The sequence below is a fragment of the Porites lutea genome, chromosome 12, assembly GCF_958299795.1.
Source record: "Porites lutea chromosome 12, jaPorLute2.1, whole genome shotgun sequence".
NCBI classification, from domain to species: Eukaryota; Metazoa; Cnidaria; class Anthozoa; order Scleractinia; family Poritidae; genus Porites; species Porites lutea.
The window spans coordinates 6263306-6335394 of NC_133212.1; the positions used below are offsets into that span (position 1 = coordinate 6263306).

At 39.5% G+C, this 72089-nt stretch overlaps 5 protein-coding genes across 5 annotated transcripts in view; 4 read left to right on the forward strand and 1 right to left on the reverse strand.

The window, feature by feature from the left end:
• Window positions 1–1941: 1941 nt before the first annotated feature.
• LOC140921576 (uncharacterized) lies at window positions 1942–2840 on the forward strand. Its single transcript, XM_073371577.1, has one exon. The coding sequence runs from the start codon at window positions 2024–2026 to the stop codon at window positions 2804–2806; it is 783 nt and encodes a 260-aa protein (XP_073227678.1). The 5' UTR covers window positions 1942–2023; the 3' UTR covers window positions 2807–2840.
• Window positions 2841–11106: 8266 nt separating this feature from the next.
• On the forward strand, window positions 11107–11914 carry LOC140953618 (uncharacterized). The gene has a single exon (XM_073403035.1). It carries the CDS (start codon window positions 11123–11125, stop codon window positions 11912–11914), a length of 792 nt encoding a protein of 263 aa, XP_073259136.1. The 5' UTR covers window positions 11107–11122.
• A 2682-nt stretch (window positions 11915–14596) lies between these two features.
• Window positions 14597–15838, forward strand: LOC140921584 (uncharacterized). The gene has a single exon (XM_073371584.1). It carries the CDS (start codon window positions 14653–14655, stop codon window positions 15439–15441), a length of 789 nt encoding a protein of 262 aa, XP_073227685.1. The 5' UTR covers window positions 14597–14652; the 3' UTR covers window positions 15442–15838.
• A 553-nt stretch (window positions 15839–16391) lies between these two features.
• LOC140921442 (uncharacterized) lies at window positions 16392–17437 on the forward strand. The gene has a single exon (XM_073371437.1). It carries the CDS (start codon window positions 16488–16490, stop codon window positions 17229–17231), a length of 744 nt encoding a protein of 247 aa, XP_073227538.1. The 5' UTR covers window positions 16392–16487; the 3' UTR covers window positions 17232–17437.
• A 36470-nt stretch (window positions 17438–53907) lies between these two features.
• Window positions 53908–72089, reverse strand: part of LOC140954007 (uncharacterized) — a 70392-nt gene continuing 52210 nt past the window's right edge. The window contains exons 32-34 of the mRNA XM_073403395.1: window positions 64240–64846; window positions 61803–62552; window positions 53908–59677 (exon numbers count right to left, since the gene is read on the reverse strand). Of these exons, the coding sequence (XP_073259496.1) occupies window positions 56493–59677; window positions 61803–62552; window positions 64240–64846 (4542 nt within the window). The 3' untranslated portion in view covers window positions 53908–56492. The remainder of the gene's footprint in view (window positions 59678–61802; window positions 62553–64239; window positions 64847–72089) is intronic.

Sequence of the window (72089 nt, forward strand, 5' to 3'; positions counted from 1 at the left end):
CATCCAGAAGTTAATGTGCAAGATTTCAAAAAGGTGAGAATTCCTGGTACGTTGGCTAGAGGTAAAATTGACAAAAAAGGACAACGATTTTGCGAAGAAACTCTTAGTCTGCCATTGGATTCAGCAAAAGTTGCGCTTCCAAAAAGGATCTTGCTGAAATAAAAAAAACATTGTCAAGTTGAAGGAGTCATTGCCAAATTATAGCGATTCTTTTCAGAAAGGATAATTGTCTAAATTAAGGGAAAAGTGGCATGATACGAGTATAAAGGTTTATTCAAATGCAATCCGTTGATTTTTGTTGGGTGTCTAGAAAACGAAGACCGAAGACCGAAGAACTGGGAAGGGGATTTTTTAGAGCCGCATGAATTAATATTTTTCTCGTTATTATTTCCTTAGCATTGAATTTTAGGAGGTCAATATTGTTTAGGGTTATTGGCGTGCGTAATTTTTCTGGAAGATTTTGCCTTGCACGAATACTTTTTTTAAAATGTACTGCGCCCGCGCCCTCCCCCCCCCCCCCCCCAAAAAAAAAAACGTTTCTAATGGTCCGTCACAGTTATCACCGCTGTTTGTTTTTTATGTTCATGTCATGACAGTGTGAAAAGGGCGACAGTAGTGGGTAAAGTTCAAAGAAGAAACAGATATCGAGCCTTCTTTTACAATAGGTATTCACAAGACAACCATCGTGCCGGACTATGAACTTTTAGGAGAAGCAGAATATTTTCCCCGTTTGACAGGGCATATTTCATAACAAAACAAGGTCTTACAGAACTGTAAAAGAAACAAAGGTGAAGAGCATTATCTCGTCAATGTTTAGCGAAACAAGTCGGCTACGGTTTTTTTAAAATTGCAAGGTCCGCAGTCCCAAAGTAGTTGCCAGTGAATTTAGACAAGTGTTGAAATTACCAGCTGCCTTAACGGGCATAGTTGGAATTTAAAGATTAAATTGAACAGTGTGCTTTTTTTCGCTTTGGTTGAGTACCCCCTCCCCCGGGGCGTTTTACATGGATTAACGATCTGAACGATGGAAGAAAATTTCTAATTACGTGTGTTTGTTTGGCTTCAGTGAACTGCTGACCGCGAATCGTTTCCGGGCTTTAGGTCTTGGGTCCTAGGTCTTTTCGTTTTCTAGGGTGTTCGTTTTCTAGGTCTTCCCTTTCTGGGTCTTCGGTCTTCCTTTTTTTAGGTCTTCGTTTTCTAGACCCCCGATTTTTGTTTTGGTCTCTAGGAGCAACGTAGCCCGGGAGGGGTAGTTTAGGAATTTCTGGGTGGGGATGTGCCGCTGGGACCCTGGAACCCTTAACCTATACCAAAACTAGTTCACCTGAATTCTGCTACCCTATACTAGAGTAAACTCCCCAAATGCCCCCTATCCTAGAGTAGCTGTTTTCCAGAAACTACTGAGGTCACTAGCACAGTCTAGCCAAAACAAAACCTTATACCACAATCCCTAGTCTAGATAAAATCTTCAACCAACTGATCAGTTTCCTGAAAAATGATACCCTATTCTAGACCCAAACGCTCTGATTTATATACCCTGTCCTAGAGTAAACTGCTTGAAAACCAAATCCTTCACAGCGGCACATGCCTATAAAGCCCATATATGGCAGTACCCCCCCCCCCCCCCGGGGGGCAACGTAGTAACGTATGGAGAGATCGCAAGCATGTCACTGGTTTTCATTCCAACAGACAGAGTGATATGCATATCATTAGAATCTGCCTTCTGCGCCTCGGTGGGGAACTCTTCATAATAGTCCTCTAGCTTATAGATGGAAAGTACTCTCCGCCCACTGAAAAGGGGACCTGTTTTTGGCGTCCGGGCCCAATTGCGAAGGTCGATTAGAGCTAGCCAGGGAGAAAATTTTGACTCTCACGAGTGTTGTGACCCTCACAAGAAAAGAAACCCGCTGGGCTTGGACAATATTGATATTCCACTTTGATGTGGAAAATCATTCCACCTCGTTCATTTCCTTCGCTTATCCACTCGTTTAGGATCTCAGTCTCAGTCGCTCGTCGTTTTTAAATGTCATCAAATACAGGAAACTGTCAGCGTTGTCGCTATGGTGTTTTAGTTTGTGAAAATCAGGAAAAATGGGGTGGTGTACGTGGCATGGGAAAGCGATTTATTGACGCCTTCGGAAGTGAGAGCGATCCCGATCGAGAAGAATGGCATATCTTTTCCGCTGTAGATGGCGAGCTGCCTTCGGAAAAAGATTTGGATACTTTTAATGGCTTCTTCATCTCGGGAAGTTATCGATCTGCTAACGATAATCTTAAGTGGATCAATGATTTGAAGAATTTTATCTCTTCAGCGGCTAAAAGCCCCTCGAAGGCTCGCTTCGTGGGCGTCTGTTTTGGTCATCAGCTCATTGGTGCCGCTCTTGGAGGTAAAGTAACCCCTAATCCATCGAAGAAATTCGTTTTACAGAGCGAGGAGATCAAACCAGTGGAAGATTTTCAAGGAAATGAAGCTTTCAGAGAGCTTATCGAGAGCCGTGATTCTCTACGACTGCTTGAGTGTCATGGAGATTGCGTTGCATCCCTCCCCCCTGGGGCTACAAGTTTGGCGAGCTCTGCAACCTGCCAACACGAAATGATTCAGTATACGGAAAATATATTTGGAATTCAAGCTCATCCAGAATTTAATGTACAAGATTACAAAGAAGTGATAATTCCCGATTTAGTAGCTGGAGGAAAGTTAGACGTATATGGCCGAAGAGTTTGTGAAGAAACCATTAGTTTGCCTTTAGACTCCGCAGGGATGGTGGCTGCTCTCAAGAAATTTGTCGCCAAAGAAGGCAATTAACAACTTTACGGGAAATTTTGGAAAGAGTCTGAACTTGATTCATTACAAGGCGCCGAAAAGGGAAATAATATTATTGTCCTTACAGCTAGACTAAGCCATTAATACCTTAAAACCACAAGCAGCCCAAGCTCGAAATATGAGCATCGGCAGGAGCCCGTCATTTGATGGGCTCCTGGCATCTGTGAACATAGGCATTGTTGCGTAACATTCGAAATATAAGGATTTGTATGGGGAAAAAACCTATCGTTTCTGTAACCTACGAAAATGAAAGGATTTCAATCAAAAACAGCTTACCTTACTTAAAATGTGTGTTACATCTCTCCCGTGGGGTCCACGGGCCGATTCATGGCCGTTTTATGGGTTTACGTTGAACGGTTTTCTCGCAATCAGTAGATATTAAAACCTTTCTGTAGAGAGAAAACCGTTCACATAAAAACCCATAAAATGGCCATAAATCGGCCCGTGGACCACACAGGAGAGGCGTAACACACATTTTAAGTAAGGTAAATCCTTTCGAATGTTACGTAACAATGCCGACGTTCGCCGATGTTCATATTTCGAGCTTGGGCTACCTGTGACCAGAATAAAATAATAATTAATTTTTAATTCGCCATGAACTGAGATTCTCACTCTGTTTGTTAATTTCTTGAATTATAAAAGAACCATTTTATTTCCCCTGAAATGTGATCTAGACAACCCTTTCAGAAGGGTGTTATCGAAACTTGTCTCAATTTTATATGAGAAATCTTAAGCAGAATGTGTAACAAATTTGTCCAATCAAGATTACCAAATTACTTGGCCTACACTCTTTGTTTCGTCAGGGGCACCCAACGACAATTTTTGGAAAATATCTGTTCGGAAGATGATTTGAGATCTAGAATTTTCGGAACATTTGTTGTTAAATGTCTTGCTTGCCTGCCTCTCCTAGGATTTTGGAGCCCCTTAAAAATGGTATAATTGCCCATTTTTAACGGATTTTTACCCTAAAAAGGTCACCTAGAATATTCGGGAGTCTTTTTACTGGCTGAAATTTTCGAAAAGGTCAGTTTTGATCCCTATCATTTTCGGAACACTAGACTTTCAGCTAGGAAATCCGAACAGATGAAAAGTTTTTAGGGGATAAAAATATGCCCACATCTACCGTTTAAATACTTTAATACGTTCAACAACGCTATGTTTAAGTGGTTTTGAACTATATTCTCGTTGGGTGCCCCTGTTTCGTCTTCGGTAATCGCACATATGGTAGTCACACGACCTTCCGTCCGTCCACCCGTCTAGGCAAGTTCTTACTTATAGGGCTACTCTACACTTTGCACCTGGCAGTCCCATTATATCCTGGGTATCATGATCAGGCCATCTTCAATCATGTTCAATGTTCCACAACAAGTCTAGTTTCTAGGTACCGTCATTCGAGAAATGTCGAGAATCGTCATTTCAGACAACTATTCCTCTTTAACATTTGGAAATACGGCGCTCACTGCATCACTGACTGAAATTTCATGTTTTATTTCAACCTAATCCCTAACACTAAGTGTAAAATGATTTAAGTCAGTCAAGAAGTGTTATTTCGTACTTCAATGCAACAATCCGATCTTGACATCACCTTTCAGTGGCCATCGCAAAACAACATGAATTTGTAAGCTCCGAACCAAACCTGATCTTCCACCACCCCTGATCAACAATCTTTCTCTTTAAAATGTGCCCGATCTTATAAAGGGCAGCGCATTGGTTCTTAACAAAAGATTCTTTTGTTTCACTCCATCAAAATTTGGGTAACAAAAGCAATGTTTGTAAACAGCGATATGTCTCCAATTTTGCCCATTTGTAGTTCTTCCCTTTAAGTTGGGCGTTTTCTCGTACGGCACGTGCTCTTTCCGTCATTTGAGTAAGCGAGGCGCAAAGTTTCAGGATGCGTTTGTTTGCTCTCTTGTGTGTCGAGATGGAGTGATTTGAAGTGTTGTACATGAATCGTGCTCCTTACTGGCGGAAAATGGCGACGCGCAAATTGATATTGCACCAAAAGAACCGCTACTTATCTTTTGCCATTACGCAATTTCTTCTTTCTAAAATTTTCTGGGTCCATAGAAGCGCTTTGTTTTTGTTAATGCGTCTGATCGAGCCTTCTGATCGCTTACCATTAATCGAAGATCAAAAGCCACTCTGGGCCGCTAACGTCGATCAGCTGGAACATCTGGTGAAAAGATATTTACTTCTCGTTGTAGTAGGCCGCAGTCGGATGCACTTAAAACAGAAGGCAACGCCTGTGTAGAAGAAGTTGGAGCGTTTGTTGACCGGATCATGATTTGATGTTTTTCTAAATTATAGAGAGGAGTTTCGGTCTTTACAGTTAAAAACTTCAAGTGTACCCTGTACAATTGCAGTTAGGGATTTCCACAACCGGTTACTCGGCAGCTCGGCAATTTTTTGGCAACTTCTCATGATCATATTTCGAGCAACTTTTTGGATTCTGAGTAATTCCTCCAGTTATCTTCTAATTCTGAGATATCGGAGCAGCTTTTAGTGCTAACATTGGCCCTTATTCCATATTTCATAATGTTTTAGTAGACAATTTATGAATTTCCTGTAAAAATTAGGAGCCAAAACCCTCCCCTCTGGGGCGGATCATGGCACAGGCGCCCAAGCTCGGTGCATAAATTACCGCGAGTTTCGATACTGTTTTGCATATTACGAACGATTTAAAGACTTTGTATGAGAAATTCAATGTTAAAACGTACAAATATAGGCATGAATATAGAAATAAATTTTACTTACGTCAACTTGGGCCTGTTGTTGCTTTTTCTGTGTAACCGGGGCTCAATTCATGGCCATTTTATACGGTTTGGCGGCTCGTTGTTTGTTCGGTGTTGTTCTCCTCCATAAAGCGAAGCAAGGCAGGTGACTGAGTGCAGTTTCAACTCACAAATTTCTCCCGCATCAAAGAACCGCGCACTGATTCACCGTCCAAATCCTTAAGGCATGGTCAGTCTCTCATCTCTTCCCCTAGTCATGGGTATTGTGATGCGTTTTTAGAGGGAAATCTTTTTGAAAGTTTTTGCATTCAGAAAACTCGATGGACACGTGTTGAGTGGTGAACACAACCATTGACTCAGGGGAACCGGGTAGTCAAGATTGTTCCCCCACCTGGGAAACACATATCCCTAGTGATTCGTGTTCCCCCACCTGGGAAACATATATCCCTAGAGATTCGTGTTCCCCCACCTGGGAAACACATATCCCTAGTGATTCGTGTTCTCCCTCCCGGGAAACACATATCCCTAGTGATTTGTGTTGCTCCAAATGGGAAACACATATCCCTAGTGAAAGGAAAAGTTATGGAAGGAAAATTTTTTTTTCCATTCCATAAATTTCTGCTGTAAATGACTCACTCTAGTAATCAGCGTAACTAAGAGAGAGGTTTTATTGCGAAAATTAAAGAGAAACAAGGACTCTAAAGACTTATAACATGGCCAAGGCCAAAATTAATACATTACAGTTTTATTTGGAACGTCTAATAAATCAGTGTATGTGGCTGGTAAAAATCTTTACAGCATGGTGGAGAGTTTGTCGGCGAGTGTACGATAAGTACTTTTCCAGTACAGGGATGCCTCCTTCGATTCTCTTTTCCTGAGGAATTAACCTCGTGGTCCACTGAGGACATCGCGGACGATGGAAATATTTCTACAACTGCACTTGTACAGGGTACACTTTAAGATTTTAACTGTAAAGACTGAAGCTCCTCGCTACCTCGAACCTCGGGCTGACTCAAACCAAAATTCGATTTCGCCTGGATTTCCTTCATGCATTTACTGTAATTTTACCTACGTTAACTAGAACACTCAATATCTTGAACCGAAGTAATTTTTGTTTCCCTTACAGATCATTTTTATGTGAATTTACCCTTGATAACTCTAACCATGCAAGCACCTAAGAGGTCGAAAAAAAGTGTACTGCAGTCCAAAACGTTAACATTATCTTAACAACCATGTTGTCGTCGTCAGTCAAGCTTAATACATTGTCCAGCACTGGGTATTTATCAAGTATTAAAGTTAATTGCATTCATTCCCCATCCCATTTCCTTATTTTCGGTTATTTGCTTCTAACTACTGATACTTCGATTTTCCTAGATGGTTCGAGTTATCGGAAGTCGACAGTATTTAAGTATCAGAATAAAACAAATAGTCGCGGCGTAATTCACTAAAATATAAATAGAGATTTATCCGGCGGTGGATACGGCTCTCCATCTTTTGAGAGGCTCAGTAGCTCTCCAGACATGATGAGTGGTTGAAGAATGAAGCAACAAATGATACAGCAGAAACAATAGGGCCATTTATACGAGGAAAAATAAGACCCGTCTTACATAGGACGCGTCTTAAATAAGACGCGAACTTTCCGTATAAACGGCACATTTCGTCTAAAATAAGACGCTGCTTAGCTAAGACGCGTCTTATTTTAGAACAGCCCTTAACACCTGTTCTCGGATGGGACGCGTCTTAGCTAAGACGAGAAAAACTTCGTATAAATGACCTTCGCGTCTTAAATAAGACGCGAACGCATAGTACGCATGCGTTAATTTTTGGCGCGCCACGTCGGATTGCCGTTGCTACGGGCAACATTCACACGAAAACGAGTTAAGAACAGAAATAAGACGCGAACCATTTATACGAGCTGTTTTCGTCTTAGATAAGACATGCTCGTATAAATGATAAACTTCGCGTCTTATTTAAGACGCGTCTTATTTTTCCTCGTATAAATGGCCCTAAAATACCTATATCTCAAAGCAAAAGACGCTACTGCTTATTTCCTGTATGTACTACTTTATCTTTTAAACAACAGCTTGGACCTGGTGGTACTACAAGCAGGTGACGGAACATGCTATTTCTAATCAGATGCATGTTGAATGTAAGCCAGATATAGCGATTAGCTATAGGTCACCTGCAACGTAGAACGCCTGGAGCAGATAATCAAAATCTTTACCATTTTTAGACAAAGCGTTATGCTCGACGACATAAAAATTCACACCTTTCACGGATTAAGATGAACTCAACAAATTGGCCTGCTCCAATGTATGGGCTTTATAACTCAAATGGTAGAGCATTCCAGCGCTAACGCAGCGGCCATGAGTTTGAATCCCGTTGAAGTCCCGAAATTTTTTCCGGTTCCCCCGTATTTGCAATTGCTTAAAAATTTCAATTACTACTGCGACAAAATTCGAGTTGACATGTTGGGGCGGGAAAGTTAACTAGCCTCATTGGCCGGAGGAGCGGGGGGGGAAGGAGGGATTTCCTTTCGTTTACTTGCATTAAGTAAATGCCCCGGTCATCGACGAGGAAGAGGGAGGAGGGGTGGGGAACAAAGAACTGGCGATTTCCCGCCAAAAAAGCAGGTTGCCAATACTATTTCCCGCCTAAAGCAAACTTGAATTACTTTATTGGTGACGTCACAACCGTCCATGGGTTAATATAGTTCTTTAATACATACATACATACACTTTATTGATGCTCCCTAAGTGGGCTTTTCAGCTCAATAGAATAAAAAAATACAAATATATAAATTAATTGAGAATGTAAATACAATAATATTATAATTACAAAATATATATCAATAATATAATATATCAACTTAATAAAACATTTGCAAGATGACGTCTAAAATTCCTGGGGCATTTTAAGGACTTAATGTTATCATTCAAGGAGTTCCAGAGTTTGGCTCCTCTGAAAGCAAAGGAGCGCTGCCCTGTTGACAGGCGACATAAAGGTATATCCAAAGCACCAGATGATCGAGTTTGTCTATTATGGACTTGAGAACGTGATTTAAACATATCAGCAAGATAGTCTGGAACAAACTTGTTAATACATTTGTGCATCATAGTAGCGTCATTTAGAATGAGTTTCTCTCTAATAGGAAGCCATTTCAATGATCGCAACCCATCCGAAATATGGTCATACTTTCTTAGTCCCAGAATAATTCGCCCAGCAAAGTTTTGGACTTTTTGTAACTTGTCAATATTGCTGCTGCTGGTATTACTCCAGACAGTTGAACAATATTGGAGTTTACTAAAGACAAATGAATTTATTACTAACAGAAGTGTTTTCCTATCCAGGAGGTGCTTGATTCTGTTAATTTGGTACAATTTAAAAAGGCATTTAGAGGCAATCTCAGTGATATGTTGGTTATAACTGAGGCGTGTGTCGAGAAGAACACCCAAGTCCTTAACGACAGGCACAGGTGTTATTTCCTTGTCAAAAAGTGTTATACTGAATGATGACAGTTTCTTTAAAAGTTGTGGTAATCCAACAGCTAGAACCTTAGTTTTGTCCGGATTAATCAAAAGAGAGTTTTTACAGCACCACTGAGATATTCTCGTAAGATCTTCGTTTAAGGCGAGGATGGACGTGGGTAATTCGGCAGGTGAAAAGGACAAATACAATTTACAATCATCAACATAGGAGGCAGATAGACAACGTTTAGGAACAGAAAGGAGGTCGTTAACATAGATTGTAAACAAAACCGGACCTAAAATAGAGCCTTGCGGAACTCCGAACTCAAGTGGGAGTACTTTAGAAACTGCGTCACCAATTCGAACGCACTGTTGTCGGTTAGAAAGGTAACTCTGAAACCAATCCAACGCACCTTGGGAAAAATCGAGATTTTGTAGCTTGGATAACAAGATGTCGTGTCGAATACTATCAAATGCTTTAGACATATCTAATAAGACCATGATGGAAACTTTCTTGTTATCCATAGCCTGGAGCAACTGATCTGTAACGTACAACAGAGCTGTTTCTGTCGAGTGAAGCTCTCTATTTCCGCTCTGATGTGCTGCCAGTTTATTATTTCTAATTAGATGCTCCATAAGTTGTCCATGTACCAACCTTTCAGTGACTTTTGAGACTATTGGTAATAATGAGATGGGGCGATAGTTGTTAGGGACATCTGGATTACCGCATTTGAGAATAGGTGTAACCTCTGCTGTTTTCCATGCACGTGCAAATGTGTTGGTAACAAAGGAGTTATTCACAATGTGGGTAATTGTTGTTAGCGTACTGGGTAAACTGTCTTTAAGAATTCTAGAAGATATCTTGTCCATTCCAGGAGCTTTGTTAGATGGTAGGCTTCTAATCACCCTTTCTACCTGATTTTCCGTGACTTGATGGAGAACGAATAATTCGGGGCTAACGTCGGTGGATATGTGTAAAGGAGTCGGCACATCCAAATTTACATTAAGTCCATGATGTAAAGATAAGTCCCTGGCTTTTTGAGCAGTAATACTGCCGACGGAAGTGAAGAAATCATTTAATTCGTTAGCTAACCCAGTGGGATCCTCAGAAGCCATAAAACTATCTTGTTGTTTACGTGGTAGACACCGGTTAATGATTTTCCAAATTGAGTTAGAATTTCCATTGCTATCCAGGATCTGAGTCCTGACGTGAACTTTTTCGGCCACACGAATCTCCCTTTTCACTTCTTGACGAAAAAATCTGTATCCGTTCCAGTGGAAAGGGTCATTTGTTTTTCCCGCAAGTTTGCGCCATTGGTCGCGCGTTCTCATTAGTTGACGAATTTCTGGTGTTATAAAGGGGTTAGGTTTAGATCTAATTTTAACCCTCTTGACTGGAGCATGTTGACTTAGTACTTCCAAGAACAGTTCGTTGAATACATCAACTTGATCGTTGAAATCGTCAAATAGGCTTATTATGTGAAAAGGCGCATATGACAAATCACGTAGGAAATTGTCGGCGCTGTAATTAGTATAGCTTCTAATAGTGACGTGACAGGGCTTGATCCTTGGCTTTTTTAACTTCAGCGAGATGTAAACAAGATTGTGATCGCTAATAGTTGACATAAGGACGTCGTTTGAAGCAATTAGTTTCTCATTCGTGATACCTTGCCTAATAAGGTCAATAGTCCCTTGGCCTCATTATTCCGCGCGGCATATGCGTTCTCCTGGTTTCCAGCCCATTTGTCCGCCGGGGAACTGACGACATCATTCTTGGCTTTCCCCTCACTACATCCTCTGCCAAGATAGGCTGGATTTGTCATGCTTAGCGGTGGTAAATTACGCACTTTCCCCTTACCGTATAGTAATAATTTTCACGACTGACCTATCTTCAATGATCTGGGAGATTTAACGGAGAAATTTTGCTAACAGGTAGTTAAAGTAACAAGCGTTAAATTTTTTTAATGAATTTTACTTTAGTCCACCAATCTCTAATCATATCGATCAAGCACAGCTCCTGAAACTGAGCACTAAACTGGAGTTTTTGCCTGATGTTGGGAGTGGCTTCATTCAGACTTTAACTCATTTTTACCTTCAAAATGTCAGCAAACAAGTCTAGGATAAATCGCACTTGCTTCGGTGTGCTAGTTTGTCACGACGATAAAAAATTCGGTGGAATTATTGGTATGGGAAAACGATATATCGATGTATTTGGAAATAAGAGCAACCCTGAGCAAGAAGAATGGCTTATATTTTCCACAGTTTACGGCGAACTGTCGTCGGAAAAAGATTTAGATACTTTCACCGGTTTCTTCATTTCCGGAAGTCCTCTGCTTCCAAACGAAGACCTTAAGTGGATCAACGATTTGAAGACATTTATCCGAAGAGCTTTCCAACACCCTGCTAAGCCTCGTCGTATTGTTGGCGTCTGTTTTGGACATCAGGTTATCGCCTCGGCACTAGGGGGAAAAGTAACTTCCTCTCCGTCGAAGAAATTTGTTCTGCAAAGCGAGAAGATCAAATCTAAGGAACATTTTCGCTTTCAAGGCCACAAAGCTTTCAGAGAGCTTTTCGAGAGCCATGATTCTCTACGATTGCTTGAGTCTCATAGAGATTTTGTTGAAATCCTCCCTGCTAAAGCTCTAAGTTTGGCGAGCTCTACAACCTGCGAACATGAAATGGTTCAGTTCACGGAAAATATATTTGGAATTCAAGCTCATCCAGAATTTAATGTGCAAGATTACAAAGAAGTGATAATTCCTGGTATGTTGGCTAGAGGTAAAATTGACCAAAAAGGACAAAGATTTTGCGAAGAAACTCTTAATCTGCCATTGGATTCAGTAAAAGTTTTGGCTGCATTGAAGAAATTTGCGTCCAAAGAGGATACTTGACAAATAGAAAGAACATTGTAAAGTTGACGAGGGAGTCAGTGCCAAATTATAGCTATTTTTGTCAGAAAGGATAACTGTCTACATTAAGGGAAAAGTTGCATGATATGAGTATTAAAGGTTTATTTAATCCGTTGATTTTTGTTTTGGTCTCTAGGAACAACGTATAAGGTATGGAGAGATCGCAAGCTACGCATGTCACTCGTTTTCATTCTAATAGACATAGGGTGCGTTCCTTTGGAGTGATCCGGATTAGGATCAGTGATCCGAGATCACTTGGATCATGGTAGATCAAATGAGCCGATGAATCCACTCTGGACAAGGATTCGTCGGTTCTTTTGATCTACCATGATCCGAGTGATCTCCGATCACTGATCCTGATCCGGATCATCCCAAAGGAACGCACCCAGAGCGATGTGCCCACCATTACAATCTGCGTTCTGCCGCACGATGGGGAACTCTTGATAGTAGTCCTCTAGTCCGAGAGTCTCCATCCAAAAAGGGGACTTGTTTTTGGCTTCCAGGCCCAGTTCTTCGAAGGTCGATTAGCGCTAACCCGGGAGAAAATTTCTAATCCTGGCTTCTTTTTCTTTTGTTCAATTTGAATTGTGACTCTGACGAGTGTTCTGTCTGTGACGATTGTTGTGACCCTGAAGAGTTTTGTTTTTAAGCTTTCATATCTGAATTCAAATTTCGCACTAACCCTGGTTTATCTGAACCCAGTTTTGAACAACCCGGCCCTGCATGGTATTTTAAAATATAACAGGATAGGCGCTTTCATGATCGATAAGAAAGGTTAGGGATTAGGTATTAAAAAAGGCTTTTAATGCCCAAAATATTTCGAATGAGAAGCAGAAGCACGTCAGGACCGAATTTTTTTCTTATTTATTACACGCTACATGAGAATGACAAGACGGTTTCCCTGCTTTAGCGAATTATTCACAAGTTTAGTAATAGCCTGGGAATACAACCGCCTTGAAAGGTACACGTGCATTCTCTCTTGGCATCTTTCAATAAATAAAGATACGCGTATAAGGAAGGCATCCCTTTTCGGTGTCAAAAATAGTATATAAATGGGTAAGGTTTAATTACGCCATATGTAGGGCAGTGCCTCCACATATAAAACTTCGTTGAGTATCCCTTAGTCCGCTACACAGCCGTTTTTTAGTGTCGTCACGCAACACTCCTCCCCATTAGTGGGGAGGAGCGTTGCGTGACGACACTAAAAACGGCTGTGTAGCAGACTAAGTATCCCTCGGAGCTTTGTTACCTTCGCTAGTGTCGGAGTCAGAGTCGGGATCGAAGTTGAAGTCGGGTGTCGGGGTCGAAATCGACGTCTGAATCAGAAACACTGTGTTCCAAACCGAAATATCGAACAAATAGAATTCAACATGTAATTTTTGTTTTCTTTGTTTACATTTTTCTATCACTTTTCCTGCTGTAAGGATCAGTTTACCTGTTTTAATTTAAAAATTTGGCCTAAATCAGAGTCGGAGACGGAGTTAAAGTCGAGTTGGCCTTGAAGCTTGGAGCACCGGTAGTAGCTGGAGTCGGAGTCGTAAACGGAATCGGAGGCGGAGTCGTTGTCGGAGTCGGAATCGAAGTCGGAGAGATAGAGAGAGTTGAAGAGTGGAAGTCTGAGTTGAAGCAGAAGAGTACGCGAAGTTGTAAGAGCGCTTATGACCTTGTCGGTGACAATAAAAAATCAGAGTATGAAACGGAATCAGAAGCGGGACAAAATCGGATCACACCCCCACCCCTCCCCCCAATCGGGAAGAATGTCGAAAGAAATTTGGTTAATAGTCTTAATAGGTGGTCACCGCAAACGTGCAGCGACGGAATTAACTTTTAATTAAATTTTCTCTAGTCTACCACTGGTTGTAAAGTTTTCCTTATAGGTTAAAACTATGTTTTTATTCATTTTATTTATCTATTGTAACAATTTACAGCGTTTACTTGTAGAATCGTATCTTGGTATGGTATTAATTTTGTATGGCTTTTAAAATTTATTTTTCTATTTTAAGTAATTTTTCAGGGCGTGATAGCAGGTGCTAAGGTGTTTGAAGCTGAAGGGGCTATTTTGATATGAATAAATAAAGTTCTCTCTCACACGTTCTCTCTCTTTCTAGAATGACGGGCGGCTGGCCCAACCTCGAATTCCCTGCTCGCACAGTCCGTTTTTCGCCGCCGAATACCAGGGAAAAGAGACCTAAAGATATGACCCTGAAATATGACCATCGATACTGTTGCGTAACGTTCAAAATATAGGGATTTGTATGGAAGAAAAACAATTGTTTCTGTTGCCTACGAATGTAAAAGGATTTGAATAAAAATCGGCTAACCTTTAAGTTGTGTGTTTCTTCTTTTCTGCGTGGTTTCCGAGCCCAGTTTTTGGCCATTTAATGGGTGTTAGTTGGAACCGGTTTGCTCTATATGGAGAAAACCGTTTACAGTACAACCCATAAAACGGCCATATATCGGCCCATGGATCACACAGGAGAGACGTAACACACATTTTTAAGCTGTTTTTGATTGACATCCTTTCATTTTCGTAGGTTACAGAAACGATTTAATTATTTTTTTTCCCATACAAATCCTTATATTTCGAATGTTACGCAACATTTCGAGTTTGGGCTGCCTGTGGTATTTAAACATTATATTGCAGCCAAGCAACGTAGAATTTTTCTTCGTCCACCGTTTCGCTTTCCTTTATAGATTGTCTCACATTTTTATCAGTCAAAATGTCAGCCAACACGTTGAGGTTAAACGTTACCCACTACGGTGTGCTAGTTTGCAGTGATAATGAAAAATTTGGTGGCGTTCTGGGTGTGGGAAAACGATACATCGATGTCTTCGGAAACAAGAGGAAGTCTGAGCTTGAAGAATGGCATATATTTTCCACGATTTACGGCGAGCTGCCTTCGAAAGAAGATTTAGATACTTTTACTGGCTTTTACATTTCGGGAAGTGCCCGATCGTCAAACGAAGATTCAAAGTGGATCGAGGATTTAAAAACGTTTATACGTACAGCGGCTAAACATCCCTCAAAGCCTCGCGTTGTGGGCGTTTGTTTTGGACATCAGGTTATTGCGGAAGCTCTTGGCGGCAGCGTTACTGTCAATCCATCCGGGAAATTTGTCCTGCAAAGTGAGAAGATCGAAACAGTCGACCAATACAATCGATTACACAGAGCTTTCAGAGATCTTCTCGAGAACTGTGGTTCTCTACGATTGCTTGAGTCCCATGAGGATTGTGTTGCATCCCTCCCCGCTGGGGCTCAAAGTTTGGCCAGCTCTGCAACCTGCCAACATGAAATGATTCAGTTTACGGAAAATATATTTGGTATTCAGGCTCACCCTGAATTTAACGTGCAAGACATGGTCAAGGCGTTAATTCCTAGTAAGTTAGCCGCAGGCAAAATCGATAAAGCAGGACAAAAATTTTGTGAAGAAACTCTCAGTGAACCATTGGATTCAGCGAAAGTTGTAGCTGCGTTAAAGAAATTTGTCGGCAAGGAAGATGATGATTAAAAATTTATAAAGAGCATGGCTAAGCAGGGGCCGGGAGGCCACTCCCTAAAATGGCTATACACGGCCGGAGATTCCAACCGAAAGGGCTCAAAGGATAAAGAATTCACGAGTTTAAGAGTTATGAAAGGGTAGGAAAAGCTATGACTTTAGCATTTGAATTTAATTCGAAAAGGCGCACCTTATGACTTCATCATGTTGATTTATGAACGTTACACAAAAACGACCGGAAGACTTCCTGTTTTAAGCGATTTATTCTAATGAAGTACAGGGTAGATATATTAAAGGGGCACCACTTTTCAATGCAAGGTATATGAAACGAGTACTTTTTCTGTTAAAAATGGTGAAAAAAAACTTTAAGGGGAAGGGGTTGAACCGCTTGGCGGATCCTCCCCATTTTAAACTTTGTTGGTCCTTGCTTTCAAAATTGACCTTGTTTACCCCCCCCCCCCCCCCCCCCAAAAAAAAAAAAAAAAAAAAAAAATTGGCATAACCATTGTCTTCAATTTCTCATGCTGGGACGACTGTAGTTAGCTAGTGCAAAATTTTGGAAGGATAAGCAAGCTGCATTGAGGTGGCCCAAGCTCTAGTCTGCTACACAGCCGTTTTTAGTGTCGTCACGCCACGCTCCTCCCCACCAACTACTAGAGGGGAGGAGCGTTGCGTGACGACACAAAAAACGGCTGTGTAGCAGACTACCCAAGCTCAAGCTGGGTGATCATGGCAAAAATATAAAACATGAATACGATAAAATTCCCAATTAAAATTCCTTTTCTTACTTCCACGATGTATTACTTGCTGTCTGTGCCCTTGCTTTCCCGATTCGAGGCGATATTTGCACCGAATTCCCTTCTGACCTTGCAAAACGTACTGTGATTGGCCAAATGGTCGGGAAAGAACGTGTGACGAAAATGTTCGTGGCTCGTGACTCGTTCGTTCGTGACATCTGCGGGAGCTCCGGCGACAGGATTACGTAAATTTCATCAGAGGAAAATCCCAGCCATAAACCTTTCCTCGAAGACTTCCCATATAAATATTGATCAAGAATCATGTCAGGTAATGGCAAGAATCCTAAACGTTTCGCAGTTTTAGTTTGCGAAGATGCAGAAAAATGGGGTGGAAAGGATCACATAGGACAGCATTTCAAGACCCTTTTTGAACGCCAAGATGACACTGAATGGCGTTGGTTTGACGTTTGTGCAGGGGAGCTGCCTTCTGAGGAAGATCTCGATAAATTTGACGGTTTTGTTTTCTCTGGAAGTCACCATTCTGTTAACGACGATAAAGATTGGATAAGAAGAGCAGAAAATTTCGTCGTTTCGTTGTCCGAAAAACCTACTTCGCGCTTGGTTGGCATCTGTTTCGGGCATCAACTCATTGCTAAAGCCTTAGGTGGCGTTGTTAGCGAAAATCCGTCTGGAAAATTCATTTTACAGACCGAGAAGGTCACAGCCACAAAAGAAAGTTCCGTGACATCGAAATTGTTCGAGAACGGGCCGATAAATGTCTTGGAATCGCACAGCGAATGCGTGGAAGAACTTCCCCCAAAGGCAGAAAGTTTAGCAAGCTCGAGTACTTGTAAACACGAGATTGTTATGTTTACTGAAAACATTTTGGGATTTCAGTTTCATACGGAATTTACGGCAGAGGAGTGCGAGGAAAAAATCCTCCCCAGTTTATTGAGTCATAACATTTTGACGGAGAAAGAGGGAATTAAAGTTCAGGAGTCATTGAAGATTCCCGTCCATTCTGATCAAGTGAACAATGCGGTGCGTGATTTTCTCCATCAGTAAGATTATTTACATGTAAGTTAGGAAATATTTTGGGAGCAGAGGGCCATTGATTTTCCGATTAAAGGGCCTCAAGGGTGCACAGGGTAGTTACGAAACGACCGTCTACTGGATAAGGTTACTATGGAAACTCATCAAGAGGATAACTATGAGGAGACCCTCACTTGGGGGAGGGGGGTAGGGTAAATATGTCAGTGGCGTAAGCCATTAAGCCCAGACTTAACAAAACTTTGGGTTAAAATGATTTCATGTAATCTGCCATGTGACAGGGAATGATTGCACCAAATAGTGAAGCTTCACTCTCTTACAGAAATCGCCTCCAAATCACCATTTTTATGTGTAAATAGAAGTCCTTTCCTGCATGGTTTTTGCGTCGGTATCTAGTATACAGGGGCATCCAACGACAATTTTCGGAAAATATCTGTTCGGAAGACGATTTGAGATCTAGAATTTTCGGAACATTTGTTGTAAAATTTCTTGCTTGCCTGCCTCTCCTAGGATTTTCGAACATCTAAAAAATGGTATAATTGCCCATTTTTAATGGATTGTTACCCTTAAAAGGTCACCTAGAATTTTTGGGAGCCTTTTTTCTGGCTGAAATTTTCGAAAAGGCAAGTTTTGATCCCTATAGTTTTCGGATCACTAGACTTTCAGCTAGGAAATCCGAACAGATGAAAAATTTTTAGGGGATAAAGGTATGCCCATATCTACTGTTTAAATACTAAAATATGTTTAACAATGCTATGTTTCAGTGGTTTTGAACTATATTCTCGTTGGGTGCCCCCGAGTATACAGTGAACAGCTGAATCTTTTGCTGAGCCATCTTGTTTTCTAAGTAGGTGTGTTGTAGGGGTCCCCTATGTTTATTTTGATTACATGTCAGATTCATGTTGGTTAAAAACTTGGAATTTTGTAGGGTCTTAACTCGTGAAAAATATCTAGTAAACTACATGCCATTGTCCTTGTTGCTGTTAAGCTCCTTTTTCACCGTGTCATATGTCTTTGTACATTAGTGTTTCACGACTATGATGCTCGTCAGAATTTTCACCCTAACAGGGTCTCAACTGTAGATTCATTGGCTGTTACATTTTATTCATAACAACCAATTCCCCACTCCAGAAGCTATAAAAATAATGGATACAAGATTTTGGTGCAACAATTTCTGGAATCGTTTAAGTGGACAAGTGTTACTTGTAATTGGTTAATGTTTGCCTTGAATACCATCGACCAATCATAAGTAAACCCAAATGATCCCACGAATCATTGCGTCAAAATCTTGTCCTCATCCTCTCCCCTTAGTTTCTGGAGAGGGGAATTGACAAACTGCATCTATCTACATTTGACCGAAGTCTCCCCAGTCTTCTAAGCTATAAGCTTTTTTTGCCCAAATGTCCACATACAAATTCTCCGAACTTATCTTCATACGTGTCCTTTTACTGTTGATGATTCCAAACTGTGGCACTATTTTTGTGCCTGATCCTGGGGGACTGAAAGATGCTAGTAGAAGCCTAGTGGCTGCTTGGGTATGTGCTACCATATCCTCCAAAATTTGGACCCTGTTATTAAAGCCTATTCTCATTTTGTTTTTTTGCTCTGTGTTTCTCTTTTGAATGCAAAAGTATAGAGTATTTAAGTAGAAATGGAAGTTTCTTTTCTAGGTATTCGTTTTGCCCTTCAATCTGGGGTTGGGGAAGGGGGCAGTGATTTGGGTATTACAGTTTTATTTAATAACTAGGTATGTGCTCTTGGCCATGCTGGCTTTCAACAGGACTATGTTTTTGAGAAAGCAATTTTTTGAAACTCCTTTTATACTGTGGAATTGAATCTGTCATTTCAAAATATCATGGAACAGGAAATGGCGAAATAATGGAGATCTCATGTGTCATAACCACGTTCAATGTTTCAAATGATCTTCTCCTATCACTTTTTTTTATCTTACCATAATTACTGTGATATAACCTTAAGTATATACCATCTTACTTTGGTATACAGCACTATAATTCTTTTTAATCTATATTTTTATTATCATTCTTTTTATTTAGTTATTTTTTCCTTTGTTTGCAACACTATCTATGTGGTAACGCAATAAACAGTCATTGTTGTCAGTGTTGACAGCCACAAAACATTTTCTTTCCTCCTTTGAATATTAATGTGTTCCCCCTGGGGGGGGGGATTGCATAAGTCTCAGTCTAAATTTCAAAATTCACTGTTTCATGTTTTGAGGAGAAACCCATGCCCCTTTCCATATTTTAATATTGTTTTATGCAGTTGTCTTTGTCCTTGTTGCAGCCATTTCAACCTATCTTTGTGTCATTTGTCACCATTTTCATGTGTCTTATGTCACTACTTCAAAACCATGTCGCTGGTTGCAATTTTACCCTAACAGTGCCTCATTGATCAGTCAGTTGCTAACTGACATAAGTTTCTGTCCTGATTTCTCCTTTTGAGCAGAGAAGGGGTAAATATTATAGTCTCCTTTTCAGGCATCAATGTCTTGCTTTAAAGAATGGGGGAAGAATAAGGAGAGAAAAGGGAGTCACAATTATTATTAAAGGAGTTGCTTGAGGAGGATGCTAGGGTAAATAAATAAAATAGAAAAGAAGTTTGTCAAACTAAGGAGACAGGCGAGCCTCCACTTACCCAACTGTCTTAGTACCTTTTACCAAACTTGGCTGTAGACTGCAAGCATCTCTTAGGAACTGTTTTCTTTTGAGCCACAGTAGATCACGAGCATTCGTGAGGAGGGCAAGTGGTGAAGCCATGAGGAACAAATCTCGCCCCCTTTCACCATCGATTTGCATAATTTTACTTTATGGCTTACTGCAAGTCGCTCTAAGGAAAGAAAGGACGACTGCTTGTGGTCTAACGTGCATGACTGCCAAACCCAGTCCTAGTTTGAATGTACAGTCTAGTTTGGACTCGCCATTCTCAAGAAAAGTTGTTTTACACCTTTCTCTTGGTAGGCCACTAGGCATTTTTTGATTAAAAGGTTCAGTCAAACATGACAAAGAAAAACGCAACTTTGTCCATTGCATATATTTCAGATTTTAAGTTTGAGTTGAATTAATTGGAAAAGCTCGAAGTTTACTGCAAAATATGTTATCATATGACCCCCTCCAACACACACATACATACACTTCAAATGAGATTCAACACTTTGTAACACAAACTGTCAAAATAACTAACACAATGAAACAATAAAAGGTTTTAAAACTTTATTTCAAGCAACAATTTAAGGTTAAGATACAAGCATGACTAAAGATTATTAAAACATGCAGGCAACTAGAGAATCTAACAGCAAAATTGGACACTCTCTGCAAATATAACGATTTTGTTTAGCTAAAACTCACAAAAGCATTATAAAAACAAGAAGGAGAAACTACACAACTGAGCAGTACTTCTTACACTTCGTGGGTTGTTTGTCATTGGTCATGAGTGCGGAAAGCCAAAGTGTTTTCTAATAAAAACTTAAATTTACTCACTAAAAGTTTCACTCGCAAAATTGTAATAAAGCATTACATGTCTTGTACACTTTAACAAGTTAACATTATAATATGCTGCCCCAATAAAACTACCAATATATTAATAAACCACATTTAAAGATCATCATGGTGGTTGAGCTCTCAAGTTTCACTTTGCTATTTAAATGCTGCAACTCCTGTTACTACTTTAACGCTGCTAAATCAGTCAGAAGCAAAAAGGTTAAAAAAATTCCCCTTTTTCATCTAGAAAAACTGACTTGTCAACGATAAAACAATACGAAAACAATATGAAATTTGTGGGAAACTGCCCGGGTGGGTGTGCTGTGCTCTCCCTGGCAAATCAGGGCAGAAACGTATGTCTGTGGGTGAGCCTTTTGAGGAGTAGTAGTCTATTGATTTCCTATTGAGGAATTGTTAAAGCTCAGAAGAAAGTTATGAACCAGACTGCTTAAAATCAAATTCAAGAATAAAAAATTCCAGATTTCATATCATAAAATACTGAAAATCTAACAGTACCATATTTTACATGGATAGTACTATTTGTTTTGCAATATTTTATCTATCGATCTCCTCTGCAGTGGGCACAATTTCCACTGCTCTTAAGTTCAGCTTCGTGCCTCCCTTTAGGAGAGGAGGGGGCCCATTATCTTGAACAGCGGTTGATAATTGACCTTTTTACTGATATGGCAGCCATATTGAATTACGCCCAGGGGGCATGAGCATGATCTGACATACTCGCTCTAGATTAGGCATGCTTTTCGGGCCAATCTTTCTTTAAGTTTTCGTAGAAAAAGATTGTAATGGGTAACAAAAGATCATTGTGCTGTGTTTGGACTGAAATATTTATCGCCTTTTCCCTGAGAAATATACAGTGAAGTACTCTTTTTGCTCAAAAAGCGCGTGCAAATACTGAGCGAGTTCCCCACTGAACATCCTATAATACTCCCTAAATCTAATAAATTCAATATGGCTGCTGCATCCGTAAAAAGATCTATTGTGATTTAGCTTATAGTCAGCAGTCTCTCCTTTGCAGTAAGAAGGGGTGGCGAATGGTAAAATCCGAGACTCCCCGAGACCCTAGTTAGAAATCCGAGCCCGAGACTCTTTGGTAAAAAGTTTCGAGACTCACAAAAAGTAAAGACAAACCATGCAAAAACGAGACTTAAAGACTTATCAAAAACGCTTCCGAGATTTCAAGATCCTGTTAAATTTTTCGAGACCCACGTTTTTCGAGGTACCATTCGCTACCCCTGTAAGAGGATGGGTGGAGAGAAACAAAAAGAAAGAATTTTGGGGACAATGTGAAGGGCATTGAAAGAAAATAGAGCATTTCTCTCCTCTCATCGTCTCCCATGCAATCACTTTCCTATCATGAAGCTATTCTTTTCAGTTATTGATTTCCAGTAGGAAGGAGTCGCTGCAAAGGTGAGAGGTATTTTATGATAAAAATTCTGGGAAATTTCTTGAATTTTGTCAACAATAATTATGCAAGTAAAGCATTAAGAAAATGAAACTGAGAACTCCCTCAAAGAAGGAGCTTTACTGATGTTTATATCTTCCAAGCATTTCTAACCATGAGATCAAAGTAGGCGTCGTTATCAATGTTTGCCCCAAGGCAAGCGTAGTACTCGCAAAATTCTTTCTCTGTGACCTAAAAATTAATACCAAAGAACAATAATATAACTAGAGGTTACAAATTGTAAGTATAGGGCTGGAAGCAGATGCTGGGCAGTAACACATCATCTGAGAAAATGATGAAGTGGCATACATTGTTAATTACAGACCCTTTAGTTTTATTTGGTCAGTTAGTAGTTAAGCCATAATGTGCAAAATTATTACAATCCTATATGCATGCACGGCACGTACTTGTATGTAGAGGCCCTGCCAGGGTGGGGGGGGGGTCCATGTCACCCGTCTGAATTTTAAAACGTCTCGTGTCAGTGTTTATAAATGCTTGTCGCTTATTGTCGGCTTTGCCATCACTGTCGCAATTTGGGCGAGGGAGGTTGTCTCGTCGCGATTTCATTTTATGCGCTGTCGCTACTTTTTGGGCCATGTCGCTAGTTGGAATTTACCCCCAGCTTTGTTTGGACTCCCACTAAGAATGAATGAAATGCCTAGAAGGCAATCTGGTCATGTGCATGTAGACCTTCTATCACTGGAAATCTTATCTGTGTGTTGTGACCATCTATCACATGAAAATTACACAAAGCAGTGTTGGAGCAAGAGCATTTTGTTGTCACCCATACTCTGTAACCTTTGCTTACTACTAGTAGTATTAGAATAATGCAATAAGAGTGTTATGATTTGAAATAAAATAATGATGACACTGCTGGACATACATGTTCTTGTGAAAAGTCACCCCGACAAACAAATCCAGTTTGCAAAGCCTTATTAATAGCAACAGGACACACAAGAAACCGCAAAAGACCCAAAGATTACTGTCTTGCTCTTCTCTTAGGGAGTCGCAGCAATACTATTTCTCTTGTTCTGCCTAACTTTCTCGAGGACTCGTGCAGAAACGCCTGATCTCTTGATCACGTGAAACTACGTGACATGTTGATTGTTGAGATGGGCCATTCAACATGTTGAACATTGAATATATGAAAATCATATAATCATATATGAACAATGTTGAACATTGTTGAACAAGAAATATTACTATAAAGATGAGTGTTAATCTGTTTAGTAGATGTTGAACAATAACATTCAATCTGTAAACATGTTGTTAACTGCTCTGACTTACAAAAAGCTGCAAGAATAAGGACTGCAAAATGCTGTCACAGATTTTGATTTAAACCACTAACCAACCCCACCCCCTCCCACCCCCACCCCTTCAGGGCTAACAAAAAATTGAATTCCAGCTTTTCCAAACCAGCTCTCTTGCTTGCCTGGGGCCCGTTTCTCAAAAGGCCCTGAAACTTTTCGGGCCCAAAGGAAAATTTTAAAATCAAAACCTGTTGAATAGTAGCACAGTTCTTAGCTCACAAACCAGTCAATTTTGCTTTGTTAACTGATAGTTTTATTGTATTGTTTTCAAAATTATTGAGACTTCGATCGTGAATGCAAACACGGCAAACACAAAACAGATTTCCGGGCCCAAAATGTTACCTGGACTTATGAGAAATGGGCCCCAGGGACCATTGCCTGTTTGTCTTTACTTTCCCAGCAAGAAAATCTACTTGTCCTGGACGACTGGATGGATCTTTTTTTGACTCCTAGCCCCTGGTAACATGGGCCTTGCAAGTTAATGGTGAAACAGAGTAACAGAAAAATAAATTTCTTATCCACTTGTCCTTTGGACAGACACTATATTAAATTTGGTTGTCTGAAACCCAAGAGTTCCTGTCCAAACACTTTTGCTTGAACCTTGAAACTCAAAAACAACTGGGCATTTTAATGTTTTTAATGACATTGTTAGCCTTATAAATAATATTGTTTTTGACTTCAACCTGAAATGGAAATCGTAAAAACAAATGAAATGGCTGTGGAATGGCGAAGTTTAAAGGAAGATTACCATATTTTGTCAAGTATGAGGTTTGTGTTTATAACAACACAATAAATTTTAATTCTTCCGAAATTTGAAGTCAATTTTCAACTGTTTTTGTATTTTTTTTTCTACTTAAAAATGTGCTTGTCCCACGGACAAGTTATGCCAAAGTTTTAAATGTCCGAACTAGATTTCAACCTGTCCTGGACAATCGGACATCTATAGGTTTTGGCACACCAGGGGCAACCCATTGAGTTCTCTGTACATGTAGCTCAGTAAGTAGAACACTCCTGATATTGACCTGCCTTGTAAGTTATCAACATGGTTTAAAATCGCGTCAAGAAATTTCACCTTTCCTGTTTTACGGGTTTCAATAAGCACCGACGGCCAACGAAACACGTTGGCTACTTTGCTCATAGAAGTCAGTTACTTTTTTCTAGAAAGAAGAAGCAACTAGTTTGAATAATGTTGTAAACAAAAAATATATCAAGATCTGAAAGAAAATGTGATAATAACATGTTTTCATAGAGGCCCAATGGTTTTACATTATGCTTTAGTCATGTGAATGCTATATTTCAGTCAATTTTTCACAAGTTTCTGTATAAGGTTTGCACAGAATTTTTTTTCTACAAAAGTACGTAATGTATTTTTCATTATTTGTTCATTGCTGGTAGGAATTGATTTTGTGAGTGATAAATCGAAAGTTTCACGAAAGCTTCATTTTTTTGAATGGAAACGCACTCTTTCGTTTTAAATTTAGTCCCCAGAACACTGAAAATCGCATTTTAGGGCTTTGAAAATTCAAAATTTTCTGGGGAAGTCCGCCCCCTGAAACCCCCCTACCCCCCCAAAAAAGGGGACCAATGGCCCCTTGTTGATACAGTCGGTTACTCTATTCAAACCTGCTGGCTACTTCAATTATTATTGAAACCCCTGTTGTTTAATCTTTATGACTATCGATCAATGAAGACAACCAACCTTTCCGTCTTTTCCCTGGTCTGGCTCAAAGTTGTTTAAAAATTCCTCAAATACCTCCCGTTCTGTCTTTTCTCCATTTTTATACTTAGGGTGCTCTCTGCAGTTGTAGACTCTGCAAGAAATGGTGACAGATACTCAAAACTAACTTCCACTAAAAACTTGTTTGTGAAGATATGTCTTGATAAATAATAATGTACATGTTGTGGTTCAATTTTATCCTTGGTTTAAATTTTATTTTCTTTTGTTTCAGACTCATTATCATGTTATTATCATACATTACCATACCCAAAAACAAAAAAATAGAATTTGAACCAAGGATTAATAGAGGATATTACATGGCCGTGCGGAGATACAAAATTTCTCTTAGAGTGTTGAAAAATATTTCATGAGTGAGTGCAGTGAACGAGTGAAATATTTTTTTAACACGAGAAGAGAAATTTCGTATCTCCAAGTGGCCATGTAATGTTCTATTTATTATATAAACACCAATGAAATGCCAAACCATTTCACTTTAATAGTTTTTTGGTGTGAAAGGCACAATAAATTTTATTATGTAGCCATAGCAAAGGTGATATTTTCACATGTGAAGATATCAAGTTTTTGCACGAAAGCTCACCTGGTATTTCATTGGTGTTTATATAATAATATTAAAATAATCCACTCCAATTGACAAAAAAATCAAAAATGTGTTCATGAAAAATTGCTTGCTTTGGACCTCAGGCGAAGGAAGTTTTCAAAGCTTGCATCCTGGGAAAATATACTAAAAAAAATACAAAGAATTGAGTTCGGCATGGCAGTAGCGTGGCGTTTGAAACCAAGTTGAGCTAGTGCCGTGTAGCACGGCAAGGCTTGCCATGCTACACAGCATTAGCACAACTTGGTTTCAAACGCCGCGCTACTGCCCTGCTAAAGTCGAATTTAATTCGATCAATTGAGTTCGGCACAGCAACAGGCAAATGAGATTAATTTTGCAAAAGAATGGAGCAACATTTAATACAGGCTTAAACAAACTTACCCTTTTAAATCTTCACAGTTTATAACACCATCTCCTGTCCTGTCAGCTTTTTTAAATGCCTGTTTGACAATTTTTAACCTTGAACCTTCCAAGGGTTTCTGCAGGTTGAGTAAATAGCCGTTAACCCTTTAAGTCCCGATAGTGACCAAGATCAATTTTCTCCTAACAATATCCATATGTTACCAAGAGAAATAGTTATGAGAGTTAATAAAATGATCACCTAAGAGAAAATGCTTTGATCTTCTACCAAATTCTCTCAACTTATTCCTTAGGGAAATGTATAAAGACCAGTTTGGAGAATTTGTATGTGGATATTGGGGCTTAAAGGGTTAAGGTTTTGTGGCATGTATCATGCTCATGGCTAAACCAATCAAAACTCATGTCTGAGTCTGTTCATTACACCAATCAAAAATCAAGTTTTTTCAACAGTTTTGTGAGAAAAAAACAAACATAAATTAGAATACATGTAGGTGAATTAAGGTGCCATCCATATAGCTACAATTCTTTCCCTGATCAAAATGTGCTTAACTTTTAAACTCCCAATGGTGACCAACATCAATTTTCTCCTAACCATATCCATAGATTGTCCAGAGATTAGGTTATGAGAATTACTAAATTGATCACCTAAGAGAAAATGCCTTGATCTTTTATCAAATTCTCTCAACCCATCCATGAAGGAAATGTATAGAGATCAGTTTGGAGAATTTGTATGTGGATATTGGGGCTTAAAGGGTTAAATGCACTCCTCAGGGCTCCCAAAAAACAGGAAGGGGGATGTCCCCAAAGCATGCCCTTCCTGACCAACGGATGTGATGCATGAAAGGTACTCTTCACCTATTGATCTGGGCCCAGTTGTTTGTAGGCTGATTAGTGCTAACCAAGAGTTAAATTTTAGTCTGGGTTTCTTTTTCTTAATTTGTTTAAAGGCATTTTCTCAGATAATTTTCTCCATTCTTTTTAGAGCATCCAATCATCAAATTATAGACAAACACAATTAAGAGTAAACTTGCTTTTAAAGCTTTCATATCTGAATACAAATTTCACACAACCCTGGGTTATCTTAACCCAGCTTTGAAAAACCGAGCCCCAATGCAAACTAGTGCCACCTACTTAAATTTTTTCTTCCTCTGCTTTAAGTTCCTGAAGAACACCGTCTAGCTCAATCATTCCCAGAAAAACATCTACCTTTCTAGGACTGAGTACGGAGCACATATATTTGGGGACTAAAATGATAGGGAGCCTTAATGATGATGAGGGTGATGGCAACAAGAAATTCCAAAAAGTAGCAGATTTTCAGGGTGTGTTGAACATTTCAAAAACTGGTTGCCTTTCCTAGAAGGAAAGAAAAAAACGAAAGCAACAAGAAATCTGCTTTTGAAGTCCTACAATGTGCAAGCCATGTGATTAACATTTTGGAAACACAAGGAGGGATGGTGATGGAGAGCTACATAACATGTTACATGTTTTGGGAGCCCTTGGGGTGCAAAGAAAATCAATTTTACAGCTTGCCATTCAGGCAAGCTGAAGCTAACATTTACTAGCCAAGACGTCATTTCAACTAGCCCCAAAAGCTTTTTGAAGAGGAGAATTGATTTCACAGTTCTTCTGTTATTCAATTTCCTCAAAAAAGATCACTTGCCCGTCGGGCAAGTTAATAACAGAATTCACTAGCCCAATAGCAAATTCCACTAGCCCCGGGCTATCGGACACTACTTTCTTTGCATGCTGGCCCTGAGATTAAGGGTGGCACAGTGGTGACAGCACTCGCCTCCCACCAATATGACACTGACGCAAGTTCAATCCCGCCATTGACTCTGTGGGTTGAGTTTGTTGTTGGTTCTTTCCTATGCTCTTGTTTCCCCCTCCTCAAAAACCAACATCTCCAACTTTCAATTCAACTAGGATTGGTAGGTGAAGAACCACTTTGTGGATGTGCTACATGTACCTCTAAATTGTTATTTACTTATTTAATTACCCGGAAAGCAAGAATGAACTCCTCAATGTCAATTCCACCTGCTCCATCCTTGTCAAAATAGGCCCACAGCTCCTCAGCCTCCTGAATTGAAAAAAGATAAAAGAATAAGAATATAAATGTAGGAACATTGTTATGGTAATTGCATGAATTTTCACTGATTTACCATTGTAAAATCCCCCCTTGCACATCACAAGCCACACATTTTCTGCTGAGAGTAATTCATTTTTTACTCTTTTTATTTCTTTAAGTTGTATTATATTGCATCTGTTTCTTTTTCAAAAGATTAAAAATAGAAGATTTTTCTGGGTGGCAAGGCTCACTTACCTCTTGAAACTTTTTTATTGGCTAAGTGTGAAAATCTCACCATTGTGCAGGCCGCACTGGTCTGAAATTTTGAGCCCTAGTTAAATGAAGTATGCTCTTCCCATTTTGGAAAAATATAGAATAGCTCTAGTGACAAGTTTTAAGTTAACTTTTCATTTGACCAAAATATTACAAAAGGGCCCATTCCTTGCCTCCCTGAAAGCCCTTACCCTTGATCTTCAACCACGCACAGTAAACACTTGTATATCTTTATGTTCAACATTCATACATTGTGCAAAATTCTAAAGGGTCATTGGCTGAGTTTTGTATTGGAAGTTTTTAGCTATTGGGTTTTCCAAGCAAATTTCTGGAAATAAGCAGGGGTTTCAATAAGCACCGACAGCCGACGAAACACGTCGGCTACTTTGCTCAGAGAAGTCGGCAAATTCTCTCTACAAAGAAGAAGCAACCAGTTTAAATAACGTTGTAGACAAGAAAATAATATATAAATTCAGCCAATGCAAAACAAAAACAAAGAATACACAGCTGCTTCAAAATAAAGTCAATGTTTAGGCCTACAAAAATGTCTGTTTTGACTTGTCAAGTGCTTGACAAACATGGTTTGAGTTTTGTTTCAAGGATAAAATTATCCAGAAATGATCTGAAGGGAAATAAAAATTGTTTTGAGTTAGCAGAAGGTTTCAAGTTACTTAGGGTCAAATTGCAGTAAATGTAAGACAAACATCCTGTGATAGTGAGATGGTAAATACTGTAATTATTAGCGTATTCTAAGTAGATGTTTTCCGAATCTTTTCTTTCCTTTTTTTAATGTAGGTGTACGTTCTGCAGGTGTATTATAATAAATTATGTGAAAGTTGTAAGTTTGTAAGTACAGCTGTATTGTATTGTAATGATGTGAAAGTATTGTAAAATAAATAAATAAATAAATAAATAAATAATGTAGAAATCCAGGGGAAGTCGACTTTAGTATAAGTTAGTGAGGGCTTGAGTAACTGGTTTACTGGGAGTTAAATGTATCTGCTGAATAATTTTTTTGCATCAAAAGTGTAATATAAAAGTGCTGTTCATACCTCTTTTGACAGATCAACTCCATAATCCTTAAGACCAGTGAAAAACTCATCTTGATTCAGGGTGTGTGAATGGTCATCATCATAGAGACGAAAAGCTCTGCAAAATGCAAACTAAAATAAACACAACTGTACCACCCTACAACACACAAAGAAAAATAAAACTTTTGGTAAGTGAATTTGCTGCAGAGTCGCGCCAATCTGGTGACCTGTGTTCTGTGTTCACGTGCTAAGCCATATTGGTTTTATTCATTTATTAGTCTTTAACCCTTTAAGCCCCAATATCCACATACAAATTCTCCAAACTGGTCTCTATACATTTCCTTTAAGAATTAGTTGAAAGAATTTAATAAAACATCAAGGCATTTTCTCTTTCATGATCATTTTTTATATTCTCACAACCTTATCTCTTGACAATGTATGGACATTGTTAGGAGAAAATTGCTGTTGGTCACTATTGGGACTCAAAGGGTTAATGATTTACAGCCTTAGTAAAGGTGAAGTAAGGTAAACATTTGCATGAATTAATAATTATTATTATTTATTAATAACTGAATCATTGGATGATGCAATTCTAGAGCTCTGATTGGCTTAGCCATCATGGTATATGAGCCATTATACCATGCTCTCCAAAATGGTAATTGTACATGTCTGCTCAAAATTAAAAACAAGCTGAAAATTGGTTGTTTTCACTAATAATTAAAGTTGGGAAGAATTCTTGATATTTTGTGGGTGTTTTTAAGAAAACAATTATACTAATTGCGCTTGTTAGATATGACATGATTACAGCCAACTCGGTGCTACGTGCCTCATTGGCTATCTACCATCACTAATCTAACGCGTACTCGTGGAATAATATTGTTAAATATACTCTGTTTACTTCATAGTTCATCTCTTTCATTGGGTTCATTGAGTTATGAAGCCTGTCCTGAGGTGTCTAGCAACTCAAAATTTGATTGCAATAGTTGAGTAGCCATTTAGATTTTAAACCGTTCACGTAACTTTGCATTATGGTGATCAATGTCTGGCAATCATTCTATAATTTCAAGTCGCCAAAAGGTGACATTGAAAAACATTAGGGAACTTAAGCATCAGATGTTCTTGGTACCACTGACGCCAACCGGAAGTATTTTTGCAGCACGACAGCCACTGCGCATGTCAAGACGTTCTTGAGCTGCAGTCACACAATTCAAAAAGGCGAGTTCTAGTGTTGAAACCACGTGGAAAATTACCGCCCCATCTCTCTTCTCCCAATAGTGTCCAAGGTCTTTGAGTAAAGGTGTGCTGAATAGCATCAAGGACCACCTCTACCAGGTAATTTCACCTAAACAACGTGGTTTTTGTACTGGAAGATCGTGCATCACCAACCTGCTTGAGGCTCTTGACCACATTGGTTCACTTTTAGATAGTGGAAGCCAGGTTGACACCATCTACCTTGATATGTCAAAAGCTTTCGACAAAGTCAGTCACAGGTGCCTCGTCCATCAGCTAATCCAGGCCGCTTTCGGTGGAAACCTGCTTAACTGGTTCTGCTCTTACCCGTCAGGTTGACACCAACGCATTATGGTACTCAGCGCCACTTCAGAGGACCTTCCTGTTATCTCTGGAGTACCTCAGGGTTCCATACTCGGACCAGCCCTCTTCCTCTTATATGTCAATGACCTTCCTGAAGTCATCAGTTCTAGCAGTTGAGTATTGACGCTCACTGACGACAAAAAAATATTCAGAGGGATAAAGACTTTGGGGGATGCCTCTTCTCTCCAGGAAGACCTTGGGAAGCTTGCAACTTGGTCTCAATCATCCGGTCTCCTTTTTAACGAGGCTAAGTGTAAGGAACAGCACATTACAAGGAAAACAAAGCCGATCTCATCCTCTTACAAACTCAACAATACCACAGTTGAATTATATGCTGCAGAACAAGATCTGGGCGTATGGATTAGTAAGGATCTGACATGGTACAAAGAAGAAAACGAACAATCTTCGTGAGCTAATAAACTGCTTGCATACTTAAGGTATCATCCAGGGTAAAAAATTATCATTTTTCTAAATTTGCAATTTTTAGACGATTAAATAGAGCTCATCAAGAGCTTTCTTTTAAAAAAATTCCAGGAAAAAATGTTTTTTCTGTGCAGACTTATGGAGTGCAAAAGTTTTTTCTATGCTAATTATTTTAATTGATCGTTGACAAGTCCTGTCATACTTGATACGCGTGCCGCTGTTGAACCAAGCTAATCACGCAATTTGACAGAAATCGTGGTTTACAAGTACAGTGCTCACTGTTTTTCCCTGGAGTTTGAAAGTGAATGCCTCCAAAGAAGAAAAAAGAGCTTGTCCGTTTTCGTCCTCAACTCCAAGACAAAAGAAGACGACAAAATCGTTTTGTCACCAAAGAGTGGGCCTCGAAATTAGCAGAGAGCGACAAGGGCTCCTACTACAATCAAGAAAAATGGCTAAAAGATGACAAAGCTCCTGAAAAACCCATTGAAACTACCGCGGAATCGAGTTTCACGATTTCGTTAGCAAGCGGAGTGAGCTTTTTAGGCCGCGAAGCAGCCAAGCGAGAGACGAAGTCGCGAGAGGTCCCGCGCCATATAAAAATCGGATGAAGTACTGTTTTAAAAGTCTATTGTAGCGGAAAGAAGCTTCAAGGAAAACTCTCAGAAGCGGTTTGTTGTCGATTTTTCCAGGGAGGTGTCGAACTTTTAAAAAATGTATCTAGTAAAAGTAGGCTTGGCTCAACTTGGCTTGTCCGGTGCGAAAATGAAAACTGCCCGTTGCAAATAACTAATGAAGCTTTCTCGACAACAGAAAGGATCGAACAGAGCAGAGCTTTCGAAATAAATTGTTCATCTGTTGTCGGGTTTTGTTTTCAACTTTTCCTGCTGTGTCACTATTGCTGTCCCTTCTCTGGTATGCATCAACATTGACAGCTTTGGTGTTATAATCTATTATAATCTCATCACGGGTAATACGTCGCCAAAATCTTTTTTCACTGTTTTCTCGAAATGAAAATCAGGGCAAGTTGAGGGTACGTTTTAAACTCCAAGTCGGCAACTCGGGAACCAATTTGGCTGAAATTTGGCCAACTTACTGTCAGATAGTTTTTCTAAAAAACAGTGTCTGCAAATTTTGATTTCTTTTTTCGTTTTTGAGTTAGAGTATTTTTTTCACAGGTAGTGCTAATGATTTGCTATCCCTAACTTCACCTGCTTATAACAACAGAACAAATGCACTTGACAAAAATCTGAGACACGGTTGTTTAGTCAAACCTGTTAAGAAGCGAATGGGTTCTTAATTGGCTTCTTCCGTTAATTTTTGGCTGGACTGGACTTAAATTTACAGTGACATCCACTTTCACAAAAAGCTTCTCATTTCTAAATCGCGTTAATATTTTGATTTTTTAAAAGAAATAAGCAATAATCTGGAACTATTAAGCTTTCAGAAAGTGTACGGTTTATGGGGGCACCCCGGCACCCTCCCCCTAGATCCGCCCCTGTGATTGGTATGGTTTATCTTATGCCAGTGGGGGTTTTAACACTATGTGAGCAGAGCTTCCTTTTGTCTTCTTGATCAAGGAGGAAAGAAGGAGGCTCTGTCTTAAAAGAGCTGAGTCACGAAATTCAGCCTAATTAGGTAATTACAAAATGCCCGTTAAATTAAGAGAAATGTAAAAATAACCACTTAGAACATTAAGGGAAACTGGGAAACTGATGCTTTACAATTTTATTCCATGGTACTTATTATTTGTTAGCAGTTATGGTAGAAGGAGATGAAAGTAGCCAGTGGTTTTGGCCGGCAACTGGCCGATATTAACAGCCCTTTGGGGTTTTAATTATTGTATAACTGATTTGAATTTCAATTTCTTCTGCCTTTGACTAGCAAGTTTACATTTAGTGCACTCAAAATAAAATAATTCCTTTTTGATGCGACTACCAAAACAAATAGTTCCAGCTCATGATAGGTCAAGACAGGTTTTGAACTATGGGCATCCCAATTACAAGTTTAGTGCTCTAACCACTCCCCATGCTGCCTCTTTGTAGGTAAGCGACTACCTTATTCAGGGCTGTCAACCCCCCATGTCTTCAAATATTGAGAATTGATAAGGAAGGGATGATGGATGACATCATAATGCACTGCACATGATGTCATTTGTGCAAAACTTACTTGTTCACTTTGATCATCATGAATTTGTGATAACACAAAACGTGGGGAAAAGATGTTGTTGGTATTGTAACATTTGACCTGATCGGTTTACTTCCCACCAATCAAATTATTATATTACAATGGGATACCGGAGTTTATGAGAAAATGTTCAATGTTAACATTTAAATAGCTCAAACAACCCAAAACAGTTGATACTTTATTGTCAGAAAGTCGTGTCTTCTGAAGAAAATATGGCAAACTTCGGTGATTATCCGGGAGATTTCATACTCTGATCTGGAAACTGGGAAATACAGTCTAAAATCTGGAGTGTCCCAGATTATCCAAGAGATTTGGTACTTATTATGGGCATTAACACTCCGTGAAATTAAGATTTTGGAAATTAACACAATTTAAATTAACATAAATTTAATGGAAAAAGATGTCAAGTAAAGGAAATTAATGTGAAAGAGAGGGGGTAACATTTCAAAACAAAGGACAGGGTGCAAACAAAATCATTTTTACAGCTTGCCTTTCTGGCAAGCTGAAGCTAGCATTTACTAGCCCAGACGTCATTTCAACTAGCCCCAAAAACTTTTGACTAGCAGAATTGATTTCACAGTTCTTCTGTTATTTGAATTCCTCAAAAAACATCACTTGCCTGTCTGGCAATTTAAAAACAGACTTCACTAGCCCGATAGATAGATAGATAGATATTCTGTTTATTTCACCCACTTGCAGCAATAACTGAATTGTTGTCACATACAATTAACCATTTACATACATTCACTGAAATTTATAAGTTACAAAGTCATTAATTCTTCTGGTATGACCATGTTGACGTCTTGGAAGTTGGACCCTTATACTGTAATGAGACTTAATAGCAGCAGGAGAGGGGATGATGTTCTTAAGGGGGGACATTTGGCGTGCAGTAGCCATAAACCGCTTACTAGCTCCTACTCTCCTGTCACTAAGAGACTCCAGGCCGGCCAAGATCAAGGCTTCAGTATAGTCTACCCGGCCAAATATTATTTTAAGAGCTTTCCACTGTACAGACTCAATTAACTCGTCCAGATATAAAGGGATCGCAGCCCAAACTGGCAAGGCGTACTCAACAATGGATCTAACAATACTACAGTAGACTAACACGAGATCGTTAGTGCTCAGTCTAACTCTCTTGAGGGTCCGCAGCACAAACAATCGCTTAGTAGCTTTTTTATGAATACTGTCACAATGTTCGTTCCAAGAGAGGCCATCAGAGATAATAACCCCCAAGAGTTTATAACTAGATACTCTATCAATGACTATACCATTATAAGCTTTATTACATCCACTTTGAAATCACTGGTTATCCGTGCAATCTGATTGGCTCTCAGCAGTGTGATTTATTCCTAAATCGCACCATTTTTTGCTCTAAATCGCATCTATTCCAAATCGCGTCATTCATGTTCTAAATCGCATCATTTCTGTTTTAAATCGCACCATTTTTGTTCTATATCGCATCATTTCTGTTTCGAATACAAAATGAGATGTAAAAGCCTTTTTGTTTTGGCTTTTTAACAAACCGGCTACTCGATCAATAAAATGTTAGTACTGACTAAATCCTGCGATTTCAAAATGGATGTAATAAAGTGGTAATTGAACTTCGTGTCGTGCAATTTTGGTCTGAAATCATACTTGTGATTTCAAATCGAACTCGCGCTGCGCGCTCGTTCGATTTTGAAATCACGCGTATGATTTCAGACCAAATTGCACTCCACTCAGTTCAATTACCATTATGAATCGGTGTTATAACAGAGGGTTGATACTTCAAAAAATTGATAACCTTATATTTACTTTTTTCTCATTAAGCCGCATGTTACGCATGGAAGCGTAGGTGTTAATATTTGCAGCGATAAATGGAAGGTAGCTAGGCGAACATCGAGGAATAGATTTAAATACCGAGGTGTCATCAACGTATTTAATCCTATATCTCCACTCCCTAATATGGCGAACAGCAATGGAGCGAGTTTTGTTCCTTGTGGTATTACACCATTCGGTGTAACTGGATGTGAATAAACCTGACTGATTCGCACTCCTTGTGAACAGAGCAAAATCTACTACCCCCAGGCTATCGGACACTACTTTCTTTGCACGCTGAAGGAAATTAATGCAACGTTCACAAAGAAACAAAACTTGTTGAGACAGTGACAACAAAGTTATTCATATAATCTGAAAAAGAAACTTTGTTCATGGTACTCTCCCTTTCCTACGCACATTTACTAAGGGGGGCAAGCAAAGAAACCTGGTTACTTTGAGGGTTCTTCACAGTTTTACTGATACTGGTGGATCTCCACGCTGATAAAGTACCGTAAAAATTCCGAAAATAAGCCCCTCCATGTATAAGCCTCCCAAACCGCTAACGCGAAAAATCCTCCGTTAAATTGCCCCTCCAAATATAGGCCCCCAGGGGGGCTTGTACTTGGAAAATTGCCCTCAAATACAAAGTAAAACAAAGCAAAACAGTAAATTTACTTCCGAATATAAGGTTAGCCCAATCAATTATGAAACGCAAATTTCCCTCTGTAGATAAGCCCCTTTGAATATATGCTCCTCCAAAAATAAGCCCCTTAAAAAGTGCCTTTGAAAGATATAAGCCCCGGGGAATTTTATGGTACTCCCGTCTTAGCTGTCAAGAATGTCAATATTGTATCCAGAATTTTGGTCCAAAAATAATGGAAATTAAGGTCATGGACATTAATGCTTCCACTTAATAATTAATGGTGAAGAAAATACAATGTACAGATGTAACATGATCTTTTGAAATTCACATTAATTTAATGAAACATTAATTTCCTGTAATAAGGTAGAAACTGTATAGGCCACTAAAGAAGCATCCCTGAAAATCTTTTTTTACCTTCCTAATCCTTTGGCGCCAGTGGCTCCTCTTCTTTTGCATGCAGCCCGTACTTTTTGAAGTGAAGGTGGAGCATCTGCCATTTTTCTCAGTGAAGTTAACAAGGATCTACAAAAAAATATATCGGGAAAGATGTAAAAATAATATTGTCATGTTTGAGCTGGGACAATAACATAATAACAGACTTTAATGTATAAGATTCTTTAAGCTTTCAGCAAGTTTACTCCACAATGAATAAATAATTAATCAAAATAAGATACACTCTAAAAAAGAAAATGTAACAAATAAAATAGAAAAATACCGGTAGAGAGTTTCAACATATTGATTTAGAAATAATTTGTATCAAATTGAAAATACATTCTTTGGTGAATGCAAAAAAATGGATAAAAATTGAGTATTACATGTTCTCAGCAAGGTTGAGAGTGCAAATTAAACCAAGACAGGAAAGGGGTAATTTCCGCTTCAAATGATCATTTTAAGAGAAGGGACTGGGGCAAGCATTAAGAACAACACATTTTGAACCAGGAGGAGTTATTACTGTCACAATTGAAACCTTTTGGACTTCAAAAGCAGTCTTTCTTATCATGCATCCTCCTTTATGACACCAGTGAAAACTGCCCCCACCTCTGATGTTGCAGAATTATATGCAGTAGGCAATGTGCAAAGCGCAAGGAACTGCTTCAAAAGAATTCCATTTATTTTTTCACCAATGTGCAAGTCAAAGTAATAAACGTAACAGTCTTTTTCACTGTGCACCTCTGTTATGTTGAGAACCATTTTGTGAATGATACAAAAGCCTTAAGAACCAATGTAGAGAATTAAGCACAACTGTTGAGCTAAACGTGCATTTAGAACACAAGAAAGAAACAGAAATGTGTCCGAAAAGAGCCATCAGTGGATTATAGCTATAATTGAGTCCACTGAAAAGAAAACACAATGTAAGTTTAGATATTCTTATATTTGTCAACAATGTCTACAGTTTTCAATCAGTGATTACATGTACATGTTTATACAAGCTTCTTAGTTTTTCATGGGTAAATAAATTGAATATTGTTATTAGGGAGATGCTAATGCCAGCAACAACATCACTTACATGTATAAAGTGACTAGCAATCTTCAGTGCAAATATTCAGTATAATAATTATGCCAACTCATTCACTTTGTCTAATGTTGACAAAATCTCCTGGAGTCAAATTTTCAAGCAAATATCCAAGTTTAAAAAGACAGATAGATGCATTACTGTATGTTCATGTTGTTGATAAAAAGCAATTTCAAATTGTAGTTGTGCCGTATGGTAAAGAAATGCACAAACAAGGTTGATAAACATGCAAAGTTACCATTTTGCTAATCTAAACAGATTGCTTTTTCACCATTCTTGTTGCACTCGCCATAGTGACACATTAAACTCCCTGTTATTGGACACAGGGGACATTTTGTCCTAGTGCCAGGGGTGTTACCTGAAAGGATGTTTCACCAGATTAATGATTAACACATTCCCTGCATCCTGCTAGGATAAGCATTAGGCAACAATGGTGGTGGTGGCCATGAGAAAGGCAAAAAAGAAACAGGTTTTCATTCACAAAACAAAAACTTTACAAAGCAATCATGCTTTTTGTTCACTTCTTAGACATCATTGTCATGACTACAACGTGAAAGTTCCACATTTCACGGTTTTTGAAGGATGTTGATGGATTGTTCATTTTCTACACTTACACACAGTCCTTTAGAATTCATCTTCAAAAAATTTGCCAAACTTTGATAAAATGAATAAGAGAGAATCATAGCAATACAGTTTGAAAAACTACAAATTCACATTCAAGTGACACTACCATCACCGTTGCCATTGTGGTTGCTTCCTACTGTTAAGAGTGTACAACAATAATATTAATATTTATTACCAAAGAGTGACATAGACATAGCAAAGATTTCCTGGAAGAAGAGTTTTCTTAAAACAGGATAAAAAATATTGCAGTCACCTGACCTTACATCATGGAAAACTTATCATACATGATGTTTCAGCCACAAGATGTCAAATTTAAGTCTGCAGCAGTTTGTTTTTGTCTCTTTCATCAAATATCTACATTGTCAAAAACTAAAATTGTTAAAAAGCTGAATCAGTTAACATCACTGGTAACGCCATCTCATTCATGATCAGAATCTTTCCCTGGTAGCTGCATTGGCTTGGAAGGCACTTCCAAATGAGAAGATGTAGGCTCTAAAGAAATTGTCTCTTGTTCACTTGGGCTGTTCAAATGTGATTGAGGTGCATGTATTTCTTCTTCCTTACTATGGCATTTTCCCTCTTCAACAGACCGAACTGAACTGGCTTCTGAGGTTTCCACAAGAAGATTTAACCCACAATGTGGATAAGAGTTCTTAATAATATCACTTTGTGAATCTGTTTTCGTAGAAGACTTTCTTGTCAAAATTAAACTATTTCGCTCCATAAATCGTGTAACCCAGCCTCTAGAAGCCTTGAAATCTTCAACACTGGTATCACTACTTCCTTTTATATCAAGATAAACACTTTCCGCCTTCTTCATTATAAGCTTAGGGGATAACTGAAGTCCTTGAGTTTGACTCTCACTAATCCATGCAAGTAACAGTTCTTCAAGTTTTGCATTAAATGGTTTCCTTCCACCTCCCTTTAATTTCTTTCTTTGTCTTCCACTTTTAGTGGCAATGCATTCTTTAATTTCACTCTTTTTACTTCTCCATTCCCGTATTCGCTTTTCGTCCACGTGAAACTCCTTTGAGGCCGGCCGATTGCCATGTGACTCTGCATAGTTGACAGCTTCAATCTTCATTTCGAGGCTGTATTTCTGAAGCTTTCTCCCTTTATGAGATGTCTTGTCTTTTTTCAAATCTTCCATTCTTGAGACCAAGAAGAGAAAATACCTCGTTGGTCATCTCCTTACAGGGTTATTAAGCTTAATAGGGAATTTATAGATGTGCTACACCGACAAGTGGAGAACAAACTACCGGTAAGTACAGACATTGCTGGAAAGACAGCAAAACAATTTTATTGTGCTTTTACAATTGCTGGGCTGCGAAATTTACAAAAAGCTTTTGAAGGAAGCTTGAGGAGATGTATAAAAAACAAGGAAGACCATTTTACTATGGGTTTTCCCATGGTTACAAATAGGTCACTGCAAAATGTGTCATTCTGCATTTTAATGATACTTTTCAGATGATGCACTCCCTGAACTCCAACACTTCAAATCAGCTGTTAAATATCCACAACTCATTTGAGGTAAGAGTTTATTGATATTACACTTACTATCAATTGTTTTGCATACAAAGAAAAGACTTTACAAAAAAATTATGTTGGTGGTACGTGAACAATGAATTATCATTCGTATTTGCAATTAAAAAGGACATGCATTTTCCTTTGTTACACACAGCCTCCACGTTACACAGACTGGATGCATATGAAGCAGTTAAAATTTTTTAACAGGTTATATTAGGCACTTTTGGACGGGTTGCCGATTTCTAGCCTTTCTGTGAACAGCAAATACTTGATAAAAATGAAAGCTTATGCAGTAAATTCACTTTCAAGCTTCTTAAAAAAGCAAATGTAAAAGTTCTGAAGGAAACGTAACCCGCTCAGTGGGGTACAATAATGAGTTTGCCAGAATGTGACGTTTTCTTGAAGGGTGAAATATCAAACGGCTAAAAACAACGCTCGAAAGGTCACAGAGCGCATCCTTGATCGACGACAAAGTTTGTTTGTCATTTTCATGGTCAAACCAAAAAACTGGAGATAATTTGTCATCCTCTCAACAGAAAATTATACTAATGCATTGCAGAGCCTTGAAATAACTCGAATGTAGTATACATATGCTGAGCAATACGCATCAACCAATGTAAATTTCTGACAATCGAACGAATACGGTGGTTTCACAAGAACAAAGCAGAAAACGAACTGCTACAGATTGAAGCATATCCAGCACCATAAATTAAAATAAACACGCAGTACCATGAGCAATAATTGAGACCATGAAAGACTAAAATAGCTATTTCTGGCAAGAAAGGACGTGAAATAATCTACTTACATCTTTCTATACTCCTTTGGCTTTGAAATGCAGAACTTCCGAATTGATCAGAACACTCCCTTGTGAGAAAAAGCTTGGGAGCCAGGCCATAGTTCTATTTTTGGAAGCGCGCGAAAAAGTGTAGTAGAGTCCAGGCCCTGGTTTTTCAAACGCATCCAGCGGATAAGTCTTAGGAGGAATCCACTGGATAGATAGCGTTATCCATCTTTCGAACAACTGGGCCCTGTTTGAAGGCCGATTAGCGCTAACCAGGAGCCCTCCTACGCTAACTCAGGGTTAAATTTTAATCCGTTTTTCTCTCCTGGGGAGGAGGGGGAGGGTGGGGCGGGTGTCCCCCGGGGTTTCATTTTCTTTTGTTCAAAAGCATTTTTCCCAAGTAATTTTCTTCATTTTTTAAGGTTATCCAATCATCAAGTCGTAGGGAAAAATAATAAAACTGAATTTGCTTTTAAAGCTTTCATATCTGAATTTAAATTTCGCACTTACCCTGGGCTATCTTTACCCAATGTTAAAGGAATTAAATTTATTGCAAAAACCCAAAAATCCTGCTGGTTATAAAAGTTGGATCTCTAGAAAAGAGATCTAATCAGCTAAAATATTAAGAACCAAAAACGGGAAGTCCAAACACTACAAGCTGATCGTAACAACGCGTATTGCTTTTTCATAACAATATTTCGGCTAGCCCTGATACCAGCCTTCTTCAGGTTTAGAGATGTTACTGAATTTATGATAGGAATTACAATTCTAGATGGAGAATGTCGCAGCTTTGAACAACTCGGCAAGGAGTGACCGAGCCTAGAACGCGTAGGGAATAGGCTGCGTACGCCAGTAGACAATAAGTAAACAACCGTAAGAGTTTACTGCTCCCAGGAAATTATAACCTTTATCTAACGCTCATCTGGTGGCCTGTTAATATTTACTGCACAGTATCTGAAAATCGTGAAATCCCTCAAGTATATATTGAATTGAAGCTACTTCTAAGTCTTGTTTACTGATGTTATACGTATAGCAGTGTTTCCATTTTCTCTAAGAAAAGCAAACATGGTGGAGCCATACGAAATGATACGAAGAAACATCACTATTTATGGACCCGGTCTGATATTCGTTTCCGTTTTACGTGAGAACGGTACGGTCTCTGATCATGACCGGTACGAAAGTAACTCATGTCGGGCCAGCGACTGAGACGAAGTCAGAGCAGTCTGAGTTAATTTTTAGGCCGATCCCATGTAAACGCATGCAAACAAATGCGCAATGATAATAGGGGTCTAGAACTGTGATCAGTGTACAGATCTCTACAGTAATGGCGATTTTAAAGTTCACAGTGCAGGGGGCAAAGAATTTATCGCGAATTCATTCAACATTTATGCACCTATCAATGTAAACCCCGTGGGGGTGGGGGGTGCGGGCAAGGGGTGGGGATTTGACAAATTTTAAAATTTTTTGATCAAATTCCCCAGGGTGGGAAACGAAAGGTCAATCAAAAATGTCAAAAAAGCCCCCACCCCAGGGGAAAAAATCTAAACAAACAATACTATAATACGTATATAACGAATTAAAAGAACATTTCAAAAGTACGTCCTTACTAAACGTAATCTCCGTTAAATTACTCGCTGTAATTAAGTATTTTCTCTCTCCACTAGCATCTCTTATTTTGAACAACAAAATTACTCTAGGAAGATTGACCGTACTATTATATTAATGAAATGTAAAATGCTTTATAACATCTGCTCAACATGTCGGAACAGGTCGGATCAGTGACCCGTAAAAAATCCTCTGACTTTGATGGTGGAATTCGATTTCAATCGAGTTTTACAATCAGATGGGAACTTGAAGATAAAAACTTTCTCAAAATAGACATTATCTGTTTAGATGACAGTTTAAAGTATCGGATTATGGCGATTAAAACAAGTGAAAACAGTGACTTTCAGAAAGTCTCGGGGGACGGATTTGTAACCGCTTCTGAATTGATACCAGGCTTCTGTCGGTCAAAGTCAAATGTCCCGACCCCGGGGTTCCTTCGCACGATCAAAAGCCCGACAGGGGGATAGTCTCAGGCATCAAATCCCCGCCCCTTGCCCGCACTCCCCCCCCCCCCCACGGGATTTACATTGATAGGTGCATTAGTAGCTGTTATAGTTGTTTTCGGCTAGATATTAAAAACCTGCAGAGAACCTTGGAACTCGAGCTCCTTCACGTCCGTAGGGCTCCCAAGAAAGAAACCTGCATGTATGTCAGCCTTCTACCCAGGCCAGTTCGCGCTATCCGAGTTACCAGAGGAGGCTTGGAACCGAGTGCGATAGCGCACGAATTTTCCCGACAAGCTTGACAGGTGACATCATATCCGAAGTCGCCGAGGACGACTAGGAACGAGGCTGCATGTATGTAATACTTTCCTAAGCAAGGGGACACGGTACGGTGAAAGGGCATTAAAGAACAAAAATCTCAGTAGCTCATTAGCATAGGTCCTTCGTATTTTGACAATGCTGAACTCAAGACTAAATTGTCTGGCAAACATGGAAACTGCTCCAGAGAGGTCTTAGATCAGCGTTCTTAATTCAAGGATTTATAAACCATAGTTACTAACAAAATGGCAGAAAATATGTCTACCTGGTTAAATAGCCTGCGTAGCTAGCAAGATTAGCGTGGGAGTGCTGTTTTGGTGGCGGAGCCGCGAGCCAAAAAAGTACCCCGGCCAGGCACAAGAATCCTGCCAGTTATGAGGCTACAGGGCGCGGCCAGACTTGTTCTCAGTGGACACTCGCTTATTCTTGCAAAGCAATATATGGAAGGAAAATTTGACGCGCGCAAAGTTGTTTGGGAATTAGGCAAACTAGTCCTCAGGGTCTTCTCTTTTTCCAATATGGGGACGAGGTTGGGTGAGTTACTTCTTCCCTTGGTGCACTGCGTTCTCACTAAGTCCCTTCCATTAATCACCGCGCGGATACAGAAAAGCGATTGGGTACGAGTCTGGCCGGTACGGGCGGACACACGTATGATCCTACCGCCGTCTTCAGTATCGTTCCCGCCACGGTGACACGTTTGCATAGATATCACAACGGCCCGGGGAAGCGATGAGGGGCGGCTGTATTCACAAGCTACGAACCCTTTACACCCTTTCAAATTGGTTCCTGAAGGTCTCGGTGAGGTTCTCTTTAAAAAAATGAGCGCACAATGCCCGTTTTGCGTGATTATGGAAAAAAAAAACGTTTTTTTAGGGATTATTTGCGCTAGTCTGAAATAAGAATGCCACATAGCTAGAGAGAGGGAAAAAATATTTACCATGCATTCAGGGACTAAAGGAGTTGATTGCCCTCAACAAACGAGGTTCCAATTACCCTCGAGTACGACTAAAGGCACAGTTTACTCAGTTGACGAAATCCTGAGAAACCGGGAGTTAATACTTCAGACTTATAAGTTCGGCGATCAAAGAAGTGAGCTTATTTCTTACTTATACTCGTTTATGTTGTAAATTATTCTAGTATGTCTAGTATGAATTTACAAAACAAATTGAATATTCTTAAACTAAGGCAAGGAATTGTAGTAGATCACTGAACGCTGAAACTCTACTGAGTATAAACGTTTTTGCTTCATCAAATTGCTAATCCTGAACAGGCCTTTCACAAAAGCTCTTTCGAAGACGCATATATTTTCGTTAAGAACCACGTTACGACTCAATTTGTAAGAAGATATGGTGGGTGGCGTTAAGAGATTTTCCCCTGAACTCGGGAGGTTTGCTTAAAGTACCGCGACCTATTAAAAATAATGACAACTTCGGTTCACTGCTTTTAATAATCGCATTTGTGGGCAAGAACTGTATAAGAAAGAGAAAGGCCTAGAAATTTCCTCTTTTAAAGTACAACACGAATATAATGATTATTTAAAATAATATAGTGCGACATCCGTGATAATAACAAATTATACTAGTGGTTAAGAAAGCATATTAAACCAGGCGTGAACTAAAAACACGCCACAGCATGGGGATAACAGGATTTTAAACTATTTATTTCATTAAGTTCTTCATCAGTGGCATCAGAAAAACTCAGAATTCCTTTATTTTGCAGACTAGCCGCTTAAGCCTCTCTGGTGTTGGGTATCTCATTCACTCCGCACATATTCTATCAGACTTATCTTAAATTTCTCTCACGTTGATATTCTAATTTTGTTAAGCAATATGTAAGAAGTGTATTGAGGCACTGAGCCTATGTCATGGTTTACGTAAGTAAAGCTTGAACGCAGAGGAAATTTGAAAATTTCCTCTATTGTTAACATGTTTCTCTAATGATAATTTTATCCCAGTTTCGATTAAAATTCGCCTCCAAGTGCTACCCACTTTCCAAGCAAATGCAAACGCTTGATCTGACTAACACCGGGTGCGTTCTTGAAAATCATTATAAATATTATAGAGTACTGTTTATTTCCTGATAGAGTGAAAAAATACAACTCTGAATATTTTTTTTGTAAACAAGTTCTACTTACCCTTGCAAGAAGAGTGGTTTCTGTTGAAAAATGACGGTGCTTTAGCGTGGCCTGGTATCTTCGAAGACAAATGCGCTTATAATGAATATCAAACTACAATGTGCAAATTAAGCTTCACGTGTTTATACCGCGGTCGGTGAAAATAAACGCTATTAGCATTTAAAGAGACGCCTAAGGGATTTTCTTTGAGTGTTATGGTAATTTTCCACTCCGTTGACTCTTACATCTGCTATCACTTGTCAAATAATTATCATTTGCAAATAACCCTATCCCTGTCATGAGATTACTGGGTCGTAAATTTGATTTTTTGCAAAACAACTGTTAAGATCACTTTATTTCCAGCACTAAACAGGGCTTCCAATAATCATTTTACAAATAACTGAATTATTTCTCGCGCGCTGATTGCGTCATCCTCGGAGACCCAGGGGCAGATAGTGGGGGCGAGGGAAAGTCTAAACGGGCGGGAAAATATGGCACGAAGAAAAGTAAAGAACGGCGAGAAGAGCCCCTGGGGACAATGTCTTACCAGACCAGTTCCAAACGGTCGCCGCCGTTCTGCCTTCTGATTGGGCAGAAAAACACAAAAGTTTTCTGGCACCAATGAGAAGCCAGGACAGAGGCGACCGTTTGGAACTGGTCTAGTAAGACATTGTCCCCAGGGGCTCTACTCGCCGTTCTTTACTTTTGTTCTTCATGCCATATTTTCCCGCCCGTTTAGACTTTCCCTCGCACCCACTATCTGCCCCTGGGTCTCCGAGGATGTGATTGCGTTAATTTTAGGATCATTTTCACGGCCATGTGGGTGTTCCTAAACAATAAAACGGCGGCCATGTTGGTGTCGCAAACCAGTCCTGTGGGAGTTGAACTCCTTTCTTATACAAACTCAAGACGAAGAGCAAAGTATTAAAACAGCAGCAGGAATACCCGACAATTTATAGAAAAACGTCACTTACTGTAGAGTTGTTATTTTTTTTACAATGCTGAATGCAAAAAGTGTTTTCACGTGCATGTTTTGTACTAGGTAGTTATAGGACTGTTGTTTTGTACTGTGCACCACATAGACCTATCCGGCTAAGACCCTGTTTACATGGAGTGGGGGACCCCGGTCTAGTGGGGTAAGTTTCTTTTGTTTGTGTCCCCCAGAGCGTGAAAACAAAAGAAACCAACCCCACTAGACCGGGGTCACCCACTCCATGTAAACAGGCCCTAACTCAATGTTGTATCCAATTCAAATCTCTCGGGGTTAAAATTCTTTGTGTCTTGTATTTGCATTATAATGTGGCATTCTCATTTTAATGATATGAAAATTCCTGAAACAAAACGTTTTATTCCCAAAGGGTTTGAATTGGGTACAACACTGAGTTAGCCGAATAGGTCTATATATTGATACCTTCCTAGCCGTTCAAAATATTACGATGGCTTATCTAATCTGGTGCGAGGCAAAATGAAGCCGACTTTTAGAATCGTATCAGATTGTGACATTACCGGTTCTGCAAGTAATAGAAGCAACACGCCCTTGGAATGGAGTAAGTGAGTAGAGACGGCGCAGGGGGGAGGGACTGTGGGGCGCTATAGCCCCTCCTCCCAACCACTTTTCAATAGTAAAATGCAGTTTATACTAAAAAAAAATTGTTACTTTTCTATGAACGTTTTACCGAAAACTAATTATGCACAAGCTATCCCGGCCCGGCATTGACGGACGAGATATATTTAACAATTAGTCGCCTGAGGCGACGTCAATATCGGCGAATAGTCACCGAGACGAAGTCGAGGTGACTATTCGCCGATATTCACGTCGCCTGAGGAGACTAATTGTTTTAGTGTAATTAAATTGATGATTATTCGAGAAAATAAAATTATTGATCAATTTCCGACTCCGAAACATCAACAAATCTGGCTACCATTTTGAAAACTGCTAGCCTTCAATGTTATAATCACCGCGCGGTGATTATAGCGGGATGAAGGGAAGCTCCTAGCCAATCATAGCACGGTTTTTTTTGGATAATCATCAATGTAAGTATACTAATGGGTATTGGTGACGTTTACGGTCAAGTCGCCCGAAAGTCATCTCGTCCGAGATTTTATCATGCTCAGCAACATCCTAACATCCTAATCGCACTTGTTTTGTTTGATCAAATCTTTAAGAGCAAGATGTATTTCTCATTTGACGTGCCTGTTTCGTTTCATCAAGGCTAAAAGAACGCGATGTTACACATTCATCTCGTTTGTTTCGTCTCTTCATCTCATAAAGAACGGGTTATGATACACATTCACCCCGCTTGTTTCGTTTCACCACAGATAACACTTAAAGAACGAGACTTAATTACACAATTATCCCGCTAGTTTTGCCTCATTATCGCTTAAAGAACGATATATATTACACACACTGTTAAAATTTCGGGCGACTTGACTAAAAATTTAGGGCGACATGACTCTTGTTTCGGGTGATATAACTTCGGGAGAGATGACTTTCGGGCGACTTGACCGGTTACCATTGGTGACATTCTGCTAGATTAGCATCCCGTCCAGGGGGGGGGTGGGGGGGTGGGGGGGGGGGAATAGCAAAACTCCTATGCATGCTTCATACCGAAGGAAGCTTGGATAGGCTCCGGCTGTTTAGGCCTCTGGCCTTTACCTTTACCTTTAGTGTACTGTAGTCTCTCGAGATACTGAACTTCTTTTAGCATTATTAGTGATCAAGCATATATGTAACTTCATAACTGTGTGTCACACCACAAATTAATTGTAAGGGCCCCCATTGTAGATCTGTAAATCGCTTAAGCTCTTGTTGATTGTAGTTGTTTCATTCACATTATCTTGTAAAAATGCTTTATCATCTTATTAGGATTTATTGTTTTTTCCCTTCTATGGGGACAACCTTGTCCGGACCTTGTGTTCGTTAGTCTTATTAAACATTTTTTTGTCAGTTATTTTTTGTAAGCTTAATGAAAGTCCCTTTTAAAATTAATAACTAATCAATAAATCAATTAAAGCTTAAAATATGGACTCGTGTAAATGATTTGCATAATTTGAGTTGTCTCTATGTCAAAAACTGGTTACCATAACAACAGAGCAAGTGTGGCTTTAATACCTGGATGACAAAGTTGCCATACTCGTTAAACTTAAAAAAAGGGATTATAAATCATTTACCATGATAATCTTATCCAGTAATATCCAATATTCAGATTATTTTCAGACAAAGGTTAATTTCCAATGGTTTTGAAGGTGTTACTATCCACACAATTTTTGAAATTGCATTCAAAATATTGTTTTAACTTACCAAGAACAGAGCAAAGCCTGTATACACCTGGGCTTCACCAAACACTACTTAAATTACAAGAAATTGTTTGAGTTAAAAGTAAAAAAAATGTTCAATAATTGCAAATGCAGTTTGGTGATGCCTCCATCACAAAAAGACTTATTAATAATCAAAATTCATGGTTTGTAGCTTTAAAAAGAGTCAAAACAATAATATTATTCCAATAACAATCAATGTAATGACCTGGTCACATAAATGCAAATCCAGTTTTTCATTCTTATATTCTTGCCTAAATGTTTTTGTAAAAGCAGAGCATGACAAAATATTAGGGCAAAATGACAGAAAAATAAGCAGTTTTCATAATGCAGTCAGAGAGCTAACTAGGGATGATAGCCTTGTCTCCTTCATTCTTCCTTTGTTATCAATTTGCAGTTCTACAGCATAATTTAAATGTTGCATTCCAAAAATGAGTGAAAACATTTTAGCTTTTTCTCACTAGCATAAAATTGGCTACAAATGAAATGCGCATGCTACATTTCAACCATGCCTAAATCACTTAATTTAAAATGTCAACTCACTTGGTGGAGTATACAATGGATGATTGACAAAATAACCAACAAGAACACCATAACCTCTATAAAAAAGACAAATGGGCAAAGATAAATGCTTGTTAGGTAAAACAGACATTGTATTTGTCTTTGTCTTTATGGGTTGACATTTGGGCTGTCTTTTATTTTATTATATATAGCTCCTAACAGAATTGTTACCAATAAGTAAGCTTATTGCCCCTGCAGGGATTTCACCCAGAAGGCGAAATCCCAAGGAGGCACCCTAGTAACTCGCGCCTATATTAAAGAAAATTACTTACAGTTGAAATATACAGTCAGTATGCCAGAAAAACTCTCGATTTGCTTAAACAGGGGCCGCGAGGAATCGGTAGGTAATGATGACGTTTCTATTGTTTGCGCCCGCAAGTATGAAATGGTTAAGATGACGTAAACGACAGAAAATCCCGAAGGGACCCCTTAGGTAGATTTTGTGACATTTATTGTGCAGTCATACTTTGATACTGTTTTGCGTTACGTGTTATCATTGACATTCTGTGGAGCAGTTGTTTTAGTGAAAGTTATGGACCTAAAGACACTCGTTAAGTGCCGATGAAGTTATAAGGTGCGTATAACTGTATATATTAAACACTTGGAGAGTTTGCCAGATACGAGTTCACAAATCTTTGATTGGAAACCTTGCCATACACTCTTTCTCTCTCTTTGACCGGAATAAGACCCAGTCCCAAACAAGCAAGACGAGTGAACAACGGCTAGCTTATCACTAGCAGAACGATGGACGATTACAGAAATTCGCCGACAATCAAACTCTGTGCTGACTTATTCCCTGCTCACAGATGTTCTTCCGCTATAAAGTTTGAAATAAGACTAGAATGTGCGAGCGTGAATTGATCAAACGTCCTTTTAATTTATAAGGCTTTCTTTCCGGCAAATAAAATTAACTGAATGTAAAAAGTGAAAGAGAAATAGCGAAAAATTCAACTTCTAATTAAATCTTTTCTTATGGTTTAGAATAAACTATTCTCGAAACTGAGAATATCAAAGCTGTGTAAATCGAACAGAAACTGTGCATGGAACCTTGCGTTTCCTGTATTTATTTTTACATAAGCTCGGATTCCTTTGTTCTTTTCGGGGGGAATATATTGCATAACCTCTGGATAAACTGTCTGAAAAGCTGGGTGCGGCTTTGATTGTTTGGAGAGAAGAGTGGGGCTAATGAACAGCTAATTAAAATGCGAGAGGATTACGTATTAGTATGCAAGGGGGATAAGTGACTTATCCCCTTGCATACTAATACATAATCCCCTCGCATTTCAATTAGCTGTTCATAAAGAAAAGCTAAGAAAAAATTCACAAATTTTTATTGGAAATACTAAACCCCACTCTATAATTACTAAAATTAAACTGAGCAGCGTTTCTTTTGCGCCACATTCACGGATATTCTTAGTTGTTGGTTCATCGATTTCCACAGCCAGAACGACAGTCCGAAATTGAACGGTGTCTTTAATATTCTATGGTTCCACGAAAGTGTCGCTGTCAGGGTAAGGTGTTCCGTTCTTTAACCAGTCATCCCAAACTCGCGTACTCCATGAAAACATGTAGTTGGCCTCTTCGTGTTTTGTGGTATTCTTGCTTCATTCCTCGACTGAATTTCGTTGTAGTGATCCCTCGCCCGGAATCTTCTTTGTCTGTAAACATGCAGGTCGGTCGAAAGATCGTCGGTGCGAAAATTGAAACTGTCAACTGCTTGCTCGTTGTTTGCACCCGCAAATGAAGATTCATAATTGTTTTACGAAAGCTCAATTGCAGTACCACCACCGAAGCTGCTTTAGTTTGAGTAGTAAACGGCTCTACTTCTGACCCTTTCGGCTGTTTCTAGCATTCACTGCGAACAACTAATTTGAAATGCGACTTTGAAAAACTAACATAATTAAAAAGCCAAGAAAACTTGTGAATGTCACCAGTGCCATCATGGAGTGTTAAAAAACAAAAGAAAGATGAACAATAGAGGCATTTTTCGTCACTGTATTTTTGCATCCCTTGAAGAATCCTCGCCAATGTAAAAATAAGCCGTTTATCGGCCTTCAGCTCGTGGTTATGTGATTTATTCCCCTCGTGCGTTGCCCGAGGGCTGCGCCCTCGGGCAACGCACGAGGGGAATAAATCACATAACCACGAGCTGAAGGCCGATAACCCTTACTTATCTCACCTATTTTTATGGAATATGTGTGAAAATCTTCATTGTGAATCGGACGGGTATATTTCAAAGAGCTACTCAACGAGCAAGAATACTATTGGCCGACAATAAACAGAGCGGGGACAGCTGTAGTGTTACCTATCGCAGCCTATTACATTAGGCTGAACTTACACAGCTTCATGGGTTTGATTTCCCTTGATGCGTCCATTTTGAAAGAACGGAGGCTACTGTCACAAGTTTGTCAACGGTTTCACAGAAAGTAACGGAAGTACAATACCCGTATTTTACAACAACAACGACAAGTTATAAAATAACTAAGTTGGCACGCGCGCTCTGATTGGCCGAGAGGCGTGTTTCCATGAGAGTATGTAAACATGGTTGTGACGTCAAGATGTTTTGCTTTTCGCGCGCTAATCACGCAAGCACGAATTTGAAAAAGGAGTTGAGTTGAAAACCTCGACAAGTTTACATTATTTAGCCATTTCCTCGTCGGCTGAAACTCGGAAATGCTGTGTCTATTTTTTTTTGCTGGAGCTGACATTTTAAGTGAGAAAAGCCCGTATTTTGGAAAGCATCTTTTTCGGCAAAACAAGGAGAGATTACGCGTGCAAGCTTCGTGTAATTTAAAGACTTCGCGACTGGTAAGAATTTGTCTTTTAATCAGTGCGTTAAACAAGAGAGTTTTGCTTTTTTTCTCAGGAAAGTTATTTTATAAAAGCAATAGAAAACTTTTTCCCTGTGTTTGCATATCCTTATAAAAACACTCGAGGGGTTGGGAGAATTCTTGACAGTTATGCAAACCCTCGACTTCGTCTCCGGTTTGCATAACTGTCTCGAATTCTCCCAACCCCTCTCGTGTTTATATCAGGCTATGCAAACACGGAAAACGTTTTCTATTGCTTAAATAGGAGTCTGTTACGTCGCCCACAGTAGTCACCCCAATTTCAGACCAATCATATGCCATTATATAATCGCCATTAGATATTAGAAATCAATAAATACAATACATTAAAAATAAACAAAAAACCACAAGGAAAAGTGTAAAAAGGCAACAAAGAGGGCATATGCTGCACAGGACTCCCATGAATAACGCCAAAACACTCTCCAACAACTCTATATCCAACATTGAACAACGAACTTAAACGTGCCATCATTAAGCATTAAAACTATTTTAAACTTAGGGAACTTAGCCTCTTACGTTGCCTCCCCATCTATTATTTCATTGACCTCACTAGAGCAAAGACGCACTGAACAATCGCTGATGGTAGTTTTCCAAGGCTTTGGGATGCATGGCCCCACAGGCAGCCCAGACTATGTGGGATTTCGTTAGACTTTGAATTTATAAGAAAATGTGTGAAAATAAACAAAATACGTCCTACGTTCCACTTTTTGACAAAAATAGAAGTAAAAATGATTCACCTTGTGTAATGTAATAACATGGTGTTAATAGTTTTGTATTGTATTGTATTTTTATTTTTCATTGACGATGAATAAAGGTTACTTACTTATATTCCATGAGAGTTTTATCACTTTAGAAGGCACACGTAAGGTATAATCTTGATCCCGAAATACCGCTAAGGCCTAACGCCGCTAAGCGAGACTAAATGGTGTGTCTCAACCCCTTGTACAACAGGAGAGTCAGATGCGCAGCACCCTCTTGCATCAAACAGGTATCGAGTAGACGCATCGAGGTTGGGAAGAGTTCTGTTACTAAACAACATCAACAAAGGGTTTAGTAAATTCGTCTCCGAAAGATTCCCATGACAAAAAGAGCGAGGATACCTGTCGCAGAGTTTGTTTAAAAGCCCCTAAACTGAGGTAGTACAGAAGACCAATCTGGGTGTGGCCTAAGATTTATTAATTTCACCACTCAAGGATGACATATAACAAGTAGCCAAAAAAAAAAAAGAGATTAGGAAATTTTGATTCCAATAAAAGGAAGTTCTTCATATCAAATGCTTCTTTCATCTATTTCCCTTCCTCTGTTTTGAATGAGATGTAGGATTGATACCCCTCCTTCAGGGGCCCTTTGAAAGGAGTTCTCTTTATGTCTCCTGAAGGGAGGTAGCTCGTAAGCACCAATAGCCCTTGACTACTGTTATTAAAGAACAGAAACTGTTTCATTGCTTGCCCCTCGAAGACCCTGAAGGATTAAATAATCGGGGCAGCCTATACGTGGACGATAGCTTATAATATTCGTGGTTGGCGAAACCATTAACCATATTCAACCTGCACGCTTTGAAACTTAAATGCAGTAAGTCACGCGCGCGTACAAATAAGGAGTGGAGAACGCCCGTTTTGCGCCTGACGAAGAAAAACGAGCCTTCCTAGTATTGTCTTTATGTAGTTTGTTTAACGTCTGTAGGCAATGTATCAATCTGTTTTTGTAAGATTGTAATTAAAAAAAGGAAAACGAGCGGCTATTCATGTTCTGTAACAATCTTGGCCTGTTTTTAGTCACTTTCACTTTCTTTTACATGTACTGCAGAAAACGATTGGTTCCTGGTTCCATTCTTGGAGCCTGCGTGGGACCGGTACACCTAGTTGTGTACCGGAAAATGCCCGCGTGGCAAGCGTTTACGCCCGAGTTCGTTTCTTCCCTTCGTTCCAACATTCGCAACGCGAGGCGCTTGCTACTGTAGGGGTAGAGACCTTGAAGAATGTTCTGGGACAAGGAGATGAATTGAAACGCAGTCAAGTATTGCTTCTTCGTTCTCCAGCAAGTTCTAAGTAAAGTTCATCTTACAAAGTGGTTGTATTTATATTAAACAATTGAGTTTATTGGTTTTTAAGAAAGGTCAGTAGTATTCTTATGCACAAAATAGTTGTCTGAAGGTGATATGAGTTTGCTAATAAAAGAAATAAATTCAGCTAAGTGAGGCTACGCGTCGCGGAATTTGTAAAAATAGCGATAAGTTTATGGCTAAATTCCGATACAAGAATCCAAACCGCTAGTTGTCAAGTAACTAAGTTTCGCTAATATTACATTAAACCGAGTGTCCAACTTCTATATTTTTGTTTGATCCCAACACCAAGGAGGTCGGTGCAAAAACCTTTCGTCAAAGACTGAACTGACCAGCAAAGGTTCTAGAACTGTGTGTCCAGCTGCTCTGGCAGCTTGTAACACATTCGTTTGGCCTTAACAAGAGATATTTGCGATATAATGGACGTTCGATTTCCGAACCGACCAAAAAACAAACTTATTTTCTAGATAATATATCCCTGAATAAACTTAAAATGCCCAACACCGAAATATATATCATCCATATTAGCGCGGAGTCGAGGACCGGAAGCGGGAGATTGAGAGTTTTAATTTGATTTAATTTAATATTGGCAAAAGAGTTTTGAACAACACGAAATAGTGTTTGTTTTAGTTCCTTAATCTGGGACCCAGCGCAACGCTGTGTCACGCTAAAAATCGTCGTTGCGAATCGTCTCGTGTAACATCACCTTAATGCTCGTAAGAGACAAACATCATGCGTACTAAAGAACTCAACATACAAAGATTCGTTTGAGATAGATCTAGTTCTGTAGTTATGGTTCAGGGCCCTGTTCCTGAAAGACCGATTAGCGCTAATCCGGGATTAAAATTTTGTTCCTTTTTTGTATTCTACCTTTCTTTGTATTGCTAAGTGTAACATTTCGTGTTATCATTACCGTATCTCGGAGTATAAGCTCAACAGTATTTTCATTGTAAGCTTGAGTTGCATGTTCTTGGCCAAGAAAACCTTGCTTAAAATTTGTCTTAATCCGGGGTTAAACTTAACCATTTTTCCAGGAACCGAGCCCTGCAGACTTCTATATTAGTAAATTGATTGAGTATGCTAACGGAAGCTATCTCTCTCGTGATATCATACAATAAATAGCTACAATCTCTGACAAATAGGCTAAGAACGGGAAGCTGAGAAAATTAGATTTAATAACAAAGGTTACAGCAACAGCATGCGAATATTGTTAGTGAACAGCCTGACATGGTTCTCGCAAAATAGTCTCAAGTCCTGTACACACTAGGCGACAATTTGCAGCAACATGTCGCGGCGAAAATCGCTTTGCTTGTTACTGGAGAATTTTAGTGAAATCTTTGGCTCCGCAACAGAATTTTGTCACAGCAACATGCACGTCGCCAAAATTCTGTTGTAGAGACAAGAATTTTCGCTAAAATTCTCCAGTACACACGAAGAGATTTGCCGCTGCGATGTGTGAACTAGCCGCCCGACCTGTACACAAGGAGTGATCTGTCGCCGCGACTTTTCGCAGAAACCCGTCGCCTAGTGTGTTCCGACCTTTAAGTGTGAAATGTAAAAGTAGACCTGACTATTACGTAACCAAACTAATGAGCAAAAAACACAAAAACAATGTTCATACATAGTTATAAACAATTGTGTTACTTTGAGGCCAGCTAAATATGGAACTGATCGCGTGATTCGACTCCTCTACTTGGCGCTCCCTCCAAGTAATTAGCAGCTAGAGTCGTTTTCCTTTGATGGCAATAGAGAGCTCTACCAACGACGACGGTGAAGGCAACGAGAACGTCAAAAAAGCAACAGGTGTATAAGGCAAAACAACAAATCTGCAACTACATCACACTTTTGTTGTACATATTCTCTGCCGTCTCTGCACGACTACGACTTGAAAGTGCATAATTTCATGTTTTATGGAGGACGTAAACAAGAGGCGACGAAGTTTTCTTTCTCTTTCTAAACTTTAATGCGGTCCCCAAGAAATCAACTCCAGGAAAATTCGCCCACATTTGACTTTTCAAGCGAACTGGAATAAACGCGGAAAAGTTTGAAAAAAACGCGAATTCCTGCCGTCGCCGTCGTCGGTGCTAAAGCTCCCTAATCTCATGGGCACCCAACGACGGTTTTCTCCTTAATACATTAAAAACTCTTTTTACTTTCTTTCCAGAGTACTCTTAGATCTCTGGAGATGCATTCGAAACGGCGCTATGGAATTTGCATCTGTTCGGTGATCTTGGGGGGACTTGAAGGGGGGCTTCAGTATTATTTTCTCGAAAATTTTAGATGCAATTTTACATATTACGAAAGTGAGAATTTTTCTGATTCCTCCCTCCTTCACATTTTTGAATCCGCAAAATGAGGTTTCCTTTTCTCTACGAAAAATAGCCTAATCTGGGTAGTGAAATGTGAAAAATTAAACTTCAAAAATCGTAGTGAATTTATTAGATCAGCTTCAAAAATTGTACGTGAATGGAACGGTCATCTAGAAATTTTTAGCCGTCCTCGAGTAATAGAAAATTCAAGGTAATATTTCCTTCTATATTATAATATTTGCAAACAGATATTTTACAGAAAACGGTCGTTGGGTGCCCCTGCTACTCAACTTACTCTAGGATGGCCATGACTTTGAATTCGGAGTATCCTGCATGAGGAACTACTACTGCCTTAAATTTTCTACTCGGTATCGCTACTTCGAGCAATCTACATGCTTCTTTAGCAGAGCATTCAGCAAAGCCACTTAACTCCAGTGGTATATTTGATCTTGTAAGAAGCGACTGACCGAGCGCTTCGGCTACTGCAGACGTCAAGTGGGTTTTACTCAGTTCAAGTTTCTTAAGAGGCTTGTGCTTCATCACGTCAATCAATCTTGTAACTGCTTCAGGAGAGCACTCCTCACAGCCACTTATTGTCAGTGCAGATGATGGCCACTCGGTACAAATATCAAAAATCTGCAACTGCAAAATACATCCATCCAAACATCCTATACTCAAACTTTCTAAGGCTGATAATTCAGACAGCGACTGACGGAACGCCTCGGCCACTACTGACGTCAGGTTGATTTCACTCAATTCCAGATTCGTGAGAGTCTTGTGTTTGATAGCGGAGACCAATTTTGTTACCGCTACATCAGAGCATTCAGCCAAGCTACTTATCTTCAGTGTTCGTAAGTCTGGTAATTTAGGAAGTGACTTACCGAGCGCCTCGACTGCTGCTAACGGCAGGTTCATTTTACACAGTTGCAGGCGCTCCAGAGTCTTTTTCTTGATAGCAGCAATCAATTTTGTTACCGCTACATCAGAGCATTCAGCCAAGATACTTAACTCCAGAGTTCGTAAGGTTGAAAATTCAAGCAGCGACTGACTGAGCGCCTCTGCTGCTGCTGACGTCATGTTGGTTTCACTAAGTGTCAGGTTCTCAAGAGTCTTGTGCTTGATAGCAGCAACCAATTTTGTTACCGCTACATCAGAGCATTCAGCCAAGCTACTTATCTTCAGTGTTCGTAAGGTTGAAAATTCAGGCAGCGACTGACTGAGCGCCTCTGCTGCTGCTGACGTCATGTTGGTTTCACTAAGAGTCAGGTTCTCAAGAGTCTTGTGTTTGATAGCAGCAACCAATTTTGTTACTGCTTCATCAGAGCACTTAGCCAAGCGAAGGTCAAGATGAATGATGTTTCCAAACCTTGGTATCAGATATGAAAGCTGTTCCGCTCCCTTTGATGATAAGCAACAACACCGGATCGATAAGCAGCATCTTAGATCATTTGGTACATGTTGCAAGAAATGGCTTAAGGAGTCATTAATGTTTGAAACGTCAATGAGTTCCAAATGATTACAATGTTTGACAACAGCACCAAGACTTTCCATTGAACGACTTGTCCCGGAACACTTAAGAACTTTCAAAAATTTCAGACTTAATTGTCCTGAATTGTCCTGAACATAGTCACTGAATAACTTAGCGTGGTACTCGCAAAACAGTTTCAGGTGTGTGATGTTAAAGAAGACTTGGCCATTAGAGAAACTCAGTATTGAAGAAAAACTGCATGCGGGCTCACACTGCTCACAAAGATGAAATTTTTTTGAAAATTCAGCAACATTGAAAATTTCAGAACTTTCAGTAACCCGCAGTTTAACTACCTCATCCAGGGTTAAGACTACGCCAGTGGGATTTACATAATAATCCATGGGTTGTCCAGAAACCAAATACAGGGATTTAGCTCCCTTTGCTCTTAACGGAAAGCATTCGTGGAGTGATCCTTTTGAGCAAAAGAGGACACTTCCAAGGCAATCCAAACAAGGTCTTGAAAGATCAGCTTTTGATTCGACCTCTTCAGATAAATGTAAAACAAAATGACTGAACTTCTCCCGACGATGGGTGACGTTTCTCAGTGGCATGACTGTTTCGCTTTCTAGGTCCGCGATTGTCTGAGACAAATCCAGGGAAGGATCTGAGATTCTGACAGACTTCAAATGCCTGAAAGTCGCAAATGCTCCCTCTTCACTCAGGCCACAGATAAACTGGAAAACATTCTCTAAAGCAATGCATTCCTCTAACTTCAATCCAATTTCACCGAGATTTCTGCCTTCAGCTATAACTCTGTACGTGACGTACCATGCAGCCAGAAACTCTTGGATGCTCTTGTGAATAAAGGAGACCATTCCAACAGGTTGTGAGGTTTCTGGGTAGTCGGTGATTTGAAGCAAACCGATGAAGACGCTTTCGTCAGAACGGACAGAATCGGATAACTGACTGTCTTCAAACAAATGATCATCCTTCAGGAGACCTTGTAAGGCAACTTTACCAATTTCAGAGAGGATCTCTTTGAAAGATTTCAGCTCCACATACTGAGGTGCTTTTTTTGTTTTATCATCTGTTTGCTTGCTATGGCTGTGATTTAAAATGAACTGGATGACGTCCATGTACAATGTAGTCTTCGATTTTGGAAAGCTTTCTGACTGCCCTTTTCTCCACAAAATACAGAAAAACAGGAGAAGTAAAGGGACTTTCGCCAGTTCCTCAAGGTTTCTCTCAGACAAGTATTCCTCTAACTTCCCCGCTTCTTCGAAGTTGAGGAATCGACGCATAAAGTCTCGCCTGTACTTTCCGCTAAACCCCGTGATTTCCGCATGCAAGTCTTCACCACCTCGTAGCTCGTCAGCTTTGGAAATACGAGTTGTTATTAATACACAGCAGCTTCTCAGGTTGTTTCCACTAAAAATCTCGTAAATTTCTGAGTCGCGTCCACAGCGGTACTCGTCATAGCCGTCAAAGATCAGAAGAACTTTCTCTTGGTTGTTAGTGATATAATCAACAAGGCCTTCTGTCATATATTTGTCTTCCTTTGCAAACACATTGGACAGTGTTATGACATCTCTAAAGCTTCGACATTTGGACACTTCTTTCAAATTTACAGCAACCACAAGCTCAAAATTCTTCAGAACAGCCGTTTGCTCATCACCAGTCCCCTTATTAACTCCAACCCAATCAACAAGCAGTTTCTTAACAAACGTGCTCTTTCCAATTCCCGTCTGCCCTAGCACGAGAATTCTCTTTGGAATGACGCCGTTCTTGTTTGGTGTAAAAAGTTCAGTGTAATGCTTCAGTTCAGACTGTGTTGTTCCAGCTGGGGTTTGTTCCTCTTTTACCCAGGACAGACGAGTGTAGATCTCGTGAATGTCAACAACGGATTTTTTACTCGAAACAGAAGTGGGCACAGTTGCTGTTTTTTGGTAATGATCTTCTAGTTTGCTTCGACAGGAGTTCAGGTCGAACGATTTCGTACATGAAGCTTCTGAGAGGAAAAGAAAATCAGTCATTAGTCAGTAGCACGCCCGACAACACGTGGTATAGACTAAAACAAAAAGCTTAGCTGCCATAAAACACGTTAAAACGAATTACAAAACTGACAAGATAATTATTCACACACACAAAAAAACGAACCACATCTTTAAATTTGACGGAAACGACTAAGTTTTCACTTCACACCTTCTCTGAATGATAAAACCCAACTAATTACGTTAAAAATGAACATATCTAGAACTTGAAGCCGTTCACGTAACCGCAGTCCTGTGTAAAACAAATCGTAAGGACTCTGCTGCGTTTCGGATTTTACACTTTTATCAAAACAAAATGTTTCAACGCGTCTATTAGACTTAAATCACACCTTGACTGTGCACAGGTTCACCGCCGTCAAATGAAAGAAATTTGCGAAAGCTAAGCAAAGTGCTTCAAAGTCAAGGCTGTTAAATTCTCATTTTCAAAATTTACACAGAATATGAGAATCCTCTCTTGATTTTCTAAACTTTGAGAAAGTTTTCTTTATAGAGGCCGAGAGGGAATGGATGATTTTTAACCCCTGAGAACATAGGTCTTTCACCCCTCCTTAAAGTGGTCGAAAGATTCATAACTCCTCTATTGAATAAAAAACTTCCATTAGTGCCTGAATTAGTATAATAAACACATTAACATAAAACCAAGGGTCTCTAAACTTAATTAGTAAAAAACCTGAAGATCAGGACAAAGTACAAATTTTTAAAACACTTTTCAGATGTGTAAGGGAAGGGGATGATAATCGACCAGAACTATTTGACTAGGTTATTCTTAGGTCTCAAGATTGGCCGTCACGTGGCCAAGCCGATTCTTGTCGCAAAACTAGAACAATAATGGCTCAGTCAATTCCAATTCCCCCCGAGCATTTGCCAGTTTTTCTTAGGAAAGCTGCAATTGTCCAACATTGGGGCCAGCAGATTCATACAAAAACTCCAGAGTGGGGCAAAGGAGTGCAAATGCCTCACCCTGGGAAAGAGGCAAACGGTATGCGTCCTTCAAAAGAGGCTAAAAATCGCACGCAGTGCGTAAGTGGTCGAAACAGTATTAACTTTATTTGTGAAAGTGGAAAAATAACAATAAAGTCCTTGATAAAAATGTTTGCTAGCAAAGCTAATTTTAATTCCATTTTTTTGCAACGCTTCTTAACCCATTCTTTTCCATAGCCTGAGTATCAGGTCTTCCTAAGGGGGTAGGGGAGAGGAGATTCCCTCTTTCTCTCTTTATTGCTTCTCTCTTATCCCTTCCCCAAGAAACGCCTGAGAACTCAGGCTAGTTTTTCACAATGAGGTGCTCTTTTCTTCAAAATCCGCCACTTTCGTCTAGTTGACGTTCGGTAGAAGGCGATAACAGATAAACAGAATGTCTTGAGACACCACGTCTATCTTTAAGGTTCTACTTATGCACTTCTTAAATGTCGTGGATTTTTTAAAATAAAAGTTGTAGAAAAGAATAAATGCATAAATGACGAATTCCCCACCCTCGTGTACAACTTTGAAGGACAGATGCCCCACGGTGGGAACACAGCACTTAACGAACTCCCGAGGGGGCCGGTTGGGTACGCTTAAAACTGTCTGAGCCATACAACCATATCCCTTGGAATAAATAAGGCATTTACTGATGTTTACTAACCCCTGCTTTTCGCTCTGTGGATATTTCATAATTCGTCCTCACTACCCTAAAATCCACAACCACTCCCTAGTATCATCCACTACCTCTTCTGCTCTAAATAAGGACCACTCCCCCTACGCGTTTAAAAACTGAAACTGCTGTTATGGTTACTGCGTTTTACTAGGACGTGAAACGTTTTCAACACCCATGCGCACGTTTCTCTTAAAAAAAAGAAGAAAGAAACGCCTCAGACGTTTGTTCGCAGTGAAACAGATTGGTCAGTTTTCGTTTTATCGTGCATACGTGACTGCACCTGCAACAGGAAGTTTGCGTCGCTGAGGAAACTCGGTGTATGATTCATATCTGAAATAATTTCACGCTTGAAAGTGTCAGAAAAAGAGAACGTTTTGCCTTTTGTTCATTATAATATTAATGAATGACTGGGGCATATTAATCTCTTAATCGCAAACATAGCTTACCTGGTTTGTCTCTCTGTGTTTTCAATTCTAGTCCAATTCTCTCCACCTCAGCACATCTTTGATCCAGCTGATCTGCTTTTGCAGCCGTCTCAGTCCGACTTTGCTTCAGCAGTTCTACTTCATCAGCTGTCTTGGTGTGACTGTGCTTCAGCACTTCTACTTTATCAGCTGTCTTGGCATGACTGTGCTTCAGCAGTTCTACTTCATCAGCTGTCTTGGTGTGACTGTGCTTCAGCACTTCTACTTTATCAGCTGTCTTGGCATGACTGTGCTTCAGCAGTTCTACTTCGTCCGTGGTCTTGGTGTGACTGTGCTTCAGTAGTTCCACTTGATAAACTGTGTTGGTTTGACTCTGTTCCAGTTGTCCTACTCTGTCATCTGTCTTCGTTTGAGTTTGCTCTAGTTGCTCTACTTTTTCTTCCACCACTTGAAGTTGTATCGATAACTGTGCTTCGAAAGACACTAGTCTTTCTAAAACCTTTGTAATCTCTTTACTTCTGTTCTCTGTTTCTTCCTGTAGCTTCTCTTCCAGCGCTTCAAGGCGTTTATGATGTTCAACTAACCTCGTTTCTTTACGTTCATCCTGATTTTTAAGGGTGGCAACATTTACTTCAAGTTGAGCAATTTGATTGTTGTGTAGATTCAGTTGCGAATGAATGGTGTTGTAGTCCTTGATGAGATCTTTTACCTCATCTTGTACCAAACAGAGAAGATCCCTGTCCACAGCATGACCCATGATTAATTGACAGCCTTAAATAAAACAGAATGAATGTTTTACTTTGAGTAACAACTAAACAATAAACCAAAAAACCCTTAACATGGCTCAGTCACTTAATTTGAGCCCTGCTTACAGTAAAATACTCTTTGAACCTCAATATGGTCTGCAACTAATTTTTTTTTGAATGACATACTTATTACAAAGGAAGACGTTAATTGAAACAAAAAATCGCACATTAAAATGCTAGCACTATTTGACTGTGCGATCAATGAAAAATGTTGCAGTGTTGATGGAGGATGGGATATTTGCCCTCTTTTTTCGTCCCCACCCCCGGGAATTTGCCATGCAAGGCAAAAAAAATGTTAATGCTCGGGGGTCAGCCCGAAGGGGAAGGGGGGAGGGGGGTGGTGGGTGGACTGGGTGCAGGTGGAATTGACTGATGCATAAGGAATGCATAGTTTTATCAGTGGCAGTTCTTGCTAGGTTTTAGCTAGCTAATATGCAAGACGAGGTAAGTTCTGGCTTTACACTTTTCCCTTGTGAACGCCTACTATGCACCATCCCCAACTAGCCTGCAAGCAAGCTCTCTGGGGTTGGACAAAAACGAGGAGAGCTTGCAACTACATCTCTGGAATTTGAATGTCTGCATCAAAAAAGTCGATGCAAAATGCTGATCGGCGGAGGGCATTAGTAATGATGTCATTACTGTCAGCACGTGTTTTTCAATGTTTGTTCACATTTGCGCTCATTTGCGATTCATCCTGATTGCCGGAAATCTGACAGCTCAGTCGATGGGGAGCCACAGGGGAATTGGAGGTGGAATTCAAATTCTAGAGGTGTAGTTGGAAGTTAGCTCTCCTTCCTTTGCCCGCCCCGCCCAAGAGAGCTTGCTCGCAGGCTAGCCCCAACCAGCTTTGTTTTTAGTATTTGCAACACTTGTCTCGTCTGTTCTGCACGTCTAGCTACAGCAATGCCATGAATTACATAACATTTTAATTTAATTGCCTTCTGTGGTGCACTGTTATTGACTATTAGAAAAGATATTGCTGAAACTTGTTTGCAAATTATTTTCACGTCTTTATGTCTAAATTACCATTTTTCAGGCTCTCAGTTAATTGAAAACTGAGTGGGTACGAGCAGAGGCAAAAATGAGTATAAACAAAGAAAAAATAACTTGTTTTTCTCACCGGCGCTTCCTTTACTTTTCACTTGTCCTGACTAACTGAGAGCCTAATACAGACCATGTGTATCGCTGTCATTAAGTCTGTAGATTATTGTGCTTTATGTTGTGTGCTAGTTAATATAATTTAAGGTGCAGGACCTTCGCTTGCTTTAACCTCGTTCCCAGGCTCTCTCTCCTTAGGGACGGGTAGGAGAGAACCCTGGGAACGACATTGCGCCTGCTTAGGTGAAGTGTACTCTAAGTTTGTATCCTGGTGGAATACACTTGTCTTGCAGTTTATTATTTTTCTTAGTAAATGTGCTCACAGTGTGAGCAATTCATACAGTGTGAATGTAATAAATATTGATACGGGATTTAATAAAACCAAAATCAAAATTGTGGAATTGCGCCCATCTAAAGCATCCCATTGATTCGCTGTTATGACAGTTGGATTTTTGCTGGAACAAAAATTGTTTAGAGTCTGTTCCCTTTGAGCATGGTAACATTTATGATTAATTATGATTAATTATAATCTTCTATTGTCTAGGTGTAATAACCTTTTGTTTGCCAGTCATCCAGTTGATCCAATGTGCTCTTCTCCACACCTGCTGTCGGTCCCAGACTCCTCACCAATGTCTTCAGCTTGTCAAAGCAATCATTAAACAGAGCATCTGTCCACTCAGTAACATCAACATGGCCCCATTTGTTTCTGACATTTTCCCTGACATCATCGGCTGAGGCCTGGGAGTGTGGGGAGAACACAGCAGCAGGCATGTAGTTCCTAAACCCCAACAGACAAAGGATGGCAGTCATGTCCAGTGAGTCATCAAAGGCTGAAAACTGAGCCAGATAACCTGGTAGATATAACTTGGCCAAGTCTAAAGAGCTATTGATGTTAAAGTTGTAGTTGCATACACTCTGAACAAGATGATTGTTGTTTATATTTTGAAATTTCAGGTTCTTCAAGATAGGATCTGCTCGGACCACACCATGAGTTAATGTCGTTAGAGTACAACCCGGGTGGAGAAGTTGACAGTGTCTTTCCAGACTTGCATAGTTGGTGTCCATCCCTTGTTTGACAGCATCCCGCAAAACAGGAGCAGCAACTTTGTTCATGGCAATTCCCACAACAATCCATCTTTTCTTTTCATCAGAGACCATCATCTGTGTCAATAATCATGGGTCAAATTAAAAGATTTAAGATAATAAATTAAAACCTTTTAAAGACCTAATATCAACATGAAAAAAAATTCTTTTCTTTTCCACAAAATATTATACTATGGTATTGTTGAGGGGAATTTAATGTTTAAAATCAAAGCATTTCTATTAATCCTTCAGTTGGCAATCTTATTTTTCTTAAAAATATAATTCAGTTTTTTGATAAACCTCTTAGTTTCTCTAGTCACAAGGATCGAAGGAAGGAAAATAAACTGAGTGTAAAAAGTGGACATGGATTGATATAAGCTGATTAAGTGGTGTCGTTAATAACCTAAATTTCTTCTACTCTGACAGTTAAAAATTGTTTCAGAAACTCCCCTAAAAGTTCCTCTTCGTCTATTGAAAGCGTGCAAAGAAAGTCGTGCCCAATAGCCCTGGGCTAGTGGATTTTGCTATCGGGCTACTGATTTTTGTTCTTAACTTGCCCGACGGGCAAGTGATGTTTTTTTGGGGAATTGAAATTACAGAAGGCTTGTAATCAACCCTGCTAATCAAAAAGTGTTTTGGGGCTAGTTGAAATGACTTGTGGGCTAGTACATGCTAGCTACAGCTTGCCAGAATGGCAGGCTGTAAAACTGACTTTCTTTGCACCCTGATTGACAAGAAACAAGAACGCTCTTAGTAGCCGGCGTTGAGTCTGGCTTGCTTGGAGATATGTTTTGTCGTCAAAGGCGCCGGTGCTGTTATACTCCTTTTTCGTTTGGAATACAAAAAACGAGTGTTATATGTCATAATGTAAATACTCATAAAGTAAAAATTACAAGGAGAGACAGGCCGCACATCTTAGCCTCAAACCGGTGTGACTTCTACATATTGATATTGCTCCATTGAGGAGTACTCTTTCAGGGATTTTACACTCAAAAAATTGAACGATGATTTTTATTGGTATCAAGGGCCCATGACTCTGTCAGTGTAAAATACATAGCTTCGTTGCACCGGACCAGGATACGGCTCGTTACGTTCAGCACAGGAAAATGTGTAAGTTTAACAGAAACTTATACAACACACAGTTAATTCAGTTTGCGCCCATTCCTGCTGAATTTGTTGTCCGTTTTATAAGATATCAATATCTCGTGAAAGTAATTTTCTATAGCTGCTTAGTATCTACTTTTAAAATTTCCGTACAGTCTAAGAGTACAATTTTTAGTGTTGTACACAGCATGCATTTTTTTGCCCCCGCAGGGATTTCGCCCAGAAGGCGAGATCCCGAGGAGGCACTCTAGTAACTCGCGCGTATATTAAGGAAAGTACTTACAGTTGCAATATACAGTCATACAGTCAATACAGTATGTGGTCCTTGGTCCGCGTCTAAAAGTCATTAACTTGAATATCTTACCCGAATCTTCACGTAACGAGCTGAAATACACCCTGAAGATAGCTTTTATGTTCCTCTCGATAATCCTGAAGTTTCAAGATCCAGACATAAATATTTTGCTTGGAATTCAAAAAAAGGCGACCGTTTTCGATGGTCCTTGATCCGCGTCTCAGGTAAGCAGCACGAAAAAAACGTAAAAATGTTATAGTTTCCACATGAAAACGTGATTTTCACAATATTTCATGTATTTTTTCTTTTCTTGATGCAATTAAGCTAAAGTTTTTTTCGGAAGATGTTGTGAGAATAAAATAATCTGCTCTTCTTTCAAAGACTTCAGACAACAGTCTCCTCGAGTCTCCCACAGGAGCGTCGACGACCGGTCTTCAGCGCGGTCGAAAATAATTACCAAAAACTCTGTATGTATTTGAGGTATTAAAAAAAGAGAACTTGTAGACATGTATAGGAACGATTTTCAAAACATTATTCGAAAACAAAGGCCGTCGCTTTTTATTTTGGGAAGTTTTATTCAACCAAGGTCATAGGTCGCGGACCAAGGACCGCTAAGCGAAATTTGGTGGTATTTTTCAAGAGTCGATAAAACAAAAAGTTCAGAGTCTACAGCAATACGCTTCCAACAGCAGAAATAAGTTGATCTGAAAACCTGTTCTGCAAAAAGGCACGTCTTCCCGTTGAGTTTTATTTATTCGCAGGCTAAGTAAACATGACCATGTAATTTACGGTGCCGCAAAAATCCAAACTTCAAGAAAGACAAATTAACCTACCTGTCAACAAACTTTAATTTCGCTTCACCCACAGAAAGAAAGCCGAAACTTCGTCATATGAGAGAATGCTAATCAGTAAATCACGGTATCTTTCATTATTCAACGTATTTTTTTTCTCGAGGAAATATATTATCATTTTTGGAAAAGTCGCGGACCAAGGGCATCGCAGAGTTGCGCGGACCAAGGACCACATACTGTATAGAAAAAATCTCGATTTGCTTGAACAGGGGCCGCTAGGAATCACAGGGTCCAGAGGAGTTTCGTGTGAATAAATGAATTACTTATTTTAAGTCTCACCTTGAAAAATGTCTATACCTGTCGCTTAGCACGATTAATTAGCCCAATGGGATCTTAAGGAATCTACTCATGTAAACGATTTCTTCGCTTCTTAATTGACCCAGATTGACTTTGTTATTCGCCATTTTGAAAATCAATAACCGCAAGCCATATCCTCGCTGGCGCACGGCACATCGACCGTAGGGTGACCGAAGACCGTCGCCCGAAGGGCGACCGAGTCATGAAGTCCCGAGTAAACTGAGTGCCGAGTATACTATAAGCCGATCTTGCGAGCCCTCAGTCTCTTGGTTTGCGGTCTATAATATGTGTAACGAAACTGTAACGTGATCAAAATAACCTATTTTTCAGAGGTTTTCGATGGGTTTTGATGTTCTAACGACAAACACATCTCCTCTGGACCCTGTGGAGGAATCGGTAGGTAATGATGACGTTTCTATTGTTTGCGCCCGCAAGTACGAAATGGTTAGGATGACGTAAAACACAAAAAATCCCGAAGGAAGAGCTTACAATAGGTAGATATTGTGACATTAATTGTGCAGTCACACTTCGATACTGTTTTGCGTTACGTGTTATCAGTGGCATTCTGTGGAGCAGCTGTTATGAAAGACCAAAAGACACTCGTTAAGCGCAGATGAAGTTATTAAGGTGCGTAGAACAGTGTACATTTTAACACTAAGTGAGTTTGCCAGTTCACAAATCTTTGATTGGAAACCTTCAGCTGAACCTTGCCAGACACTCTTTCTCTCTCTTTGACCGGAGTAAGACTCGGCCCAAAACAAGCAAGACGAGCGAATGATTCAACCGCTAGCTTATCACTAGCAGAACGATGGATGATTACAGAAATTCACCGACCATCAAATTATGTGCTCACAGATGTCCTTCCGCTATAAAGTTTAAAATAAGACTAGAATGCGCGAGCTTGAATTGATCAAACGTCCTTTTAATTTCTAAGGCTTACTTTCCGGCAAATGAAATGAACTGAATGTAAAAAATGAAACAGAAATAGCGAAAACTTAAACTTCTAATTAAATCTTTTCTTATGGTTTAGAATACACTATTCTTGAAACTGAGAATGATTATGTTTTGATCAAAGCTGTGTAAATTGAACCGAAACTGTGCATGGAACCTTGCGTTTATTTCCTGTATTTATCTCACCTATTGTATGGAATATGTGTGAACATCTTCATTATGAATCGGTATATTTCAAAGAGCCACACAAGGAGTAAGAATACTATATACAGAGTGGGGGCAGCTGTAGTGTCAACTATTACTAGTAGATAGATAGATAAGAACTTTATTTTAGCACGATAAAAAGATCAGCATTGCTGGTGGGGTCGCGCATACAACAATTACAAGAAAAATAAGGAGTACTGAAAGCAAATGTACAATTAAAAATTAAAAACTGTTAAAGTTTTTTTTTTTTATTACAGTATCACTGGGATAAAGCGTTTCATTTTCCAGGAAAATTTCACTTTCTCGTCAGAACAATCACTGATTCAGACAGACTCGGATTAGTTTACTTGAATTTAATGTTCAGTACGGCGAACGGGGTTATGTTCTGTGAAATTTATCTACTGTCTGCGGCCCACATCACCACTAATCCACGATTTATTTATTTATTTTATTTTATTTTCAAGTTCTTTTTAACCGATTCTCGATCGCCTATTCCTCGATCCTCGATCCTCGATCCTGATTTTCCAGCAAACCTTGAAGATTGTTATTTGCGGCGGTTCTAAGAATAGCAGCAAATTATTGTTTTCACGGTTCTAGCTTATTGACAGCTGTCACGGAGACTCAAGTATAAAATGGCGGGATTTTACTGAGGTGATCATTCTAAGCTGACATCGCTGCCTGAGTTTCGATTGTCAATGCTTTTTTCGCTTTTCTCGATTTTTATCGCCGTAATCTTTCTAATTCGAAGCTCAGCAGTCACATTTCTCTTCGGTGCTTTATACCGAACATGCATCCTACAATCCAAGCCGAACTGGAACGGCAATAATCAACAATGCTGGAAAAGCTCTCGTCCATCATGGACAACAACAAGTTGGAATCTATGAAGAGACAGCTGGAGGAGTCTTCAACACGCAAATGAGCGAACTAAAGAAAATACGCCTCACTGAACCTCGCATTTTTAAGAAGAAGGGACACGAACAACAGTATAAACATAACGAACAAGTGAAGTCTGCGGTGAACGAGACAAAGGACGCCGTCGTGGCGGGAAAGAACGAGGCATGCATTACCAAGCTTAACGAAGGTATTGAACTTATCGATCAGCGCCAAAAGCTCATTCTCATAGCAGACAAATCTGACTACGGCTGGAAAACTGTTGGGGAATACCTTGATAACGAGCTCGCCGACGATTATCAGGACGCGAAGAAAATGAAGAAAGGAGAAAAAGAGGCTCAACGGAAAATAGCCGAATCTCGCGCTGCCAAAGGCGCGAAGGCTCGCCCCTGGTTCAGGAATCCTAGATCACCGGGAAACACAATTGCAAACTCATCGCCGTCACCCAGCCCTTTCTCTCTATCCACAGGAAACTATTCTCCCCGTTTTTCTTCTTCCACGGGAGGTCCAAGAGGCATAGGCTCATTTCCATTTTCCATTTTCAAGTGGGACGGCTCCAAAACGCGGCACATGCTTTAGTTGCGGTAAACCAGGTCATTGGCGGAATGAATGTCCTCTGTTGGCGGTTGCCGGGGTACAACAAGAAGGAAAGAAGTTAAGTGCTGATTTTTATGATTTATATGATGCAGAACCCGTGTCAGGGAATTCCGAATTTTCAGAGTTTTTCGACGATCCTGTAGATTCATGTATTTTTACAACACCCGAGATTGGAGATTTTTCTGAGCTGGAATGTTGTAAAGAAAGTGTTCGCGGGAGGCTAAAATCTCATTTTTCAGCATGGGAGGAAATAGGGTCCCCTAGCTCGGTACTGAGTGTTGTTGCAGAGATTTACAAATTACCACTGCTTACTATTCCTGAGTCATGCATTTTACAGAATTTTTTATTTCCTGGACCTTTGTATTAATGCATTTCAATAAAAACTGTAAACAACCAAACTTTAAGTGTGTTTTATTGATGACTTGATCATAATATCAATAATTATAGTAAACTTGTGCAATAAATAACAAATCTGAAATTTGAAATACTAATTACTAAAGGAAGAACAAAACTTTTTAATTAGGCACTGTTATTTCTGATTACACTTAATAAAGATGATGATTCCAATATTGAAAGCTGTTGGCCAACTAGCGACGCGCGACATCCACGCGTGTGTACGAGAAAAAAAAAGACACATGACTGAAAATGGCCCGTTTGTCTCCTTTTGTCTCTTTTGGCCTTTCTGGCCTGGTTATGGCCTTTTAGAAGTCATTTGTGTTCAGTCGTCGAACTGTCAACATGGTTTACAAGAGAGTTTGCAGAAACTGTCCGATTTCATCGTGTGGGGCGAAGTACCTTGTCAGATTAGCTAACCATCTCGCCGATGTTCATCAGTTAGACTACATACAGCGAAGAGAGTATTTACAAGAGGCGAAACTGCAGCCTAAAGATAAAGTCGTCGTTTACGAAAGTGAAGCGGATAATTCCGGAAAAAATCACCATCGCAATCCAGTACAGACACAAGAAACGGTGTACGAACTGTCAAGATCACAAAGAAATGAAACCTCTTTTGAAGCAAAAGCTAAAAGACCGACTACAAAGAACAAGACAAACCTCAAGAAACAAAGAAAGTCGAACTCTTGGCTCAGAGGCCATAGGAAAATTGTGTAGACACGGAAGGATTATTTATTATTCCTCGAAATAGAACGGAAAAAACGGATTTGTAATAGTCAGTCAAAGGATTAATTTTCATTCCTTTTCCTTTCAAATCGCTGTGTTTTTGACTCTTTTTGTTATTGGCTTTAAACAAAGTTTTTAAAACGGTATCTCTCTTGTGGTGGCTCTTGTGGCTAGCAATTATTATTCGCGTGTTCAAATTGATCCTTGTTAAGTTATTTAAAATTGTTTATAGAATAATACGTCAAGGTGCTCCCTTGGGTCTAGCTGTAGAGATCAACTAATTTGTATTCAACTTTGGGCTTGTGACCTCGCATAATTAACTGACTAACGGTGCGTGAATTGACAAGATCATAAGCTCATCAAGCGCTGAGACTTCAATAGTTAGTCGTTTCCTCGAGATGGAACGGAGAAAACGCTTTTGTAACAGTGTGTCAAAACTGAAACACTGCTGCATAGATCAGACGATTCACTTCTCTAACAAATACATCTTGAAAAATCTCTCCTATTTTATTCCGCATAAGGTGTACTCCCATTTCAACTTCATCAATTATGATCTGCTCTGATCCAACCATGATTTCAACTTGTACTTCAGAAACTTAATGTCTTTAAGAATGATCCTTTCGTAAGCTTTTTTTCACATTATATAAATTGAAGGACCGATAAAAATAAACAATGATGTCATATACTATGGAAAATAGCTGATCATCTCGAAAAACCCTTTCTAATTTTAGCTGATGATGTCATCGCACCAGTTACCATATTAAATGATTACTTTTGATGATGATCTCATCGTTTTTTGATGACGTCAACACCCTAAATTGTTATACAGTATATTTTTCTATTTTTAGATGATGATCTCATCCTTTTAATCCCCTGAGCTATTGTGACGTCAACTCGTCTATTACTAGTAGTTACAAAAGTAAGAACAATGGAGGAAAACTGTTCCCCCGGTCGCCATTCAGAAACTCATGCAAAGCTTGTTATAAAGTTGTTTGGAGCCGCCAGCTGGTTTTGC

What these genes read in the sequence shown, in the direction of transcription:
- LOC140921576 (XM_073371577.1), top strand. Translation starts at nt 2,024, where the DNA reads ATGTCATCAAATACAGGAAACTGTCAGCGTTGTCGCTATGGTGTTTTA.
- LOC140953618 (XM_073403035.1), top strand. Translation starts at nt 11,123, where the DNA reads ATGTCAGCAAACAAGTCTAGGATAAATCGCACTTGCTTCGGTGTGCTA.
- LOC140921584 (XM_073371584.1), top strand. Translation starts at nt 14,653, where the DNA reads ATGTCAGCCAACACGTTGAGGTTAAACGTTACCCACTACGGTGTGCTA.
- LOC140921442 (XM_073371437.1), top strand. Translation starts at nt 16,488, where the DNA reads ATGTCAGGTAATGGCAAGAATCCTAAACGTTTCGCAGTTTTAGTTTGC.